The sequence below is a fragment of the Azolla caroliniana genome, unplaced genomic scaffold (assembly GCF_043228905.1).
Source record: "Azolla caroliniana isolate FFs.n. ecotype wild unplaced genomic scaffold, voAzoCaro1.0.p SCAF_3, whole genome shotgun sequence".
Lineage (NCBI taxonomy): Eukaryota > Viridiplantae > Streptophyta > Polypodiopsida > Salviniales > Salviniaceae > Azolla > Azolla caroliniana.
In genome coordinates this window covers 13,544,069-13,616,157 of record NW_028230438.1, presented here as the reverse complement: position 1 = coordinate 13,616,157, position 72,089 = coordinate 13,544,069, and the positions used below count along the sequence as shown (strand labels likewise).

Below are 72,089 nucleotides of genomic sequence, written 5' to 3'. Positions count from 1 at the left end.
GATGGCGGAAAAGAGTACTTTTCCGGTCAATTCAACGGGTATCTACAACAAATGGGAATTCGGCGCGAATTCAGTTGTAGATATACGTCGGAACAGAACGGCGTGGCCGAAAGGAAGAATCGGTCGATTGTGGAAGTAGCGTGGGCAATGATAGAAGAAAAGAGATTTCCCAAGTTCTTTTGGGCTGAAGCGGTACGAACCGTGGTCTACATCCAGAATCGGATCGGAGACAAAGTGTCAGCGCATGAGTTGTACTTCGGAAGAAAGCCGAATCTACAACACTTGAGAGTTTTCGGTAGCATTGCATATGTGCATGTGCCGAAGGAGAAACGGAGGAAGTTGGACGCGAAAGCTAATAAGTGTATCTTAGTCGACTATTCGGACGAATATAAGGGTTATAAATGTTATAACTCCCGAACCAAACAACCTCACGTGAGCCGCGATGTTGTGTTTGACGAGTCCACTTCCTGGTACTTGCCTACAACTCCGGACTTCAACTCCAATCCGAGGTCTGACAATGAGGTCAGCGAGGCTGAAGTGCCTCCAGATGAGGGTGAAATCGGGATCCTCGAAGAGAGTCCGATCTCGTTTCGGTTAAGTGGACCGAATGGATGACTGAGTCGGTTTGACCAGTCCGAAGAAGAGTTGGCGAGTAGTGGAGACTCGGCTGTGCATTCCCCATGCAGGAAGCTGAGGAGACGGCTTACACGCAAGGAAAAAGGGAAGAAGAAGGTGTTGGATTACGGCACGGATAGGAACGAGACGGATCGACGCGAGTCCGACTCCGAGGGAAGTGATGATGGGTCTTCGAGAGTGAAGTTTGAGTCGGCCAAGAAAGCCTCAACATCAGCTAATGAACAGTTACGCCGATCTACCCGCTAGAAGAAACCTGTTGTGTAGTTCGGATAGAATGCGGATATAATGAGTACATGGCACATCACTATGCGTACGTGTCCCGTGTAGCAGAAGTGTGTGAGCCGGACAACTACCCAAATGCGTACATGGCGTGCCGCAATGGAGGAAGAGATGCGCGCATTGGCAAAAAATGAAACCTGGTTGATGCACCGAAAGGTGTGAAGCCGATCGGATGTAGGTGGGTGTACAAGGTCAAGTACAACACTTACGGCTCGGTCAACCGATACAAGGCCCAGTTAGTAGTGAAAGGCTACGCGCAGCAACATGGCATCGAGTATGATGAGACGTTTGCACCGGTCGCGAAGATGACGACCATCCGCGTTTTGCTCCCAGTAGTTGCGGCGAAGGGGTGGCACTTACATGAGGTGGATGTAAAGAATGTGTTCCTGCAAGGTGAGCTTGAGGAACATGTGTACATGGTACAACCCCCTAGATTTCACTCTGGAATGAACACCTCGACGGTGTGCCGGTTGAAGAAGTCCCTTTACGGACTAAAGCAAGCCCCGCGTGCCTGGAACGCGAGGATCACGCAACGAGTGCGTCGGATGGGCTTTCCGATGTCAAAATCGGACTCCTCACTGTTCATCCGGAAAGGTCGACTTGGGCTAGTTAGCATCTTACTTTATGTTGATGACTTTGTCATCACCGGCGCCGACCTAGGTGAGATTGACCGCGTGAAGCTCCAGCTTGCGGCATCATTCGACATGAAGGATCTGGGGGACCTTCATTACTTCCTCGGGATCGAAGTGATCCGCAGCCTCGAAGGCATACTGATCAGCCAACGGCATTACATGCTGAGTATGCTCTTCAAATTCGGGATGGTTGACTATAAGTCCGTCTCGACTCCTCTGGATAGAACCATCAAGCTTCGCCCCGATTCCGGAAAGGTATGCGACCCGACAAGGTTCCGACAGATAGTCGGAAGCCTTATATACTTAACCATCATCCGACTAGATCTCAACTACCTGGTTGGGGTGATTAGTCAGTTCATGGCGTGACCTACCGAGGAGCACCTTCAGTGTGCGCAACCCATACTACGATACGTAAGCGGCACTAAGGATCAGGGGCTACTATATCGGACCGGGACAACCCCGTAGTTGGTCGGCTACAGCAATGCTGACTCGGCCGGCCACGTCACCGATCGCCGATCCACGTCCGGTTTCATGTTCTCTCTTGGGAGTGATGCGATCGCGTGGAGTAGCAAGAAGCAGCCGACAGTTGCGTTGTCGAGCACCGAAGCCGAGTATAGAGGAGCGGTTGTCGCAACATGCAAAGCCATATGGTTGAAGCAGCTACTTAAGGATCTGCAGGTGGAGGTATCCGATCCAACGACAATCTACTGCGACAACCTCAGCAGCATCCAGCTAGCAAAGAACCCCGTCTTCCATGCCTGGACTAAGCACATTGAGGTGCACTACCATTTCGTCCGTGAGCATGTCCTCTTCGGTGAAGTCGAACTTCAGTATGTTTCGACGGATCAGCAAACCGCCAACATCTTCACCAACCCTCTTGGTTCTGACAAGTTGCGGCAATTCTCGGGTGCGCTTGGGTTGCGTCACCTCGACGTGCTGAACTTGAGGGGGAGAGACGTTCTGAATAACCATAGAAGGGGGAGAGAAGTTCCGGAAGACCGCGATGCCGAGTCGGATGACAAATTCGATTTCGGATTGGCTGAAGAAGCCAAGGGCGGATCCGCGGAAGATTCCGAAAGCGGATATAAGGGGAGCAATCGAAAGAGAGAACCAAAGCCAACCAAGCATGGGGGAGACGAAGCCATCAAGGGCGGGAAGATCGAAGACGAGTTGGAGACAACCAACTCGAATGAAAGCGAAAACCGATCAGAGGAAGCCGAATCGGTTCGGATGCTTGATTCGGATACACCGAATCAATTGAGGACCAAGTGGAAGAGAAGGTTGTAGAAGAAGCGCCAACACCACAACCGCAACAGAGCTGAGAAGGGCCGCACGAGCACGCAAGCCGCGAGCAAGGCGTGAAGCCAGAAGGAACCGGAGCGTAGATCTGGAAGAGCGGATGGAACCTGAAGTTGAGCTTGAGGGGGAGTGTTGAGATACAAGCTCAACATTGGCCGGATCAGCCGTGCAAGCCGAGAACCGGATCGGTTGGGATCGATCGGTTAGGCTGGACCGGTGCGTAAACCGGTGCGCAGACCAACACGCAACAAGAAGCCGTAGCGGTGCGTCAACCGCGAGGCCGTTGGAAAGATATTCCGCGTAGGAATATATTTTGGGAGTTAGTGTAGAGCTCACTTATGAGCATTGAAGTACGTGTCAGTACTTCTGTCAATCTGTATGGACTTGTATAAAAGTGCTCACTGAGCACATCCTATGTACAAACTGAGTATTATTTTTTAATCGAGTTTTGTGTGCATTCCCTCTCTCTGTCCATCTCTCCCGCGTTTTGTGTATATTCAAGCTCTCCATTAAAGTTGTGTTTCTGTGTTTGGTTTTCTATTGCTTCCGCACACTATTCTTTTTACACGGTGTCGAGGTATTCCTCGCGGATGCGTGGAGCGAGGCGGGACCTCGGGGGTCCTGTACCGAAGAGCAAGAGAGAAAGAGAAGAGACGCACTACGTGCGAGCGTAGATTCACAGGGACACGACCCTTCGACGCAAAGACGCGAGTGGGACAGCGACACAGAAAGACACGAGAGTATGTATGTATTGACAAGACAAACAACAAGAACACGAAGACAACAAAACACAAAGTCGGTTACAACCGAACAGGCCGGCGAACAGATGCCGATACCTGCTCGTAAACGCACAGAGGGGAAAGAGTAGGTTGGAGGTGTTGCCGGAAGCACTCGGGCATTCCTCAGAGCAGCGCGAGCCTCCCGAAACCTGCACAGAAGGAAGCTATGGCGTTTGCAACCAGAAAGAGAGAGAGAGAGAGAAGCCTTCGCACGCAAACCGACAACACTTCGTCCTCGACTCTCCGCGATCCTTTTCTCCTCCTCGTCTCCCTCCTTTTATAGGCAAGGAAGGAGTCGTTTCCCCTTTACTTCCTACCTACCGAATCTGCCCGCCTAGGATCTCCTATGTACAACATAAGGCGCACGTGCATGAAGAGCCGGTTCCTACGCTCTGGTGCACCGATTCCGCTTGTGGACGGTTTTCTTCACGACATCCACCCCCACCTAACCGCGCATCCACCGGCATGCGCCAAATCGAGTTGGGACGGAGAAAACCGGTCCAGCCTTTATTCCCCACTCGTCGGTTCTTCTTCGGTTTTGGATCGTCTGTCGTCCCGGTCCAGGTTATCCGGATCCGGCTCATCGTCGTGACGCTTCTTGAACGTTTTGATCCGCTTCCCAGCTATCGGTACCGCCATTCTCGAGCCGTCGAGTTCCGCTAGATGGTACGTCCCGTTGTCGTTGGCGCTTTGTACCACGTAAGGCCCGAACCACCTTCTTGCGAACTTCCGTGTCGCTCGGTGCTGGTTGTCGAGGCTGCTGTCGTAGACTAGCACCCAGTCGCCTTCCTCGATCTTCTTCGGTCGGAGCCGGTGCGTCCGGTCGAACCTGGCTTTGTTCCTCGTCCTGGCCACCCGAAGCTTTTCCGCAGCCTGCTCCATGTCCTCCAGTCTCCGCTCGAGCTGTCGTATGCGCGCCGTCAACAGTTCCTCCCGGCTCATCTCGTCTCTCCAGTCCACGGTTGCCCATGAGGAGACCGTACGTTCGATCGGCATGATCGGCTTCTGCCCAAACATGAGCTCTGCCGGCATGAATCCGGTTACCGAAGTGTGCGTAGTCCGGTCAGCCCACAACGCGTAAGGCAGTAGCCGCAGCCAGTTCCCGACTTGACCTCCGCATGCCCGAACTAACGCCTTGACGATCGGTCCGTGTCCGCGCTCCACCTTCCCATTTGCCTCCGGATTGTACGCAGTGGGAAGCGAGAGCTTGACCCCTAACCGGTCAAACAGCTCCTCGGCCTCTTCGGCATCCAACTCCCCGCGATCAACCACGATCTTCCCGACGCACCCGTACCGGCATATTATGTCCTCGAGCAGAAACCGACATACGGCTGCAGTCGTTTTGTTCTGAAGGGCCTAGCCTTCCACCTGGTTCGTTAGATCTTCCCGAGCCAGGACCAGATACCGCATCTGTCCTACTCCTATCGGCATCGTTACCAGGTCTACCATCCATTTGAAGTGGATGGTCGGAGGGTACGTAGGGTGAAGTTCGTCCCGGTGTCGGACTATGGAGTGCATCTGACAGCTCTCGCAAGTTGTCACGAATCGATGCACGTCCCGGTACAGTCCCGGCCACCAGTACTTCCCCTTTATCTTCTCGAACATGGCCCAGGTTCCACGGTGTCCGGCCCAAGGGCTGTCGTGGTAGGCCGTCAGCAGCTCCTCCTGTTCTTCCTTCATCGCCACCACCCGGAGCGGAGCGCCGTCCCTCTTCTTCGGGTGCTTCCACAAGTATCCATCCCGGAGAAAGAATCGGTAAGCTTTCTTCCGGATCCGGTTGGCCTCGTCCTTCGTCCATGAAGCATCTGGCGTCATTGTCCTCAGGAATCCACCGATCTGGAGCCACTCGCCGTCGTACTTGCTCTCGTCGAAGTCGTTAAGTGCCGGAGTGCTTGTCCCATCGGTCGTCACGTACGCCGCCTCGAAGAAGTCCATGCCGACTTCTTCGTCCTCCGAAACCATGCCGCCCTCGTCATCAAACCTCGCCCTCGAAAGCATGTCGGCCATGGCGTTGTCCTTTCCGGAAATGTGTCGTATCTCCGGGTCCAGGGACTTGATGTACGCTATCCACCTAAGCATCGCCAGGTCCGGTGTCGCGCATCCGGAAACCATGCCGAGAATCGGCAGGCAATCTGTCTCGATAATCACTTTTGTCCCGATCAGGTAGTCTTTGTCCGCCTTTACCGCCGAAACGATACCCCAGAGTTCGCGTTTAACCTGGGCGTACCCTCGCTGTCGCTCACTGAGGACCTTAGCGCCGAATCGGATCGGGAACCGGGTGCCGTCCTCATCTTCTTGGTTGACGACCCATCCGATCCCGGTCGGGCTCGTATCCACCGTTATGTATACCGGGGTACCCTTCTCGTAGACAGCCTTCCGGAGCGCCGGTGATGCCGCAAGAGCTTCCTTCAGCTTCCGGACCAACTCCGTGTGCTCGTCTCGCCACTCGAATCTTTGCCCCTTCTTCAGCAACCCGTATAGTGGCTCCGCAATGTGGGCGTAATGCGGGATCCATATGTGGTAGAACGCGCATGCCCCCAGGAACCTCCGAACTTCCGTAACCGAGCTACAGTCGGTCTTCATCGCGGAGATGGCTTCTACCTTTGCTGGAGACGGCTTCCGGCCATATGATCCACATAGATGCCCGACCACCAGGATTTCTGATTGCCCGAAGGCCGATTTCTCCCCGGAGAAGGTGAGCCTCGCATCCTCTAGCCTTTGTAGCACCTTCTCGCAGTCGTCGATGTGTGTTGCTACGAATCGCCGGCATCCGTCCGGCCCGAGTGTCTCGTCCTTCTCTTCCACCGGGCACCCCTTGATGGGGATGTCATCTAGAAACGGCATGGTGATGTCCGGCATGCAATCCCTCAGTACTTTGTTCATTGCATTCACCATGTGGGCCACCGAGTTGGTCCCTCCTTGTGGCAGGGTACACATTCGCACTAGGCCGAGGGGAGTTCGCATCGTCGTAATGTCTCTGCTCTCCACGGCTAGCTGGAACTGGTCGTACCCCGAGTACAGATCACCGACCGAGTAAATCGACCTTCCGGCAAAGGCCTCCGCGAACTCGTCTATCGTCGGTCTGATTCCTGCGTTCCGGATGGTCACTCTGTTGACCGGCTGCAGGTCCTGAATGAAGCGCAATGTTCCGTTTGTGGACGGTTTTCTTCACGACAACGGAAGCTAGTGAGGCTCCGGTACCAGGACGTCTCCAATATGGCGGAGCACATGAATGCCTTCCAGGGGCTAATAGACCAAGCAACCTCGTTGGAAGTACCTCTCTTCGATGAGGTACTCGCATTGCTCCTACTCGGTTCCCTCCCGGATAGCTAGGAGACATAAGTTGTCACGTTGGGCAACGTCGGGCCGGAAGGAAAGCAGTTGCCCCTAGCAAGAGTCAAGTCAAGCTTGTTGGATGAAGAAGCTTGCTGGATGGACCAGGAGTCCGGAACCGATCTGAAGGCTTTGGTCACGGAAGATGACCACAACCGGGGAAGAGGTCAGTATCAGAGTTCCCAAAACTAGGACTAATCGGGATGAGGTCGAAGTCAAGGAGGAGGCCTAGTTGCTTCTACGGGTCGGAAGTTGGGGCACTTCCAGAAGAACTATCGGCATTTCCGAAAAGAGAAAGAAACCTGCACTACCGCCTCGAAGAAGAGTTCAGACCGAAACGGTTCGGACCAGAGAGACCCGGATCAGAAAGGAACATCAGCGATCGCGACAAGTGAATAGGCACTAATGCTCATTACCGAGGAGAATGAGTTAAACCTTGTCGGCGATGAGACAACATGGGTTGTCGATTCCAGAGTGTCGTTCCACCTGACACCGGATCAGAAATGACGTCGAGTCCCAGATGATCATGGTTGTGTCCGGATGGGGAATGAAGGTACATGCCGAATTATCGGCATAGGAGATGTGTTGTTGACGATATCAACCGGATGCAAGTTGTTGTTGAAGGATTTCGGACACATTCCAAAGGTTCGACTGAACCTCATATCAGTCGGTCGGCTGGATGATGAAGGCTACATGGGTAGCATCCGGAATGGAGTCATGAAGTTCAGCAGAGGGAGCCTAATAGTGGCTCGAACCCGGAAGGTCAACACATTGTACCTGATGAATGCCCGGATATGCCGGGAAGAAGTAAACATAGCATCCGACACAAAAGACGGTGTCACATGCGCCAAAAGGGGATGAGAAGACTTGCCGAAGAAAACCTCATTCCGAGGTGAAAGACGTGCACCTTGAGAAGTGCACCGATTGCTTTGCCAGCAAGCAAAACCGAACCTCCGTCCGTTCAAGACCACCAATGAGATGGAATGCACCACTAGAGTTGGTGCATACCAATGTGTGTCAAGTGGACACGAAGTCACATGCCGGATCGCAATACTTCGTGACATTCATAAATGGCCACAGCCGGAAGTTGTGGGTCTCACCGTTGAAGATGAAGAATCAGATGCTATCCGTCTTCAAGGAACTCCACGCGAGAGTGGAAAGAGAAACCGGCCAGAAATTGAAGGCGGTTCGAGTAGATAACGGAGGAGAATACTAGGGGCAGTTCGAGGAGTACTGTCATTCGAAAGGAATCCGGCTCGAATTTACCGCACCGAAGACGCCATAACTAAACGAGTTGGCTGAACGGATGAACTGAACCATAATGGAGAGAGTCTGAAGCATGCTAGTCCATGCCAAGTTACCCAAGACGTTTTGGGGTGAGGCGCTGACGACGGCGATGTATGTGATGAACAGATCACCCTCAGTACCCTTGGACGGAGACTCACCACAGAAAGTATGGACCGGTAAGGACGTGTCCTGCCGGCATCTGAAGGTGTTCGGGTGTCTCGCTTACGTGCATGTGGAAAACGATAAGAGAGCAAAGCTGGATCTGAAGTTTGGCCATGTATATTCCTTGGATACGGAGATGACGAGTTCGATTACCGGGTGTGGGATCTGGTCGACAAGGTGTTCCGGAGCCGGGACATAGTCTTCATGGAAGACAAAACCATTGCTGACTGGGAGTCGGAGAAGAAGATGATGAACTCTGGATCATCCAATGAAAACCGGTTAGAGGACACAAGTATATACTCGGTTGGAAACCGGATGTTAGCTGGTAACTGGATGACACTCGACGAACCGGCCGGATACGAACAAGAAACTGAACTGACTGAAGAAGAAGAAGAAGACACTGGAACTAGACAAGACCCCAAATTGGATGAGGATGACAAACAAACGGAGGGACCGATAGTGAGAAACCAAGGATGAAGATATCCTCTTAGAGAAGGAAGAGCCCCCTAGAGATTTCCGGATGCAGAGCACGTGTTGCTAACCGATGAGGGGGAGCCGGAAAGCTTCGAAGGAGCAAAGAGAGATACCCACAGCCTCAAGTGGTTGAGTGCCATGCAGGATGAGATGGATTCCCTGCACGAGAACCACACGTATGAACTAAAGGTGTCACGTTGTTGCGCGCGTGCATGTAGAAAGAGGCGGGACCACGGGGGCCTTGAACCAAGGAGCGAGAGAGAGAGAGAGAGAGAAGTCTTGCAGACACGCAACAGAAGGAAGGAAAGAGAAACAACAACACACTTAATTGCAGTAACAGTAGATTACAATATTCAAAGATTGCAAACTCTGACGGTTACAACCGGCGAGCCGGTGATGGACCCGACATGGGGTCCTACTCACGCACACCGACGACAGCCACATGACTCGAAGAAACAAAGGGAGGAAAGGAAAACAGAGAGAGACTCTGCTGGAAGCACACAGGCTGTCCACGAAGCAGAGGCAGACCTTCCCCCTCGCCAACGTGCGATCCCCTTTTATCTTTCTTCTCTCCCTCCTTAAATAGTTCGCAAAAAAAAGGGATGCCCCTTTCTCCCTAGTCAAATCGCTTTATTCCCTATCCCCTTTTGACAAAGATTCGCACAATCCCCCCTAATAAATGTGTACTGCTTAGTATTTACATCAGCCGATCCATTTATGAATCATGTACAAAATATCAAAATATCAATTCACACGTCCATCCGTGTAAGAGCCGGTTCATGCGCCTTTTTCTCTGATTCCTCCTATGACCGGTTTTCTTCACAACATCCACCCCCACCAAACCGCGCATCCACCGGCATGCGCCAGAGACGGGCAGTTACCGAAAAAAATTGGCTTCACTCGTCGCTCTCCGATTCTCCGCTGGGCCCAAACTGATCGTCGTTGTTGCTCCCGCTCGCAGGCTCCGTCTCGTCTTCGAACCGCTTCTTGAATGCTTTGATCCGCTTCTCGGCCACCGGCACCGCTAACCGTGTCCCGTCGAGTTCCGCGAGGTGGTACGTGCCATTGTCGTTCGCGCTCGTCACCGTGTAGGGCCCGAACCACCTCCTAGCAAACTTTTGCACCGCCTTGTGCTGATTGTCGAGGCTACTATTGTATACCAAGACCCAGTCGCCTTCCTCGATCTTCTTTGGTCGCAACCGGCACGTCCGGTTGAACTGGGTCTTGTTCCGCTCCCTTGCCGCTCGTAGCTTTTCCTTCGCCTGTCTCACGTCCTCCGGTCTCCGCTCTGTTACCGGTTGGCAAGAAGGCTTAAGGAGGTCCAAACCAGAGTGTGAAAGGAATAGTTTATTCGGGAACTGTTGTAATTAGTAGTCTTAAAATATATAGTAATATATGAGAAGATGTGGACGGACGGACCGGAATCGGTATGCCGATCCGGATCCGGACCGATCCCGAAAAGGTGCCTGTTGGCACCGTTTTGTATTTCGCACCGGAGACCTATATAAAGGCCCGGTTACAATGTAATCAGGAGTGGATAATTAATAGAGCTTATTGCTTTCATCTTTCAGCATTGATTACCGTTCTGTACTCATTGTTATATCTTACGCGTTGTCAGGGTAGTTATGGTTCGTGCGGCGAAGTCACGGGGACTAAGGTTAAGGGGAGTTGAAGAAACTTAACTTTTAATAAGGCTTGTATGGTGATGATAGAATGGTTAAGGGTAGTAAGACGAAGAGTTACAAGTAATGTGTGTGTGTGTGTGTGTGTGTGTGTGTGTGTGTGTGAGAGAGAGAGAGAGAGACGAGCATAGATAAAAGATAGAGACAATGTATGATTCAAGAAAGAAGATTTAGACAAAATATGATTCTAGAAACAAGAGTATATGATATAAACATGATGTATATTAAAAATATAATATTTTACCAACTTTACAATCCTTGATCGCAAACTAAACACATTCTCTATCGACCCTTGATTTGAACCCACGACATCAACTTCGAAACGAGAGGTTCTCCACCCAATGAGCTAGTCTTCTTTACTTGATTGTATTATTTTTTCACTATCTCTTGATTGATTACCCTATTTTCCCCTCTTTATATAAGTGTTGCCATGCATATGGTAATGTATGGGAGCATGGCATGCATGCAATGCATGAGTTACATGTAATGCATGATCGCCATTTGGCACACATGCATTGCATGTGATGAATGATGGCTATGTATGAAAATAGATATGGGATAAGTATAATGATGAAAATGCATTCTAAAATAACTAACCTAGCTTAGTGGTGTATGCTTGGTGCTTGGTATACAAGGTTGAGGGTTCAAGTCCCTCAATTTTACTTAATACAATATATAGCTTCATTCTTATATCATGAAGCACATTTATTACACACTTTTACAAATAAATAGCCTAGCCTAGTGGTATGTACATTGTACATCATTTATAAGGATGTGGGTTCAAGTCTCTCAAATATTATTAAATACAACATTTAAGCTCATTTTTATATCGTGAAGCACATTCTTCACGACACCCACCCCCTCTGAACTTGCACATTGGTTGTGCAGAGTTCATCCAACACTTCTTCCGATTCTTTTAGTTCTTCTACTTCTTCATAAAATTCAGGCTCTAATGACTCCCTCCTTTTAAATATTTTAATCCTTTTTCCTGCAATTGGGATACGAATTTCTGTCCCATCTAATTCATTGAGGAAATATGTGGCTTTATCTGTTATTTTCCTAACTTCATAAGGTCCAAACCATCCTTTTGCAAACTTCCGAATAGTACTGTATTGATTATCTAGGCTATTATCATATACTAATACCCAATCTCCCTCTTGCACCTTTCTTGGTCGTATTCTTTTCATCTTGTCAAATCTGTCCTTATTCTTGATTCTTGCCTCTTTCAATCTAGTAGCTGCTTTTTCTATGTCTTCTGTCCTTGATTGAAGTTGTCGTATTCGAACCGCAATCATTCTTATATCATGAAGCACATTTATTACACACTTTTACAAATAAATAGCCTAGCCTAGTGGTATGTACATTGTACATCATTTATAAGGATGTGGGTTCAAGTCTCTCAAATATTATTAAATACAACATTTAAGCTCATTTTTATATCGTGAAGCACATTCTTCACGACACCCACCCCCTCTGAACTTGCACATTGGTTGTGCAGAGTTCATCCAACACTTCTTCCGATTCTTTTAGTTCTTCTACTTCTTCATAAAATTCAGGCTCTAATGACTCCCTCCTTTTAAATATTTTAATCCTTTTTCCTGCAATTGGGATACGAATTTCTGTCCCATCTAATTCATTGAGGAAATATGTGGCTTTATCTGTTATTTTCCTAACTTCATAAGGTCCAAACCATCCTTTTGCAAACTTCCGAATAGTACTGTATTGATTATCTAGGCTATTATCATATACTAATACCCAATCTCCCTCTTGCACCTTTCTTGGTCGTATTCTTTTCATCTTGTCAAATCTGTCCTTATTCTTGATTCTTGCCTCTTTCAATCTAGTAGCTGCTTTTTCTATGTCTTCTGTCCTTGATTGAAGTTGTCGTATTCGAACCGCAAGTAAATCTTCCCTACTCATTTCCGATTCCCAAGGCAACACAGCCCATGTAGTTATCTTTTCTTCAATTGGCATTATTGGCTTCTGTCCTGTGATTAATTTTGCAGGCATATATCGAGTAACAGTGCTGTGAGTTGTCCTATCAGCCCATAGTGCATAGGGTAAGGTTTTTGGCCAATCACTGACCCGTCCTCTACATGCCTTTGCCAAAGCTTCTGGATTGTACGCCGTCGTCAAAGAAAGCTGAATTCCTATTTTGTCGAAAAAATCTTGAGCTTCGCAGAATTGAGTTCTCCCCTATCTGCCACTATCTTCCCGATACATCCATATCTACAAACAATGTCCTCCAAGATGAATTGACATACTCCTAATGTCCCTTTTGTTCGCAATGAACGACCTTCCACTTGATTTGTTAGATCTTCTCTAGCAAGAAGCAAGTATCTCTTTTGTCCTACTCCAAGTGGCATTGTTACCAAATCTATCATCCACTTGTAATGCACCCCCGGTGAGTATGTTGGGTGTAATTCATCACCAAATTTTACATTTGAATAATATTGACAAGTGGGACAAGTTTCCACATACTTTTTTATTTGCTCATAGTATCGAGGCCACCAAAATCGTTCTTTAATCTTACAGAAAGTGGCCCACACTCCTCGATGACCAGCCCATTCTTTGTCATGCAGCTCTCTGATTATCTCCTTTCTTTGCCCTTCAGAACCTATTACTCTTTGCGGGTTTCCAGTCTTGGTTTTCGGATGTCGCCATAGATATCCTTCATGTAGGAAGAACTTATGGGCTTTCTTGCGAAACTGTGCGAACTCTTTTCCAGATCAACCTTTGTACTTGTCAGGGGTTTGTAGGTATTTCCCTATTTCCTTGAATTCTTCTTCATACTCTTCTTCTAAAAACTGCATTCCTCCTTCCCGAGTAATGCTTGTGGTAAGGACTGTTTGTTCTTTGTCCTCATCGTCCGAGTCTGGAATCTCCTCTTCCTCATACCTTGCTCTTGATAACATATCTGCTACTGCATTTCTATTCCCAGAGATATGTCGAACTTCAGGGTTGATTGATCTAATATAGATAGACCATCTTAACATGGCTTGATCTGGAATATCACAATTAGCTATGATACCCAAAATAGGCAAACAATCTGTTTCTATTATTACTTCAGCACCAATTAAGTAATCTCTGTCTGTCTTTACAGCTGTTACTATCCCCCATAGCTCTCTTTTCACCTATGCATATTTTCTTTGTCGACCACTAAGAACCTTTGCCCCGAATCGGACTGGATACCTTTCTTCCCTATCTTGTTGGCTTATCACCCATCCAATTCCAATGGGACTAGAGTCTACTGTGAGATATATGGGCCGGGTGTAGTCTGGTTGCTTTAATGGTGGAGCTTGTGCCAAGTAGTACTTCAATTTCTTCATTGCCTTTGAATGCTCTTCACTCCATTCAAATGTCTCTCCTTTTCTTAGGAGTCTATGTAAAGGTTCAGATAAATGGGCATAATGCGGAATCCATTTACAGTAAAAAACACATACCCCTAGAAACCTTCGTACTTCTGAGATGGATGTACATTCCTCTTGCATATTTTGAATTGCATTGACCTTGGTTGGGGATGGCTTTCTCCCATACGGGCCACACATATGACCAACTATTAATATCTCTTTTGCCCCAAATATTGACTTCGCCCCTGATAAGGTCAAATGCACTTCTTCCATCCTTGATAGCACCTTCTCACAATCCTTGATATGATCAACAACGAATTGACGGCAACCACTTTCGTCCAATTCCTCGTTCTTCTCTTCCTCCTTGCATCCCTTAATTGGAACATCATCTAGAAAAGGCATTGTAATATGAGGAATAAAATCACGAAGTACCTTGTTCATTCCATTCATCATATGCGCCACTGAGTTGGTCGCTCCTTGCAGCAAGGTGCACATCCGTACTAACCCTATAGGTGTCTTGATAGAAGTTATATCTCGACTTTTGATAGGAAGTTGAAATTGATCATACCCAGAATAAAGGTCTCCCATTGAATATATAGCTCTTCCTGCAAACATCTCAGCAAACTCATCCACAATTGGCCCTACTCCCGAGTTTCGGATTGTTACCTTATTCACGGGTTGCATATCTTGGATAAATCGGAGTCGCCCATCTTTCTTTAACACAGTGAACCATCGACTCGAGTAAGGAGCGTTCGATGGTTCCAAGATACCCATCCTTATCTTTTCTTTCAAAAGTTCTAATAGTTGAGGGATTCTAGCCCTAGGCATGGGTATTGGCTTAAAGTTCCATGGAATATGAGGGATAGTGAATATAACCATGGGCTCCACAATTTCTGGATCCACACACCCTATTTCCTCCGGTTGGAATGCGAACGCCTTTCCATGCCTTTTTAACATCTCCCTGAACTGCTTTTCTTCAGCGGGTAATAAGAAGTCACCCCCTCCTATTTTCATCCCTTGTATTGTTTCCGGAGTAAACACATGTCCTACCTTTCGTGGGTCTCTGATCATTGGCTCTGTGGCTGCTTCTTTGATTGCCTTTTCACTATCCCCTGGAAGTGGAGCAGCAATAGGACGAACCTTCTTCTCCACTAACTTGTACTTTGTTAGTACATGTGCTTCATGATCCTTTCGAGCAACTTCTTCAATGACCTCATACATCTTGATTGAATGGACAGGAACTTGGATTTCGTTGTCTTCTTCCATTGCTTCCAAATGAGTTATTGTATCTTCAAAACTTAATTCTTCAAACATATCCTGAATTTCTTCATCATCATCTATTAATCCAGAACACTTAAAGTACTCGAAAACATTTTGTATTTTATTATTATTTACTTTTAGTATAAAAGTAGCATCATTAGATGAGATTGTACAAGGAATATCTTTATTTACATTATTATTTATGGGGTTTTCTTTTATGCTCGGGCTATCACAGCCCCTACCTGTAAAAGCCCTATCTAAAAATCCTGGGAAATCTCTTCATCCATCTCTTGAATTGGATGTTCCCTCAAGCATTCTTTGTTTCTTTCATGGTTGGGCCTCACGGTTAAGAATTGGACAGTCTTTCTTCCATCTTGACTCTTGATTCTCGCGAAAGCCGAACCATCATCAATAACCTTTGTTTCCATCCTCACTGCGGTGATGTAGGGCTGGCCAAGGATGACGGGGTAGGTTGATCGATCCTGCACAAAGAAATTTTGATTCACCGAGACATCACCAATTGTTACCTTCACACTAGGACATGCTCCGAATAGATCCTCCGTAGTTTCTGTGGCAGCTCTTATTTTCCACCCATGATTCTTGTCGATCGGCCATCGTCCTCGAGCGTAAAATTCCGATGACATCATGTTAATCTCTGATCCATGATCGATCAAAGCAATACATGGAATTTGCTGCTCCCCAATTTTTGCAGGTGCCTCCGTTGTTGCTCGAGCCCAATGGTCCCTTGTATAGTGACTCCTATCCCCTTCATGGACGCCAACATCATTCTGGTTTTTTACACTTGCAGCATTGATGGTGCCACTATACAAATCTTGGAGTGTTGCTGCACACCCTCCCGTAATTTCCTCCGTCACCTGTCTCTTCCTTCTAATAATATCTATGATAACTTCATGAAATTCTTTCTTTGCTATACCCAACACTTCTCTTAAAGTAAATTCTACCTTACTATTTAATATTCTTGTTTCTAGTACCTTTTTTATATCCGTTGTTGTTTCTATGTCTGAGGCAAGCTTGAAAGATGGGCCTGTCTTTCCTTTTACTTTATCAGCTTCCTTCAGCTCAATAGCACCCTTTTCCATCTCCCTTCTCTTTTGTTCTCGTGTCTCATGTCTCTTTGTCGGATCAGCTTCCTCAGCTCTCTTCCGCTTCTCTTCCACTAGCACATCTTGTGCACTCACTTGGGCGAATGCTGATAGCGCGTCTACTAGATCATTCCATCCAGTGAAGTTTCGTATTTCATCTCCCGCTCTTTTTAATTCATCCACTCGAACCTTCCCTTTTCTTGCATAATCCATCACATCTTGCCAAAAGCCAGATCCACCATATGAGTCTTCTACATGCAATCCTAAGGTTGCCACGGATTGTATCGCTTGAGTCGTTTCTCTCTCGGCATCTTCCATTAGCCTTTTCATTCCTCCTCGCCCGAAGTTGAGTTGAAGTGGTTGTCGAGTCTCAGTTGAGTGAATCTTGCCATCTTGATAGTAGATTTTATTATGATTAAGAGCATCCCTATGCTCTTGACAATCTTTCTTCTGGTGGTCGATACTATAACACCACATACACCTTCGGACCATTCCACCTCCCTGCCTTGATGAAGTCGAGCTTTGTCCCGATTCTAGCTTCGTCACTTTGATCGACAAGTCTTTCATGCCTTTCACTAATTCGTGTAAGAGTGATTCTTCTACTTTCTTTTCTCCCGACTCGTTCCCCGTTTCTTCATCGTTTCTGTCGGGCAACTCCATAAACCATAACTTTCTTTTGCAGAAATGGGCGCACGCCCTTTTCACCTCCTCCCAATCTTCGGTAAGTCCACTTGGACTATTCTGGTCTTCTAAAAGCATTCCCAAGTCCTTCCTGTCTTTAATATTAGTAGCTTGTAGAAACAATATGACTTTATCTGGCACTATTATATTTCTATCTCTAACATTTAGTTGCTCAAATCTTTCAGAAAACTCTTTTAATACTTCCAAAACACTTAAATGTTTATTAGACTCTACCCAATCCATGAAAGCTCGCCTTGTCATCCTTGACATATCGTTGAGGTTGTATTCATTGAGTAATGCCCTTTCGAACGTTGTCCATGTCTGATTCTCCCTTTGGAGCTCTTGGATCCTCTCTTCTAGCCCAATCACAGTGACTCGACTAAAGCTATTAATTTTTGCAGCTTCGTCGACACCGCGTTTAAGCATTTCTTCATTACAAATCTTCAGAAATCTTGTTAAATTTATACCTTGGAAGATTCCTACTCGTGCGAGAATATTGTCGACGGCTTTGTCGATGCTTGCCATCATCCCTTGTTCCCACATCACTCGTTCCATCATAGTACACATAAGCCTCATTTGCTCCTCCATTTCTCCTCGTCGCCGCCTTCACGTCGGGTTCACCAAATGTGTCGGGGTAGTTGTGGTTCGTGCGGCGAAGTCGCGGGGACTAAGGTTAAGGGGAGTTGAAGAAACTTAACTTTTAATAAGGCTTGTATGGTGATGATAGAATGGTTAAGGGTAGTAAGACGAAGAGTTACAAGTAATGTGTGTGTGTGTGTGTGTGTGTGTGTGTGTGAGAGAGAGAGAGAGAGAGACGAGCATAGATAAAAGATAGAGACAATGTATGATTCAAGAAAGAAGATTTAGACAAAATATGATTCTAGAAACAAGAGTATATGATATAAACATGATGTATATTAAAAATATAATATTTTACCAACTTTACAATCCTTGATCGCAAACTAAACACATTCTCTATCGACCCTTGATTTGAACCCACGACATCAACTTCGAAACGAGAGGTTCTCCACCCAATGAGCTAGTCTTCTTTACTTGATTGTATTATTTTCTCACTATCTCTTGATTGATTACCCTATTTTCCCCTCTTTATATAAGTGTTGCCATGCATATGGTAATGTATGGGAGCATGGCATGCATGCAATGCATGAGTTACATGTAATGCATGATCGCCATTTGGCGCACATGCATTGCATGTGATGAATGATGGCTATGTATGAAAATAGATATGGGATAAGTATAATGATGAAAATGCATTCTAAAATAACTAACCTAGCTTAGTGGTGTACGCTTGGTGCTTGGTATACAAGGTTGAGGGTTCAAGTCCATCAATTTTACTTAATACAATATATAGCTTCATTCTTATATCATGAAGCACATTTATTACACACTTTTACAAATAAATAGCCTAGCCTAGTGGTATGTACATTGTACATCATTTATAAGGATGTGGGTTCAAGTCTCTCAAATATTATTAAATACAACATTTAAGCTCATTTTTATATCGTGAAGCACATTCTTCACGACAGCGTGGTAATGATGTATTGTTAAGTAATCGATTAAGGTCTAATTAAGCGTTGTGTCGTAAGTCGTTTTGTCGTACCACCCTTTGGTGAAGTGTCTTAAGTGGACACCCTGTGTTAGGCTGTTGTCTGGCCCTAGGATTAACACAGTTTTTGACGACCACGATTCCTGCACAATCGCAGTGAACAGCGGCAGGAATGGATGACTAGGCCAACAGATGACCCGGTTACGGAGAGAGCACGAAGACTTGCTGAACGGAGAAGGCGGCGGGAGGCTTTCCATCAAGCAGCGGAAGAAATACGAACGGATCGATCATTTTCCAAAGTGATCCAGAAAGTGGCGGAGGAGTCGCTCTGTTTGCAACAAAACACCTACCCAGACGAAGGAAGTAGCTTAAGCAGTCTCCGGGAAGCGGAAACCCTTCTCCAGGCCTTGGCCGGAAGAGACGGCGAATCCAAAGCATTTTCAGCGCTGGAATCGGATTCGGAAGGCGGTTACAGCGCGCACACGAACTATCGCAGCAGTAATGACACCCCAGGAGGACCGGAGGACGAGGAGTCAGATACATTACCGACACCGAAACCAGAGTTGGCAGACTGGGAACCTCCGGCACTAGACGTGGAGCAACCTCCAGAGATGGAAAAAGACCGGCAAAAACCTCCAACACCGGAAGTCGAGCCGGCAACACCAAAGGAAGACCGGCAAAGACCTCCGACGCCGACGGAACAGCAGGAAAGACCACCGACACCACCAGCTCGCGTACCGACACCGGACGACGACATGTCGTTCTAGTACTCCAAGTATAGGGATGATCCGGACGCGGAGGCTCATGTTCACGCGTTTCAACAAACATGGGAGGCGAACCATGTGTCACAACGGTTAACCGCGGCAGAAGAGGAACGATCTAAGATAGCCGAATTCGGCGTGACATTGGAAGGACCGGGCGCCAAATGGCACCGGACGCAGGATCGCAGCACCATCACCACCTTTGCAGACCTCAAAGATAAATTCTTGCACTTCTTCCAGAAGGAGGTGGACCAGAGAGAAATGGTGGGCCTATTTTATACCATCCGACAGGACCCCGGGGAGAGCATTCCGCAGTTTGTCATCCGGTTTCAACGGATGCACAGTCAACTTACCCGCACACATCCGGAGGAAGAAACACGGGCTATATTCTTAGCCGCGCTCCGGGAACCTCTACGAATGGTATGCACGGTCATCGACTTTCGCACAAGCACCGTCGACCAGGTCATCGACCGGGTTAGAGAAATGGAGACCTCCAACGAGCATTACCAACCGATGAAGATCTCCATTTCCGGCAAGCAATCCAATGCATGACCTGCTTGAATTCCGGACACTCGTCACTGGAGTGCACCATGCGGACGCACTGCTGACTCTGCCAATCTACGAGCCACACGATGGACCGGTGTGAATATAACTTATTGAATCGGCAAGCACCACCAGTCCGGCAAATCGAGCCACGTAGCAGCTGAGACGAAGAAGACGTACGATGGCGGCGAGAGGAGCGATATCGACCGGCACAAGATGTCTGGTACGACGATTGGCGAGACAACTATGACCAGTACAAGAGATATGACAAGTACCGAGATTACAATGGGCGGTACGAGCATCACAACCGGGATCACTCCCCCGGGTATCACCAACAACGAGATGATTACGGGAGGTATGACGACCAACCCCGGCAAGGGTACCGCAACAAAAAGAACTTTAATAAAAAACAACATTTCAAAAATGGGAGCCATCCACGTGAACCGGAAAAGGGCGCGTCAAGTAGCCAACCGGACCAGAGCCCCGTGGTTACCACAGGTCCTCCACTGGGTACAGGAAACAATGCCGAATCCAGCAATACCCGGAAAGCATATTGCTATTATTGCTGGCAAGAAGGACATTATAGTAATCAATGTCCGGCAAAGAGCTATGATAAGCGACCGGCAGTAAACATGGTAGTCACCGAAGTCGCAGACCTACAGCAGGTCACCACAAGGTCGAAGGGCAAGATGACGGAATGGGAGACACAAGAGGCCATTTGGAAACAGGCAACGGAATGGGTGAAAAAAGCAAATGAGCGAAACGTAGCAGAACTTGCGCAGCAAAAGGAGAACACCGAAGAGCTCGCCGGCGGCAGTTAGTCCGAAAACGCGACATGGCAGGCATTGCAGGAATGCCAGATCACGCTGCTGTTAGGATGACTCTTGCAGCTAGTACCAAGATTCACAGAAGGACTCAAGCCTGGCATGATGACAAGCGGCACACCACCGGCTCCGGCATTCTTCTCAAATCCGGAGGAGGGACCGGCGGTGGTGGACACCAACAGTCCGACAATTACTGCCATTGTGAAAGGGAAAGAACTCCCCAGCACGATAATAGACGGAGGCTCCGGCGTTAATGTAATAAGCCTCCAGACGTGCGATGCTCTTGAAATCCAAGAGTGGGAGCCATGTCCGTTCTGGCTACGAATGGCGGACACAAGCTCGGTGTGACCGACAGGATTAATACGGGACTTAGAAGTAACCATCGGGGGCCTCACATTCTAAATCTCAGCCGTAGTTCTCCAGTTGCAGGCTCAAGGAGCATACCCATTATTGTTGGGACGCCCTTGGTTAAAGACAACACACATTAAGCAGAACTGGAGGAGGAATATGATTACGTTCTGGCGGGAAAAAGCGAAGGTACGGGTACCAACACAACCAAGGAAGGGCACCGGCAAGGATCTGACACCGTTATATGCGGAGTGCGTCAATATGCTGGAAGGATTAGCAGACGAAGAAGAAGATCAGTACTTGCAGGAGAACCTGAAGATTGTACCCCTATTCGAAATTGACGTCACCAAAGCGGTATCACCCTACTTACTGCAACCGGATGGAACCGAAGAGGAACCAGATAAAGAAGCAATCTGGGAGTTACGGCAAGCGCAGGAAGCGTTGGAAAGAGAAATGGCCGTATCACAGCGCGTAAAAGCGTCTCAATTAGAAGAGGTAAATCTCGGAACGGCGGAGGAGGTAAAACCGGTGCACGTCGCCAAAGAAATGAATGCAGAGAACAAAACGACGATAATTACACTCCTCAACGAGTTTCGCGACGTATTTGCCTGGTCTTACGAGGATATGAGAGGGCTGGATCCTCAGTTGTATCAGCACCAGATACATCTAAGCAAAGACGCCAAGCCGGTAGCACAGCGTCGGTACCGGATGAACCCAAACTACGCCGCCAAAGTCAAGGAGGAAATCGACAAATTGCTGAGGGTTGGCTTCATCTGTCCCGTAAAGAAATCTACATGGCTGAGCCCGATCGTAATCGTACCAAAGAAGAACGGCAAAATTAGAGTTTGTGTCGACTACCGGAAGCTCAATGAGGCAACGGTAACGGATGCATTTCCACTTCCGTTTACGGATGGAGTTTTGGATGCCGTCGCCGGCCATGAAGTCTACAGTTTCTTAGACGGATTCAGCAGGTATAATCAGATCCGGATGCACCCTGATGATCAAGAGAAAACGGCTTTCGTCACCGAATGGGGAGTGTTTGTTGTCCTAGTGATGATGTTCAGACTGAAAACGGCACTGGCAACATTCCAACGGATCATCATGGAGATCTTTGGCGAATACATACCGGCTTTTATGCAGGTGTTCCTTGACGACTTCGCCGTCTATAGCCGGGAAGAAGATCATTTGCAGCACCTCAGACTATGTCTAGAGAAGTGTAGGGCGTACTGGCTAAGCGTGAATCCGGCGAAGTGTGTATTTGGAGTTTCCAGCGGAACGCTACTAGGGCATATTGTGAGCAAGGAAGGCATTGTCGTGGATCCGGACAAAGTAAAAGCGATCCGGGAGGCACCAGCACCAAAAACGGCAAAGGCATTGAGCCGTTTCTTAGGACAAATCCGTTGGCATAGCCGAATACTCCGGTATTTGGCGAACCTAGCTACACCACTACATGTTGCGGTACACCGGACACCGTTCCAGTGGACAAACATCGAAGACAAGGCGTACCGGGCACTAAAGGTATTATTGTCACAAGCACCGGTAGTGCAGCCTCCGGATTGGAGTAAGGAATTTCATGTGTTCGTGGATGCGTCTGACATTGCAATCGAGAGTGCGTTGATGCAACTTGCGGAGCCAAGATGGTACCGGCCTGTATATTACGCAAGCCGGAAGTTATCCCAAGCCGAACGAAATTACTCCACCACGGAAAGGGAAGCTTTAGGCATGATCTACAACGTAACAAAATTCAGGCACTATTTATTGGGGAGAAAGTTTTCCTTCCATGTAGATCATTCGGCACTCCTCTACCTAGTATCCAAAGCATCACTTACCGATAAGTTGGCCCGGTGGACTTTGCTGTTGCAGGAGTTTGAATTCGAGATATTCCACCGACCCACCATACAGCATGCGGTAGCAGATTATTTAAGCCGATTAGATTGTTATTGCTAGGGCCGGACAACAGCCTAACACAGGGTGTCCACTCAAGACACGTCACCAAAGGGTGGTACGACAGAATGAATTACGACACAATGCTTAGTTAGACCTTAATCGATTACTTAGCCATCCATAATTAACACGCGTAAGATATGACAATAATTACAAAACGGTAATCAACACTTGAAGATTAAGACCATAAGCTTTATTAATTATCTGCTACTGATTACATTGTAACCGGGCCTTTATATAGGTCTCCGGTGCAAAATACAAAACGGTGCCAAACGGCACCTTTACGGAATCGTTCCGGATCCGGATCGGCATACTGATTCCGGTCCGTCCGTCCACATAATAATATGTATATATTAAGACTACTAATTCCAACAGTTCCCGAATAACTATTCCTTTCACACTCTGGTTTGGACCTCCTTTAGCCTTCTTTGCCGGCCGGTAACACATGGCACGCCCGTGGGACAGTACCTTGTACGTTGAACCCATTATCCGGCCCTTTTACGCTTCGTCCAAAATGTCCAGAATGCTTTCCTCCAAAATTTCCAATGGCTCGTCGGGAATCTGTTGTTGCTGTTGTGGCCGCTGTTGTTCCGCTTGTGGTTGTGGCTGTTGCTCTGTTTGTGGCTCTGGCACCGATGTTTCCGTCGTTGGTTCCTTCGTCGGAGTTGTCTATGGCTGACTGACCCCGGCCTGTTCCCCCTCCGTTCTTTGCACCGGCGACGGTTCCTCATCACTAAGGTTGACCGTTGCCGTCTTTCGCGCTTTTTCTTCCCGGAGCCGGGACCGCTCATAGCTTTCGAACTGGATTTGAGCCTCCAGCCGATCATCGTCTAGTTTCTTCCTCCGAAGGTGCGCGGGTAAGCTGACTGTGCATCCGTTGAAACCGGATGACAAACTATGGAATGCTCTCGCCAGGGTCCTGCCGAATTGTGTAAAATAAGCCCACCATTTCCCGTTCATCCACCTCCTTCTGGAAGAAGTGCAAGAATTTGTCTTTCAGGTTCGCAAAGGTGGTGATGGTGCTGCGATCCTGCGTCTGGTGCCATCTGGCGGCCGGTCCTTCTAATGTCACGCCGAATTCGGCTATCTTAGATCGTTCTTCTTCTGCCGCGATTAACCGTTGTGACACATGGTTTGCTTCCCATGTTTGTTCAAATGCGTGAACATGAGCCTCCACGTCCGGGTCATCCCGATACTTGGAGTATTGGAACGGCATATCGTCGTCTGATGTCGGTACGCGTTCTAGCGGTGTTGGTAGTCTTTCCTATTGTTCCGCCGGTGTCTGAGGTCTTTGCCGGTTTTCCTTTGGTGTTGTCGGCTCGACTTCCGGTGTTGGAGGTTTTTGCCGGTGTACTTCCGTCTCTGGAGGTTGCTCCCCGACGAGTGTCGGAGGTTGCTCCACGACGAGTGTCGGAGTTTTCTCCACGACGAGTGTCGGAAGTTATTGGTCTGCCAACTCTGGTTCCGGTGTCGGTAAAGTATCCGACTCCTCATCCTCCGGTCCTCCTGGGGTGTCGTTACTGTTGCGATAGTTCGTATGCGCGCTATAACCCCCTTCCGAATCCGATTCCAGTGCTGAGAATGCTTCGGATTCGCCTTCTCTTCTGGCCAAGGCCTGGAGAAGGGTTTGCACTTCCCGGAGGCTGCTTAAGCTACTTCCTTCGTCCGGGTAAGAGTTTTGTTGCAGACGGAGCGACTCCTTCGCCACTTTCCGGATCACTTTGGAAAATGATCGATCCGTTCGGATTTCTTCCTCTGATTGTTGAAAAGCCTCTCGCCGCCGTCTTCGTTCAGCAAGTCTTCGCGCTCTCTCCGTAACCGGGTCGTCTGTTGGCCTAGTCATCCATTCCTGCCGATGTTCACTACGATAATGCAGGAATCGTGGTCGCCAAAAACTGTGTTATTGCTAGGGCCGGACAATAGCCTAACACAGGGTGTCCACTCAAGACACATCACCAAAGGGTGGTACGGCAGAATGACTTATGGCACAACGCTTAATTAGACCTTAATCGATTACTTAGCCATCCATAATTAACACGCGTAAGATATCACAATAATTACAGAACGGTAATCAACACTTGAAGATTAGGACCATAAGCTTTATTAATTATCCGCTACTGATTACATTGTAACCGGGCCTTTAGATAGGTCTCCGGTGCGAAATACAAAACGGTGCCAAACGGCACCTTTACGGAATCGTTCCAGATCCGGATCGGCATACCGATTCCAGTCCGTCCGTCCACATAATAATATGTATATATTAAGACTACTAATTCCAACTGTTCCCGAATAACTATTCCTTTCACACTCTGGTTTGGACCTCCTTTAGCCTTCTTTGCCGGCCGGTAACAAGATTCCGTCGAAACCGGCGACGGAGTACCGGACGAGTTTCCGAATGCTGAGCTATTTTGAGTCACTGCGGAAACGGCAATAGATGAAACGGTGGCACCAGAAGATAAGTGGCTAACGAATATGCACCAATTTCTGAGCACCGGATTGCCTCCAGAGGAGATGAACCGGGACAAGAGGAAGCACCTGGCGGTACAAAGCCGGCACTTTTATTTATTACAGGACACGCTATACCACAAAGGTGCGGACGGTATATGGCGACGAGCGGTGCGCAGCGACGAGAAAGAGGTAATACTAAAGGAAGCACACTGTGGAGTCGCCGGAGGCCATTATGTTGGGGATGCCACGGCTAGGAAGATACAGCAAAGTGGCCTATGGTGGCCGACTACATTGAAGGACGCAGTCCGGTATGCGAAAGAGTGTGATCTATGCCAGCGAATGGGCCAGCCAACGGAACAAGCTAGGATGCCGCACCAGCCAGTACTACCGCTAGAACCATTTCAGAAATGGGGACTGGAATTTGTTGGACCATTTAAACCACCGGCAATGAGAACTGGCAACCGGTATGTGATTGTCGCAACGGATTACTGCACTAAATGGGTGGAAGCGAAAGCCTTACGAGATAACACCACGGCATCAACAGCAAAATTCTTATACTAATGCATTTGGTGCCGGTACGGATGCCCCATAGAGCTGATAAGAGACCAAGGAGTGCACTTTCTTGGATAGGTAGTGGAGAGCTTGACATCGTTCTATGTGGTAGTTCATAAACGGAGCACCCCGTACTACCCACAAGCCAACGGATTAGCGGAGTCAACAAACAAAACGTTACAGAATATCTTGCGCAAGATCGTCAATGAGAATCGGACAGATTGGGACACGAAGCTGCACAGTGCGCTCTGGGCTTACCAGACAACGTACAAAACAAGCATCCGAACAACGCCGTTATGGTTAGCATTCAGATTAGAGGTAGTCATGCCAGTCGAATTCCAGGTACCGAGCTTACGGATTCAGATTCGGGAATGACTCAATGAAAAGGAATCGGAGGCAATTCGGTTAAAGGCTCTGTGTGAACTAGAAGAACACCGACTAGCGAGCATCATGCACCTGGAATTGGAACAACGGCGACAGAAAGCGTTTGTAGATTGGCTCCAGAAGGGAAACGAGAAAATGTTCGAAATCGGCAAGCCGGTACTAGTGTTCCAAACCCGGATGGGTAAAATGCCAGGCAAACGACGGTTTAGATGAACCGGACTGTACTGGATCACACGCGAGTTCAATGGATCCTACCAGTTAGGGACACTTTCCTGGCGAAGTGCAGGGTAAATGGGTCAACGGATTTAGACTAAAGCCATACAAAGGACCTATGCCAAAGAGCCCATTTGAACGAAGGACCGCCACCGAATCGGACGCCGGCAGGCCAACCACAACGGCAACCTGTGAGGAAAACGGCTACCACCAAGCCGGTAAGGAGGAGCAGGCGCCGGCAACAAGGGAAAGCATAATGACGACAAACCATCAAGAGGCCGTCAAGGTGCGTGATTCAGGTAAGGGTCCGACAAGACCGGAGAAAAATTAACCACACAAGTAACTTTACAAAAAATAAATAATAAATCAATCAATCAAATAAAGGAGCGAATCAAATAAATCATGGAAAGGAGTGGTGGAAACGGCCATGCAAACGAGGAGTAAAGAGGCATGTCAAAAAGGTATGAGGGGCTATTAATAGGACATTAAACCACCACCACATGGCACACAATGCTATTATAGTACACGACCTGCACATGCGGAGGCTCGAAAAAGGCGCCAAGATGCAGAGAGAAAAACCCCCACGCATCGAGACCTTCTCCTATCGCGAACCAAGGAGAACAGACGCGTGAAGATCAATCGCAGAGAGCTCGCACACAGAGAACCCCCTCCCTCAGAACTTTCTCTCTCACACTCTCCCCACCACCAAACCTCGCCAACGCTCTCCGACCTTGACGCAGAGATGGACTACCAAACGTTGTCTGAAGCTGCCAAGAAATGGCTACGGCAGCACGGACTGGAGGGTTTCTTAACGATCATGGAGGCGGTGCCACACAAGGAGGCCGAAAAGATTATCAAAGAAATCGACACAGAGGTGATCACGGAGGAGGCGATCCGTGCGTTAATAGACCTTCCGAAGGGAGGCATCTACACGATCGACAATCCTACCTTCGAGCAACTCATCAAATATTTCGGTGAGTACTCTCTGTCAGCAAGGGCTACAGGACACAGGGCGGCGAAGATATGCTATTCCGCAAAATTTCCCGTGTGCTCCATGAGTTTGGCCACGTGTACCCTCGACCCCCCGTCATGCCTCAGAACCGAGCAAGCTTGATCATCGCAACGTACAAAGGGGTCAAGGTAGATTGGCCGGTGCTAATCGCCGATGGGCTATGCACAGCGATTGATATAGTAAGAGGAAAGGACGGCAAGGAAGGCCGGAAAATATGGCATGCAGTGACGCAATGGCTCACCCTATTGCCGCCACCATTCGAGCCCGTCCAAACCAAGAAGCGGGGAAGAGCAACGGACGGCACCCCGAAACCTGCTTCAAAACGGCAACAGTTGTTGGCCACTAAGGCCACTAAGGGGAAGACGGTCGACGCAGAGATGGCGGCAAAGGAGTGTGCCAGCCGGAAGCGGCCGACGGACACACACGAGGAGACACCGGCACGACCCCTGACAAGCCCACTCCACCGATTGGTGCAGCAAGAAACGGACACCTTGGCAGCGAGAATTAATGCAGGGACTCAAGCGGAGGAAATGGAGGAAGAACCCACAGAGCACCTCCAGCGGCGGCCGGTGAATAGCACCACTGAATCAGCCGGGAAGCGTTCGGACCCACAGAAGGATGGAATGCCCGCAACTCACGCTGAGCATCCCACGCCAAGGGAGGCACCGGAACCGGTTCAGAGGGAACCGGTCACAGAAGTCCTGGCACAACAAGCAGCACCAGAAAGCCCCGTAACTCAAGAGCCGGATATACAAAAACCAACCGTCCCAGCCAGCCATGAACAAGCAAAGAAGGGGCGGCTAGCCGAAACACACTCAAAGCCGGAACGACAAAGGGGTCAGCTGGCAGAACCTGAAGTGCAGCTCGACGCAGTAAGGCGAGACCAGCCACCGGCGAGTGAACCCATCAACCAACCCTCCGTGCAAGCGCAACAACAGTGCACCGGCAGCCAATGGCTCCGATGGATAGGAGAACAAATTGTTGGAGTAATCGGGTGCATAGAGGTGGAGGAAAGAGCGCAAACGGAACGGTTGCTCGTCACAACCAATGAACTAGAGATGGCCCGATCAAGGATCCGGTGCCTCGAACAAGACTTGGATCGGATCACAGGAGACATGGCCAAAATGGCCTTAACCGCAACGCAGATCCAAGCACCGGTGACTCCGGTTGATGAACACAGGAATAAGACCCCAGAGACTCAAACAGTCCCGGAGAAAGATGCGGCGCAAGCCCAAGAGCTTGCAGAATTACGAGATGAGCTCACCGCACAAGAAGCATTACGGAGCCGCGAACGCGACTTGAAGAAGGCGGCCGAAGAAGAATTAAAGAAAACTATTGAGAACCTTCGCCGGGCAGAGGAAAACCTGCGTAAAGGACATCATGCTTATGACCGATTGAAGGAGGAAAAAGTGAAATTGTTGCAGGAAAAAGACAAGTTGCGAAGAATGGCGGAGACGGAAATCGAGAGGCTGAAGGAAGAGCTCCGTCAACAGAAGGACCGGGAGGACCGTGCGCGCCGGCAGATCAACCAAAGGCTGAAGCAGAAGACCGATGATTTCGATCATCTGCATCGGGACTACAAGCAGCTAGAGACGGAGTATAAGCAACAACAGGAACAGATGGCCGAGCTCCGGCAAGAAGTTGATAGGGCCACAACGGCACTCGCCGAAGAACGAGCTGAGAGTTCCAAGCTATTGGAGGAAGTGGCAAACGACATGGAGCTCCACAAACAGAACCATGAAGACAAGGAAAGAGCGACAATGGTATTACAGAGGTTGCAAACAACCTATCAAACTCAATTGTCACATTATAGGGAGCAGGAGGCGGACACGGTCCGGATCATCAAGCAATTGAAAGAAGAGCGACAAGTCGCAGAAAATAAATCAAGGATGGGAGCCGAACAGATCCAATGCATCCTCCGGTCATGGCTCACTAAGACCAAAAGCTTGATTGGCGACAGCTCTGTGCGTTGGTGGGCGAAATGGGCGCAGAATACGGCGGAACTCCAACTGCTCAGGGCGGACGTCGAAAACCGGTGGAAGGAGGGCGACGACTGTTATACGCTGACCTCGGAGGACTTCACCACCATAAGGGATGAGTTGGTCGAAGATTTCACAGCCCTGGTGGAGGAACAATTGGTACAGGTCCGGCAGCTCGTAGCTCAATTGGAGGCTCAAATCCAGTTCGAAAGCTATGAGCGGTCCTGGCTTCGGGAAGAAAAAGCGAGAAAGGCGGCAACGGTCAACCTTAGTGATGAGGAACCGTCGCCGGTACTAGGACCAGACGGGGACCAGGCCGGGGTCAGTCAACCAGAGACAAGTCCGACGGAGGAAACAACGAAGGAAACGCCGGTACCAGAGCAACAAACGGAGCCACAGCTCCAAACGGAGAAGGCACAAATGGAGCAACCATAGCCACAAAAGGAACAACAGCCACAACAGCAACAACAGATTCTCGACGAGCCATTGGAAATTTTGGAGCAAAGCATTCTGGACATTTTGGACGAAGCGTAAAAGGGCCGGATAATGGGTTCGACGTACAAGGTACTGTCCCACGGGTGTGCCATGTGTTACCGGCTGGCAAGAAGGCTTAAGGAGGTCCAAACCAGAGTGTGAAAGGAATAGTTTATTCGGGAACTATTGTAATTAGTAGTCTTAAAATATATAGTAATATATGAGAAGATGTGGACGGACGGACCGGAATCGGTATGCCGATCCGGATCCGAAAAGGTGCCTGTTGGCACCGTTTTGTATTTCGCACCGGAGACCTATATAAAGGCCCGGTTACAATGTAATCAAGAGCGGATAATTAATAGAACTTATTGCTCTCATCTTTCAGCATTGATTACCGTTCTGTACTCATTGTTATATCTTACGCATGTTAATGATGTATTGTTAAGTAATCGTTTACGGTCTAATTAAGCGTTGTGTCGTAAGTCATTCTGCCGTACCACCCTTTGGTGAAGTGTCTTAAGTGGACACCCTGTGTTAGGCTGTTGTCTGGCCCTAGGATTAACACGCTCGAGTTGTTGAATCCGCGCCGCCAGCAACTCCTCCCGGCTCATCTCATCCTTCCAATCTACCGCCGCCCATGAAGAAACCGTTCTTTCCACCGGCATGATCGGCTTCTGTCCGTACATCAGCTCTGCTAGCATAAACCCTGTCACCGAATTGTGCGTAGTTCGGTTCGCCCATAGTGCGTAAGGAAGGAGTCGCGGCCAATTCCCGACCTGCCCTCCGCATGCATGCACCAACGCCTTTATGATCGGCCCGTGCCCACGTTCTACCTTCCCGTTCGCCTCTGGATTGTATGTCGTAGTGACGGAGAGTTTGACCCCTAGCCGGTTGAACAGCTCCTCAGCTTCCCGCACATCCAGCTCTCCCCGGTCCGCCACGATCCTCCCAACGCACCCATACCGACAAACTACCTCTTCGATCAGGAACCGGCATACCGCCGCGGTTGTCTTGTTCTGCAGTGCACGGCCTTCCACCTGGTTCGTTAAGTCTTCCCGCGCAAGCACCAGGTATCGCATCTGTCCTACTCCCATCGGCATCATCACCAAGTCCACCATCCATTTGAAATGGACCGCAGGCGGGTAAGTCGGGTGTAGCTCGTCCCGATGTCGGACTACGGAGTGCATCTGACAGCTTTCACAAGTCGTTACGAACCGATGCACGTCCTGGTACAGCCCTGGCCACCAGTACTTCTCCTTCAGCTTCTCGAACGTGGCCCACGTTCCGCGGTGTCCGGCCCAGGGACTCTTGTGAAAGGCCGCCAGTAGTTCCTCCTGTTCTTCTTTCTTTGCCACTACTCGGAGCGGGATGTCATTTCTCTTCTTTGGGTGCCTCCATATGCACTCGTCCCGTAGGAAGAATCGGTACGCCTTCTTCCGTACCCGGCTCGCCTCTTCTCTTGTCCATGTTGCGTCCGGCGTCATCGTCCGTAGGAACCTCCCAATTTGGAGCCACTCCCCGTCCTACCTACTTTTGTCAAATTCGTTGAGCGTCGGAGTGTCCCTTTTCCTCATCGTCGCGTTAGCCAACCCGAAGAAGTCCTCGCCGACTTCTTCGTCATCTGAAACCATGTCGTCTTCGCCGTTGAACCTCCCTCTCGAAAGCATGTCGGCCATGGCGTTATCCTTTCCAGAGATGTGTCGTATCTCCGGGTTCAGGGACTTAATGTATGCTATCCACCGGAGCATTGCTAGGTCCGGCGTCGCACATCCGGAAACCATGCCGAGTATCGGCAAGCAGTCCGTCTCGATGATCACCTCCGTCCTGATCAGATAGTCCTTGTCGGCCTTGACCGCCGAAACGATACCCCAAAGCTCATGCTTAACTTAGGCGTATCCTTGCTGTCGCTCGCTCAATACCTTCGCCCCGAACCGGATCGGGAATCGTACGTTGTCCTTGTCCCCCTGACTGATTACCCACCCAATCCCGGTCGGGCTCGTGTCCACCGTCACGCAAATGGGGACACCCTTGCCGTAAACCGCTTTACGGAGGGCCAGCGCTACCGTAAGCGCCTCCTTTAGTCTCCGAACCGACTCCATGTGCTCCGACCTCCACTCGAACCCACACCCTTTCTTCAATGGCCCGTAGAGAGGCTCCGCAACATGCGCATAGTGCGGAATCCAGATGTGGTAGACCGCGCATGCTCCCAAGAATCTGCGGACCTCCGTGACTTACCCGCAATCGTCCCTCGTCGCGAAGATGGCCTCTACCTTTGCCGGAGACGGTTTCCTACCGTAGGGCCCGCATAGGTGTCCGACCACCAAGATCTCTGACTGTCCGAACGCCGATTTTTCTCCGGAGAAGGTGAGTCATGCGTTTTCGAGCCTCTACAGCACCTTCTCGCAGTCGTTGATGTGGTTCACGACGAACCTCCGGCATCCGTCTGGCCCGACAATCTCGTCCGCGTCATCCACCGGACACCCCTTTATCGGGATGTCATCCAAGAATGGCATGGTGATGTCTAGGATGCAGTCCCTTAGCACCTTGTTCATTGCGTTCACTATATGCGCCACCGAATTTATCCCGCCTTGTGGTAGGGTACACATTCGTACCAGGCCGAGAGGAGTTCACATCGTCGTGATATCCCTGCTTTCCACGGCTAGCTGGAATTGGTCGTACCCCGAGTATAAGTCACCGACCGAATAGATCGACCTTCCATCGAAGGCCTTCGTGAACTCGTCTATGGTCGGTCTGATTCCTACGTTACGGATGGTCACCTTGTTGACCGATTGTAGGTCCTGAATGAAGCGCAGCGTGCCGTTCATCTTTGGCACCGTAAACCACCGACTCGAATATGGGGCACTCGACAGTTCGAGGATGCCCATCTCCACCTTTTGCTTCAGAAGCTCCATCAACTTCGCGATGTGAGCTCTCGGCACCGGAATCGGTTTGAGATTCCATGGTACATGCGGTACCGTGAAGATCACCATCGGTTCGACAATCGTCGGGTCCACGCACCCGATCTCCTCTAGTGAGAACGCGAAGGCTTTCCCATGCCTTCCGAGAATTCTCCGAAACCTGTTCTCCTCCGCCGGCATTAGAAAGCCACCCCCACCAACCTTGAGCTTCCGTAGCGTTCTGTCGGTGAACCGGTGCCCTATGCCAGCCGGATTCCGTAAACTTGGGTCTGACGCGACCCCTTTTATCCGCTCCTCACTGCCCTCCGGCAAGGGTGCCGCGACCGGCCTTACCTTCCGGTCCATATTCTTGTACTTTGTACTTGCGCGGGCCGTCCGATCCGACCCGATCATTTCCCCGAAGTCCGCAACGACTTCGTACATTCCCATCGAACCTACCGGAACGGTCCGGTCTTCTCTAAGGTCTTCACCGATCACCTTTCACAGTTCGCCCAAGGTGTTGTCAAAAGAGACCGCCTCCATGGCGCCTCTGATTTCTTCGTCGGGGGAGAGGACTCTGCATCCCCTAAGCCGCTCCTCCGCTCACTTCCTCTCCCAGCTATTGACGTCGGCCATAGTACAACCTCCGTTGTTGGAGAACCAAAATTTCTTACCTATGGTACAGGTCTTCTTCCGTACTGTACATTTGTGGGGTTTTCCCCAGGTGTCCGGACTATCGCGGCCCCACTCCTTGATAGCCCTCTCTAAAAATCCCCTCGGGTTTCGCCACCGAGGGTCTTGCGGTTACGCTCATGGTTTGGTCGCACTGTCAGGAACTGGACTGAGTGACACCCATCCTGGCTCTTGACTCTTGCATAGGCTGAACCGTTGTCCAGCACCTTGGTCTCCATTTGTGCCTCCGTTATGTATGGCTCTCCTAGTATAACCGGATGCGAGGACGTCTCCTGCATGAAGAAGTGCTGGTCGATCTCGACATCACCGATTTTCACCCGTACGTTCGGACAGGCTCCATGTAGTTCTTCCGTGGCGCGCGTCGCTGCCCTTATTTTCCAGCCATGCTTGGTGTTGATCGGCCATTTACCCCTCTTGTAGAAATCCATGGACATCAAGTTGATTTCGGATCCATGGTCTACCAAGTCCACCACCGGTTCCGGAACATCGCCGATCCGTACAAGGGTTTCCGTAGTTGCCCTGGCCCAATGCGGCTTCGTGTAGTGGCTTTCCGCCAACTCGTCTTCTAGGGCCGTGTCTTCCAAGTGCATGGTCCGCACCTCCACCGGCTTCTCCAGTTCCGGCTCCGTCGACAACCTTTTCCTCTTCACCAAGTCCATGATGGAGTCGTGGAACTCCTTCTTGGCGATCCCGAGCACTTCCCTCAACGATAGCTCCACTTTGCTGTCGAGGATATGTTCCTCCAGGACCTTTCACAGGTTTGTGGTCCTTTCGATTTCGGTGCTCAACCGAAACCCCGCCTGCTTCTTCGCATCCGGCGCACCTAGGTTGCCGGCACCGGTCAGTTTCAATCCGAACCGGGTCTCATACCTCTGCGGGGGACCCACCCCCCTGGCCTTTCCTACCCGTTTGTCTTCCACCAGAACCTCGTAGTTCTGGCAAGTGGCTTCTACGAAGCCCGTTTTCTCTTCGACCGGATCGTCCCATCCGGTGACCTCCTGGACCCGATGTTCCGCGCGGTCCGCCTCTTCCTTCTTTGGCCGAACTCCGAAGAAGCCTTCTAGCACTAGCGACCAGAATCCGGAGTCCTTCACCTTTCGGGACTCGTCACCCCCGACCCGAATTCCCGCCGACATTGAGTAGGTAACGGCTTCTACATGTCGTGTCGCGGCTTCTTCCATCAACCTCTTCATTCCGCCGCGCCCCATATTCAGTTCTAGGGCTCTCTGGGTCTCGCTCGCGTGCACCCGCCCATTCCAGAGGTACACCACGTTGGTCCTGAGCGCGTCGGAGAAATCCGCACAATCCTTCCGAATGTGACCGATCGCATCACACCACATGCACCGCTGCCCAACCGGCGGCCTCCGGTCGCGAGGTTGTTCGTCGCTGTCTCTCCGGGCCTGTGCGATCTGCAGGTCGCGCACCATCTGTGTCAGCTCCTCCAGAGCCGCTCCTCCGGATGGGCCTTTGACCATGTCATTCGATGCCAACCCTGACTCTAGCCAGATTTGGGTCTCCTCCTTCCCACCGGCCGGCACCGATACCGGCTCCTCGAGCCTCCTCGCCGGGACCAACCCTGACCCCGACGAGCTTCCATCGCTGCAATCGCGTCGTTTGTCGAAACGGCTACAGACCCGTTTTACCACGGCCCAGTCTATCGTGAGCCCTTCGTCCGTCTCCAATAGGGGACCCACGTTTTCCCTGTCGAGCGCATCCACCGACTTGACAAACAGTAGTACTCGACTCATTTCAAGCACTGTCCGGTCCAGCGTCGACAACCGCGCGAACCGTTTTTCGAACTCCTGGAGGAGCGCCGACGTGTTCCTCCCTTTTCCAGGGCTTTCCACCCTCAACAGCCGAAGCAAGTCGTCAAACCCGTACTTCTTGAGGAGCTGCAACTCGAACTCCTCCCAAGTCTGGCATACGGCCAGCACCTCGAGCACCTCCACGTGGATGCTCGGCGTCACCACCCGAGGGAATCCGGACAGCCGCCTGTCCACCGGGATATCCCTCATGATCATTTCGGCCTGGTAAGCCTCCAAATAACTTGTGGCATCTTTCCCTCCGAACCGGCCTATAGTGCCGACGATCGATTCGATGGCTCTGTCGAGGGTACCCGTCCCCTCACAAGCGCTTACCAGCCGATCAACGGCTACCGCCATTGCCTCTGCTAGCTCCGATCCCCTCATCTTTCGACTCCTTTGCCGCCCGTTTCGCGTCAGGTTCACCAAATATGTCGCGTTGTTGCGCGCGTGGGTGTGAAAAAGGCGGGACCACCGGGGCCTTGAACCGAGGAGAGAGAGAGAGAGAGAGAGAGAGAGAGAGAGAAGTCTTGCAGACACGCAACAGAAAGAAGGAAAGAGAAACAACGGCACACTTAATTGCAGTAACAGTAGATTACAATATTCAGAGATTGCAAACTCTAACGGTTACAACCGGCGAGCCGGCGATGGACCCGACACGGGGTCCTACTCACTCACACCGACGACAGCCACACGACTTGAAGAAACAAAGGGGGAAAAGGGAAAGAGAGAGAGACTCTGCTGGAAGCACACGGGCTGTCCACGAAGCAGAGGCAGCGAACTCCCGACACCCGCAGAGAACAACGACTGGAGAAGAGAGAGCTCGACACTCAGTTCTGCAGCAGCCCTTCCCCCTCGCCAACGCGCGATCCCCTTTTATCTTTCTTCTCTCCCTCCTTAAATAGTTCGCAAAAAAAAGGGGTGCCCCTTTCTCCCTAGTCAAATCGTTTTATTCCTTGTCCCCTTTTGAGAGAGATTCGCACAATCCCCCCTAATAAATGTGTACTACTTAGTATTTACATCAGCCGATCCATTTATGAATCATGTACAAAATATCAAAATATAAATTCACACGTCCATTCGTGTAAGAGCCGGTTCATGCGCCTTTTTCTTCGATTCCGCCTATGGCCGGTTTTCTTCACGACAACGGAGTTGCCGAAAGGGAAGAGGGCACTCCAGAACAAGTGGGTGTACAAGCTGAAACCGGGAGATGCCGGAAACCCACCAAGATACAAAGCCCAAATCGTGGTGAAGGGGTTCCAACAGAAGAAAGGAGTGGATTTCGATGAGATATTTGCCTGGTAATAAAGATGACATCCATCCGAACGGTATTGGGCATAGCGGCAAGCATAGACCTCGAGGTAGAGCAACTAGACGTCAAGACAGCATTCTTACATGGCAACCTCGAAGAAGAAATCTACATGCATCAACCAGAAGGATTTGAGAAGAAAGGGAAGGAGCACCTGGTGTGCTGGCTAAAGAAGAGCTTATACGGATTGAAGCAAGCTCCCCGGCAATGGTACCGGAAGTTGGACTCCTTCATGACCGACCAAGGGTACCACAAGACGTAGGCCGATCACTGCGTGTTTGTGAAGAAATTTGACGGAGGAGATTTCCTGATACTCCTCCTATATGTGGATGATATGTTGATAGTCGGACGAGACCAAGGCAAGATTCGGATGCTGAAGAAGGCTCTCAACCGGACCTTCTCAATATAAGACTTGGCTCCGGCAAGACAGATATTGGGAATGCACATCATCCAGGACCGGTTGAAGAAGTTGTTGTGGTTGTCACAGGAGAAGTACATGACAAAGGTGCTTCAACGGTTCAACATGTCGAAGGCAAAACCGGTCGGATCGACACTTCCAGAAAACTGCAAGCTATCTGGAAAACAAAGTCCGAGGACAAAGGCGGAGAATACGGATATGATGAAGATACCATATGCCTCTACCATTGGAAGCTAGATGTACACGATGGTATGTACTCGGACAGATATCAGATATGCAGTCGGAGTGGTAAGTCAGTTCATGAGCAATCCCAGAAGAGAGCATTGGAACACGGTCAAGTGGATACTCTGGTATCTAAAAGGCACCTCGAGTATGTGCCTCTAGTTCAGCTCCAGTAATCCCCAACTTGACGGATTCACGGATTCGAATATGTCGGCCGATGCGGATACTAGCCGGTCTACATCTGGATATGTCATGACTTATGCAGGGGGAGTTGTATCATGGCAGTCAAGGTTCCAGAAGATGGTTGCATTGTCAACCACGGAGGTGGAGTACATGGTAGTTGTAGAAGCTGGCAAGAGATAATCTAGATGAAGGACTTCATTGGAGAGCTAGGAATCCAACAAGAGGAATATTGGCTCTACTGCGACAGTCAAAGTGCCATCCACCTTGCAAAGAACGCGACCTACCATTCCCGGACAAAACATATCTAGCGGAGGTACCACTGGATCCGGGAGAGAGTAGAAGATCAAGAGTTTGTGCTGATGAAGATCCACATAAAGGAGAACAGGTTGGATATGCTGACCAAGGTGTTGACAACTGACAAGCTGGATGCGTGCCAAAAGCGAATCGGGCTGGCGAGACATCCCATGCCGGAGTGAAGGGGGAGATTGTTGGGAAATTGGTCCCTCCGGATGGGATCCAGTGATGAATGAAGAGGACCCGGTGAGAACCGGAAGAGGCCCGGAAACCGGATCGGATGGACCCGATGAGAACCGGAAGAGAAGACATATTTCTAAATATGTTTTGAGTAAGCCTATTGAGGTTATATTTGTAAATAGCCCTAAGTTCATATAAGTATAAATATGACTTAAGGCAATCACTTTGATAGACAATGTTGTTGTCATATTGTTGTATGTGCATAACTGTATGTGCATAACGGATCCAGTGATGAATGAAGAGGACCCGGTGAGAACCGGAAGAGGCCCGGATGACGAGAACTCAACGCTCCCTATACGCAGCGCTCGGCCACAACCGAGCTTAGGATCATACACAGAAAACGGGAAATAAAACACGACACAAAGAAGAGGAAGATACACAGGAGGTTTACGCGGAAAACCCCAAACTAGGGGAAAAACCACTACAGCCCACAGGCTGCAAACTATCACTATGTTGGAATGTACAAACAGTGAGTTCATGGAGGCAACGACCTCGTGCTCACGATCTTCGCCGCAGACGGCGGATACAACAGAGGCAGTGACCTCTTTCTCTCTCTCACTCTCTGTACAGTTAAGCACTCTCTCTTTTCTTGCACCAACAAGAAACGACAACAACTACCATTACTAAAAATTTGCCCTAAGTCATATTTATATTAATATGACTTTTTCGTCTATTTACAAATATAGCCACAATGGACTCTCAAAAACATATTTACCAATATGTCTCCTCATCCGGTTCATACCGGGTCTACACCATCCGGCTCTCCGTAGCCGGGTACTCCTCATTCGGTTCATACCGGGTCTGCACCATCCGGCTCTCCGTAGCCGGGTACTCCTCATCCGGTTCATACCGGGTCTGCACCATCCAGCTCTCCGTAGCCGGGTACTCTTCATCCGGTTCTCACCGGGTCTGCACCATCCGGCTCTCCGTAGCCGGGTACTCTTCATCCGGTTCTCACCGGGTCTGCACCATCCAGCTCTCCGTAGCCGGGTACTCTTCATCAGCACCGTCCTTCTCCCTTCCCATCCGGAGGGACCTATCTCTCAACACCGGAAACCGGATCGGATGGACCCGATGAGAACCGGTCTAAATATGTTTTGAGTAAGCCTATTGAGGTTATATTTGTAAATAGCCCTAAGTTCATATAAGTATAAATATGACTTAGGGCAATTACTTTGATAGACAATGTTGTTGTCATATTGTTGTATGTGCATAACTGTTGTATAGAGTGAGTGACAGAGAGAGAGAGAGAGAGAGGGTGCGATACAAAAAGGTTTCTGTTGTAACCGCCGCTTGGCAAAGAAATAGAGCTTGAGGTCGTTGCCTCTGAGTCTTTGATTGTACATTTCTCATATAGTGTAAATTCAAAGTCTGTGGGCTCCCGTGGTTTTTCCCTATTAGGGTTTTCCAGGTAAACATCTTGTGTACTCTCTATCGACTCGTGTGTGTATGAATATTCATCTCTATTCCCATTTCTATATTTGATCCTTAAACAAAGTGATCTAAAGACTCGGTTGTGGCGGAGCAGTATTCTGCGCTATTCTTCACAGTTCCGAATCGGATACATATTTGGACCGAAAAACCCATTTATTGGGTAGCGGCTTCCTTCCGGCTAGTAGTTCGACCAACTCCCACGTCTAATTCTTATGAATCGAGTCCATCTCAAACCTCATGGCTTTGAGCCATGTATCAGTGTTCAGTGCGGCTATAGCTTCCTCGTATGTGCTGGGTTCGCTTGCATCCGTGTAAAAGAATACGTGAGCTGAAGCGTATGCATAAACACAAAGCACACAGTTCGGAAGTATGATAGTTCGGTAAAACGCAAAAACACAGAGAAGGAGAGGGAGAGACAAAGAGAGAGCAAAAACGAAACTATATTCAACAAATAATTCTCTGTGCATACTTCGTCTCAGTGAGCACCTTTTATACAAGCCCTGACTATTGGGCAAACACAAGTACTGACAGTACTTGACTGCTCATAAATGAGCATCCTACACTTACTCCCAAAATTATTCCTCTCGGTTTATGCACCGTTACGGCCATGTTGTGCGTAGGGTTTTATCCACCCAGTCTACGCGCACCGTTTACGCACCAATGTTGAGCTTGTCTCTCGACACTCCTCCTCAAGCTCAACTTGAGGTTCCGCGTGCTCCTCTGGATCTTCACTCCGGCTTCCCCTGGCTTCACACCTTGCTCGTGCTCCTCGACCCGTCCAATTCTGCGCGCCTCGACCCTTTCTGTTGGCTTGTCTGCTCATGTGGCCCTTCTTAGCTCCCTTCCTGTCACGATGTTGGTGCCTCTTTCGTTGCCCTTTTCTGCGCTTGGCCCTCAGTCGATTCGTAATGTCCGAATCAAACGTTTTGATTAAATCGGTCACTTCCGATCCAATTCCGTTTACATATCTCCAATTCTTCTTCTATCTTTAGGCACTTGACAACATCAAACCACGTCTTGGTCTTGGCCTTTATGCCCTTCTTGGCTATCTTCGGCTCTTTCTTGCGATTACGGCACTTGCTCACTTCTTCGGCTTCTTCAACCAGCCCAAAATCGAATTCTTCATCCGTCTCGACATCGCGGTCACTACTGCTCCTTTCACGCTCCTATTCCTGTCTCCCCCTCAAGTTTGGTGTGTCGAGGTGACGCAATCCCAACTCACCCGAGAAATGCCGCAACTTGTCGAGACCAACGGTCTTGGTGAAGATGTCGGCAATCTACTAATCTATCGGTACATACGCTAGTTCGACTTCATCGAAAAGGACACGCTCATGGACAAAATGGTAGTGCACCTCAATGTGCTTGGTCCGAGCATGGAATACGGGGGTTTTCGCAAGTTGGATGTTGTTGAGGTTGTCGCAATAGATCGTCATTGGAGTGGACACCTCCACATGCAGATCCCGTAATAGCCGTTTTAGCCAAATGACTTCGCATGTAGCGACACTCGCCCCAAGATATTCGGCCTCTGTGCTCGACAATGCCACTGTCGACTACTTCATACTGCTCCACACGATTGCCTTCCCATTGAGAATGCGTATCCAGATGTGGATCTACAATCGTTGGCATTTCCGGCCCAATCGGCATCTGTGTAGCCAACTAACTGTTCGGTTACACCTGTGTGATACAACAACGCCATGTCATTAGTGCCACTGACATATCGCAATATCCTTTGCACGCTCTGAAAGTGTTCGGTCATAGGCTGCAACATGAATTGACTGATCAAGCATACCGGATAGCTAAGGTCCGGCCGAGTGATCGTCAAGTAGATGAGGCTTCCGACAATCTGTTGAAACCATGTCGGGTCGCACGCCTTTCCCGAATCTCAACGAAGCTTTACGTTTCTATTGAGAGGGGTCGAGATGGGCTTACAATCTGCTATCCCAAACTTAAAGAGCATATTCAACGCGTAGTGACGCTGGCTGATCAATGTGCCTTCGGGGGAACGGATCACTTCGATCCTGAGGAAGTAATGAAGGTCTCCAAGATCCTTCATGTCGAATGATGCCTCAAGCTGAGACTTCACGCGGCGGATTTCTTCCAAATCGGCACCAGCGATGACTAAATCATCAACATATAGTAGAAGGCTAACCAGTCCATGTTTACCTTGTCGAACGAACAATGAAGAGTCTGACTTCAATAGCGCAAACCCCATCTTACGCAACTATTGCGCAATCTTTGTGTTCCAAGCTCGCGGGGCCTTCTTAAGTCCGTATAAAGACTTCTTCAATCGGCAAACGGCCGAAGTGTTCTATTCAGATAGAAATCCAGGGGGCTATACAATGTACACCTGTTTCTGAAGCTCACCTTGCAGGAACGCATTTTTTGCATTCATCTGATGTAAGCGCCACCCCTTCGCCACTGCTACGGCTAGCAAAACACGCACGGTGGTCATCTTCGCGACCAGCACGAAGGTCTCGTCGTAATCCACGCCGTGCTTCTGTGCGTAGCCTTTTGCCACTAATCGGGCCTTGTAGCGGTTGACTAAGCCGTCGGTGTTGTACTTGACCTTATACACCCATCTACATCCAATTGGCTTCACACCCTTCGGTGCATCAACTAGGTCCCAAGTCTCATTGTCCGATAACGCGTGCATCTCTTCCTCCATCGTGGCACGCCAGTTTGTGTCTTCTACTGATTCTATGTAGCTCTCGGGCTCACGCACTTCCGCCACTCACGTCATGTACGCATTATACCCGTATCTCTTTACAAGGTTCTTTAGGCGGGTAGATCAGCGTAATTCGTGATTAGCCGATTTCGCGGCCCTCTCGGCCGACTTCAACCTCTTTCGCGGAGCTTCCTTCTCGATTGGCCCGAAGTCAAATTCGCTCCGATCTGACTCGGCACTACCAAAATCCTACTCCGACATTTTCTTCTTCCCTTTTTCTTTAGGCGTAAACCATCTCCTCGGTTCGTTACGCGGGGACAACACGACTGAGTCTCCACTACTCAACGGTTCTTCAAAAGGTCGGCCATCTCGGCTCAACCCCTCATTTGGCCCGCTTAGCCGAAATGAGATCGGACTCTCTCCCAGAGCTCTAATATCCTCATCACGCAAAGGTATCTCAGACTTGCTAACATCTTCATCAGAATTCGGAATGGAGTCGTCAAGGGTTGGAGTCGAAGGCAAGTACCACGACGCGGACTCGTCGAACACAACATCACGACTTATGCGATCTTGTTTGGTTCGAGGGTTATAACACTTATAACTCTTCTATTCGTCCGAGTAGCCAACCAAGATGCACTTTTCAGCTTTGGCGTCCAGCTTCCTCCATTTCTCCTTCAGCACATGCACATATGCAATGCTACCGAAAATCCTCAAGTGTGCCAAGTTCAGCTTCTTTCCAAAATACAACTCATGTGGCGACACTCCTCCATTAGCAGAAGTCCAATTCTGTAAGTAAACAACCGTCCTTACAGCTTTAGCCCAGTAAAACTACAGCATATGCTTCTCTTCAAGCATTGCCCTGGCGGCTTCTTCGATTGTCCGATTCTTCCGCTCAGCTACGTCGTTCTGTTCCGGCGTATATCTACACGAGAATTCACGTTGTCGTAGTGTATTTCGTACACTACGTGAAAAAGTAAAAATAATATAACCGATTTAATTACATATAAATAAATAAAATAAGAATATCAAAATATTTATCATGTGCATAAGGCAAGATTCGAACCCTGTACCTCCACATAGCCAAACCTCAACTTTACCATTATGCTACCTTATCTTTAGTGTTTTATAAATAGATTTAATAACTATAATTGCTTTATTTGCGCCTACCTTTATTAAAAGGTAAATCATGCATTTTTAGAGTGCGTGAATATTTTATAGAAAAACGCAAGCAACTAAAAAGTGACTCATGCACATCTAGCGTGCATGAGCACTATATTTAGCAAATAAAAGCAAGGATTAGAAAAGCATTACATGCACATTTAGTGTGCATGAACATATTAGAAAAAAAAAAGCATGTAGTTATGCTTAGTCTCTCCCATCACTACATAAGGATGGGGAGCACAATGTAATAGGGTGTGAAATATTTGGAAATTGGATATATTTCCGAAAACACCAACCGATTAATATAATCGTGGGATTCACGAAAATAATATAATCTATACTTGTGGGATTCACAAGTTTCTTATATCTTTCTTTCAATCTAAATACATATTCTTATCTAAATATTGATTAATCGAATAAAATATACTCGTGGGATTCACGAAATTTCTATCTCTCTTTCTAATCATCTATTCATTACTAGCCTCATCTCATATTCTTCTTTCTCCTAGTCCAAAACCTCGGCGGTTCCCACCCTACTCACGCAACGATCCGGAGCCGAAAGGCACGACACAGTTGGTGAACCCGACGTGAAACCGGGTGGTAAGGAGATGGAGAATCAACAAGAAGCGATGAATATGATGATGATGATGATTAAGCGGATGCAAGAAGAGCAACACACAATGTCAGAGATGAAATCGGCAGTAGTGCGGCTTGTGCAAAGAAACAGGGAATTCGACGGAAAGGATGTGTCACGCTATCTACATGACTACAAGACGGAGATGATGCGATGTGGGATACCGGAAGGATTGCAAGTGATATCCTTCAGTCGGGTAGTCACGGATGAGTTACAAGAAAGAATCTTCAAGATACGGCAACAAAATCCAACATGGGAGTCCTTTGAAGAAGCTATACGAGACGCATATGACTATCTAAGACCGAAGCAGACAAGGACATGGTCCACGAACGGCGGTCAACAGTGGGTGAGAAGCGGCCACCGACTTCCACTGAAGGAGAGCTTGATGCGGAAGGGTTCGGAGATGCATGAAAAGTCGCAAGTCGACATTGAAGGGGAGCTTAAAACCGAACCAAAGTCGAGGCCAACAAAGGACGAGGAGGAGGAAGATCGAGGACGAAAGGGTATCCCCACACCGGTTCCAGAAACTTTGGCGGTTGTGCCCGTGCACCAACGTGAGACCGGAGAGACGGGATGTGTCGGCGGAAAGGTGGAGGACCGGAAGGGCGACGAGGAAGACAAAGTAAATGAGCACGAACGAAGGGATTCCTTCACCATTGTTTCGGAGACTTCGGTAGTCAAGCCCGTGTGTCGACATAACACCGAAGATAAGGAAAGTGGCGGCAACGAAACGAAGGTCGAAGCCGATGCATACGAAGGAGAGATAGCCAAGGAGGTGGCTATGGGTGAAACAACGGAGGACGATAATACCGTGGATTCCTGTCCATTAATTCTAGAGACTTCGGCGGTTGTATTCGAGAACCAACGTGAGACTGGAGAGACAGGAGGTGGCGGCAAGAAAGGTAAAGACGGAAGCCGGTTCGGATGGAAGGTGATCCGGACGGGATTCCGATCCGAAAGAAAGCCGAACCGGGTGAAAGAGGATTCGACCGAAAGACGACCCGAAAGAAAGCCGAACCGGGCGAATGAGGATTCAACCGAAAGTCGACCCAAAAGAAAGCCGAACCGAAAGGGAGAGAATTCGGTCGAAAGACGACACAAACGAAAGCCGAACCGGGCGAATGAGGATTCGGCCGAAAGACGACCCAAAAGAAAGCCGACCCGAAAAGGGGTCGACTCGGTCAAAACCGATCGACTGAGTCTGACTTGGCCGAACGCGAATATGGATGGAAGCCGACCTAGCCGAAAGCCGATCGGACGAGACCGATCCGGAAAGAAGCCAATCCGACTCAACCGGAGGTTGGACCGGTCGAGGCTGGTGAAAACGAGGAAAAGAAAGCCAACCGAAACCGAAACCGATAGATCAAAACCGGGCCGGAAGGAGACTGACTCAATCGAAACCGAACAACCGATTCCGATTCGGCCGAATACGAATCCGATCGGAAGCCGATCAAACCGAAAGTCGATGAAGACAAGAAAGAGGCCAGTAAAAGACACTACCACGAATGACAAGGGCCAAGAATATGACGAGAGAGAACAAAGAATATGGTGGATCGGATGGCGACAATGGTTCGGGTGGAAAGAATGGGTCTACTCAAAATGGAGAGACAAAGTTGACATAGCGGGACAAACGGAGGATGAAGGGGAGACAACGAGCATCGGCAACTTCGGCACATACCGGAGGATGTGCGGGTTCGGAGGGGGCGAGTGTCGTAGTGTATTTCGTACACTACGTGAAAAAGTAAAAATAATATAACCGATTTAATTACATATAAATAAATAAAATAAGAATATCAAAATATTTATCATGTGCATAGGGCAAGATCCGAACCCTGTACCTCCACGTAGCCAAACCTCAACTTTACCATTATGCTACCTTATCTTCAGTGTTTCATAAATAGATTTAATAACTATAATTGCTTTATTTGCGCCTACCTTTATTAAAAGGTAAATCATGCATTTTTAGAGTGCGTGAATATTTTATAGAAAAATGCAAGCAACTAAAAAGTGACTCATGCACATCTAGCGTGCATGAGCACTATATTTAGCAAATAAAAGCAAGGATTAGAAAAGCATTACATGCACATTTAGTGTGCATGAACATATTAGAAAAAAAAAAGCATGTAGTTATGCTTAGTCTCTCCCATCACTACATAAGGATGGGGAGCACAATGTAATAGGGTGTGAAATATTTGGAAATTGGATATATTTCCGAAAACACCAACCGATTAATATAATCGTGGGATTCACGAAAATAATATAATCTATACTTGTGGGATTCACAAGTTTCTTATATCTTTCTTTCAATCTAAATACATATTCTTATCTAAATATTGATTAATCGAATAAAATATACTCGTGGGATTCACGAAATTTCTATCTCTCTTTCTAATAATCTATTCATTACTAGCCTCATCTCATATTCTTCTTTCTCCTAGTCCAAAACCTCGGCGGTTCCCACCCGACTCACGCAACGATCCGGAGCCGAAAGGCACGACAACGTCGAATTCCCTCCTTCTGTAGATAACTCGTGAACTGGTTGGAGAAGTACCCCTTCCCGCCATCGAACCATAGGCACTTGATCTTACACCCTGTTTCCCGAAGACTTCGCTCTTTTTCGCGTGAAGACTTCGCTCTTTTTCGCGATCAAGCACGCCCAGGTATGCCGAGTGAAGTCATCGATGAAGGTTACGAAGTAACGGCTTCCAGCGAGACTCACGTTCTGAGCCGGTCCCCACACATCCGAATGGATCAAATCCAACGGATTTCAACTACGATTACGCTCATTGGGGAATGGAATTGCTTCCGGCATTTCAATTATGCCGCACATTCTTCTCTTTTCTACCACATCCATTGTGCGCTGATCCACCACGACCTTGGGACCTATCTTCCTTCGTGTACAACATCTTGTTGTCCGTGTGCGTACTCGTCGACGCACCCACGTGATTTTGCTCTACGAGCAACATCGACTGAAGCTCGAAGAACGAAGGCGTATTCTCCCTTGTGCAGACTACCGTTCGGAGTGCTTAGAACTTTGACACTAACCCTCCAAGACAAACCTGCACCATTTCGTCCTCCTCGATGTTCACGTTGACGGAGGTGAGAGAGTTGCAGATCTCCTTGACTCGGGTCGTGTAATCGGCCATAGATAGATCTTTCTGTCAGACATTGCTGAGCTCCTGCATGAGGTGCAACTTCCTGGCCGTTGTGCTAGCGGCGAAAATACTCTTGCGATTCGCCCACGCATCCTTTGGCGTCTTAACATCCCGAATGTAGCTCAAGCGCTGGTCACTCACAGAGGACACGACGCAGTAAAGAATTATGCTTGCCGCTTGTTCCCAAGCCGAAAAATCTCTGTGTGTCGATTCGGGTGTTGTATCATTGTCGATTCAGGTGTCGACATAACTCCAGTAACCATGACCAAGCAGGTACTAGTGCATCTTGTACGACCAAGATGCGTAGTTGCTCCTGCCGAGCTTCTCAGTCGGTAGCCAGCTTCCCATTCCTCTGTCCATATTGTTGTCTTATCCTTTACGAAAACAATAACATAACTCTGTCTTTATTGCAAGCTTTTATGTCGGTTGCAGAGGAGTCTCAACCCTTGCGCTCTGATACCATGTAAAAGAATATGTGTGCGGAAGTGTATGCGTAAACACAGAGTACACAGTTTGGAAGTATAACATTTCGGTAAAATGCAGAAACACAGAGAAGGAGAGGGAGAGAGAGAGAGAGAGAGCAAAAACTAAACTATATTCAACAAATAATTCTCTGTACATACTTCGTGCTCAGTGAGCACCTTTTATACAAGCCCTGACTATTGGGCTGACACAAGTACTGACAGTACTTGACTGCTCATAAATGAGCATCCTACACTTACTTCCAAAATTATTCCTTACGAGGAATAACGTTCTAACAGCCTCTCGGTTTACGCACCGTTACGGCCATGTTGTGCATACGGTTTTACGCACCTAGTCTACGCACTGGATTACACACCGTTTACGCACCCAATGTTGAGCTTGTCTCTCAACAATCCGTGTAGTTGACGTAATCGAGGCCTAGTTGATAGAACCCTGTCGGCCTTCGATTTCATCCAGATCTCCTCATTGCCGTAATGACCAGTTCAGATCCTTCTATCATCTCTATCGGGCAACCGGCATTTGTTGAACCGCTTATGTTTGGAGTTCTTTTGGATGACTCACCCCCGTAATACGATTTTGGCGATGTCACCACATTCTCCCCTGCTTTGGGATTGAGAGATGTAGCCGACTCCGATTTGTTTTTCCCTTTGGCCTTGGGTGTCTCGGTTGGGTCGACTCTGTTTCTGACTCACATCTTGTCGACTTTTCCTTTTTTGAGTCTTGTCGATTCGGCTTTTTCTTTGATGGCTTCGTTCTCGAGTTCGACTTGTGAACCTCCTACTGATTCGGAGTCGGCAGGTGTATTGTCGGTTTGGTCGAGATCGACTATTTGTCGAATCTCCGATTTAACCCGCTGGGTCGATCTTTCGAAGACTTCTCTGTCGATTTCGAAAGAGACCATTTTGCCCACTAATTTCTGTTGGTTTCACTCAGAGATGATAGAGTCTTCATTGAAGACTATGTCACTACTTTGGATCAATTTCCGATTCTCCGGGTCCCATAGGCGACAGGCGAAATCCCCATCGGTTCCATAACCGAGAAATATGCATTTTGTTGCATGGGGTGCCAACTTGTTCCTTTTCTCCCTGGGGATAAATGCCTAAGTTTCGCATCCAAAAAGTCGAAGCCTTACGTAGGTCGGTTGTTTGCCTGACGATAGTGCTTGTGGCACTTCTAGTCTGATTGCCTTCAACAGTGATAGATTTATCAAATATACTGCCATTTGTAATGCTTCGGCCTAGAACTTTAGCTTCAGTCCGGCTTGCTAGAGCATTGTCGTCACTCTCTCTTTGATCGTGTGGTTGATCCGTTCGGCCACTCCATTTTGCATGGGTGTGTAAGTGTTAGGAAACAAGTCCCTCCGGATGGGAAGTGAGAAGAACAGTGCTGATGAGAAACCGGATGAGGAGTACCCGGCAACGGAAGACCCGGTGAGAACCGGATGACGAGTACCCGGCAAGAGCCGGATGATGAAGACCTGGTGAGAACCGGATGAAGAGTACCCAACTACGGAAGACCCGGCCTACCATTCCCGGACGAAGCATATCCAGCGAAGGTATCACTAGATCCGGGAAAGAGTAGATGACCAGGAGTTCGCGTTGACGAAGATTCACATGGCCGAGAACAGGTCAGATATGTTGACCAAAGTACTGATACCCGACAAGCTGGATGCATATCGGAAGCGGATCGAACTAGTAAGACATCCCATGCCGGAGTGAAGGGGGAGTTTGTTAGGAAATAGGTCCCTCCGGATGGGAAGTGAGAAGAACAGTGCTGATGAGAAACCGGATGAGGAGTACCCGGCAACGGAAGACCCGATGAGAACTGGATGACGAGTACCCGGCAAGAGCCGGATGGTGAAGACCCGGTGAGAACCGGATGAGAAGTACCATGCAAGAGCCGGATGGTGAAGACTCGGTGAGAACCGGATGACAAGTGCCCGGCAAGAGCCGGATGATGCAGGCCCGGTGAGAAGTGCTCACCGAATGAAGGGGCATATTCGTAAATATGTTTCTAAGAGTCCATCGGGGCTATATTTGTAAATAGCCAAAAAGTCATATTAGTATAAATATGACTTAGGGCAAACTTAAAGTGTTGTTGTCATTCTTGTTGGTGCAAGACTAGAGAGTGCGTAACAGTGTACAAAGAGAGAGAGAGAGAGGAAGAGGTCGTTGCCTCTGTTGTAACCGCCGCCTGTGGCGAAGATCGTGAGCACGAGGTCTTTGCCTCCGTGAGCTCACTGTTGTAATCATAGTGATATAGTGATAGTTTGGAGTCTGTGGACTCCCGTGGTTTTTCCCTCTCAGGGTTTTCCACGTTAAACATCCTGTGTACTCTTCTCTCCTTTTGTGTCGTGCATCCATTCCCCCCCTTTTTTCCCTATATTTTGATTCTAAGCTCGGTTGTGGCCGAACGTTGTTCATCGGAGCGTGTGTTCCTGTTAGTAAGGAACGGACTTTTGATGTCAGATCCCTTTGTCCGACAAGTACTCCTTGAAGGCTCAGAAGGTATATTCGCCTTAGTTGTCAGAACGGAGTGTGTTTATTAATGATGCTTCAAGTTGATGAACCCTTTGAGTTAATTCTTCATGTTGTTGAGCTTTCTCGACATTCACTTGTTGTAAATCCGCGAGCAACCTTTCATTCTCTTGCTCCAAGGCCATGAACTTGGTGCTCAAGAGTTCAAGATCACCTAGAACGCACATATATTCTTGTTCACTTACTATTGCCATGGTTATGAGAAAATAAGATGAGAAGTTCCTTGGAAAAAAAGATTACAATGAAGAAGGTTAGGGATTCTTGTTCAAACTGTCAAGGTCGTAGCCAAAGACAAGTTTAAAATGAAGAAAAGAATGAGAAGTAGAAAATAAGAAAAGAATGAGAGAGAAATAAGATGTTGAAAATGTATTAACAATGAGAACAAGGGTTACAAGAGTATGCCAAAGATTGGCGTTGAACCAGAATGGTTCATCAATACTTCGATACATGTTTATATAGCATGCTTTGGATACATGCATGCTCGCCACCTCATCGGCACGCATGATCGCCATTTGGCATTCATGCAAGCATGCCACTTGGTAATCATGCATTAGCCTATGCAGTGGCGACGTTTCATAATATATATGTTTCTTCCTTATCTACTTTACATATGTAAATTGTAATATAATGTATGCTAGTGGTTGAAGCTACACATCATCTTTGAGGAGGTCATGGGTTCAAATCTTTACTACGAGTTTTGAAGTTTTAGTATATGTTTATGACGAATAGTAGTTAAGTTGTGATACCATGTTATGAATGCATTACAACAATTCTTTGTACAACAACGGATACGTAATGGGCAAGATCGTTTAGGGTTCAAATGAGAAGGAAGAGGGAAAGAGACTCACCTCTGTAGCAACCCAAAAACCCTCTATTTCATTACTTCGAAAAACTTATTTCTTCTGTCTCTATATTTTTCCATTCACTCTCTCTTTTTACCTAAGTGTTGTGGAATTGAGACAAACCATTAATGTTTCTTTTGTTGATTAGTTTGTTTCCTTGGTTGGATGGTGATCGATCGATGTGCAATCGAGCTTGATTCGGAAAGGCATCAACGAAAGAATTTCGATACTTCCTTAATTTTTTCCCCATTCTTTCTTCTCCCATTCTAATCATGTTTATGTCATTATGTATTAATTTCAATCATTAAACTATGTTGCAGTGGTAATTGATTGGTTGTATAAAACGTACATATGTATGCATATGAGGTCAATACCTCAATTTTCATGTATTTGATATACGATTCGTGTCATATGCGTAAGAGGTCAATACCTTGATTGCGTATTATGTTGTTACCCGTAGGAGATGTACGAGGATGTATAAGGGCGAAAGACGATAGACTGGTTGTTGTGTATGTAACGGTTACCTCTTGTAGATATATAAAATGTACATATGTATGCGTATGAGGTCAATACCTCAATTGTCATGTATTTGATATACGATTCGTGTCATATGCGTAAGAGGTCAATACCTCGATTGCGTATTACGTTGTTACCCGTAGGAAATGTACGGGGATGTATAAGGGTGAAAGATGATAGACTAGTTGTTGTGTATGAGTGTGAGTGTGAGGATGAGTATGTGTATGAACACATGCACATTTGTGTGCCTATGTACAAAAGATGAGAGAGGTGTAACTCCCTACTTTGTCTCGTTCTTTATTTGTAACAATTACCTCACCTCTTGTACATACATGGGATGGGGCATGGAAAAAATAGAAGAAGTTTTTCCCTCAAATTTGTGTCATTCTCTATTTTGTTCTGTTTTCTTTTTCTCCCATATATATATAAACAGTGGGACGCCCTACGGCCGAACCCCCTTAAGAAGAAGTCTCTGTCTACATGCCTATCTGTATCTGTGATAGAGAGTGGTTTGTGCATGCATGGACTCTCTCTCTCTCTCTCTCTCTTTCTCTCTGTATGAGAGCCAACCTGCGATGGAGATCTCAAACACTGGCTCCCCCTTCCCCGTCTGTTTCTTCTCCTGCACTCAGAATTTCCCTTGGCTTCAAGAAGGGCCAAGCCCTAGAGCGTTTCCTCACAGTTAGGCCCGTCCTTTTGTTTTTAAACTGCGCGCCTTTGCCTGCAAACATTCTTCCTCCCCCATCTCATCCCCTCGCATGTTGATTCCAAGCTTCTTCTTCCACTAATTCATTGTGATTCCAAGCCGCACCCTCTATCTCCTTTTCTCCCCTTAAACCCTCTATTATCCCTTCCACCTGCATCCTCATCTCATCTCATCTCATCTGAACAGTTTAGTTTTAGCATTGGAGGATGACGATCTCTCAGATAGCGACATATCCCACCACAAACACGTCTTCAATAGTCGACCTTTCATTAGACCTCGCCATCGCTTCTCTACTCAGCCCGAAAAGGCTTTGTCAATCTGAGCAGAGAACAACTAGGCAAGACCGTCTGCGGAGAACGGTGAGAACGGAGCTCAAACTCTGCCGTCCATAGAGTCTTTTGCATTTCGAGGAATAAAGGGAAAGCAACAGTAATGGTGGAAGATCTCTCTGCATATGATAATCTTCTCAATTTTGATGGTGATGACTGATAGGGATATGGAGCGGAATCGGGATGATTCGTAATACCAACTCAAGAATCGAAATAAACAACACCACAACACAAAAAGAGAGTACACCAAATTTTAACGTGGAAAACCCAAAAATTGGGAAAAACCACGGGAACCTTAGGTTCCAAAACAAATTCACTAATTTCTGAGTGTACAAGGCGTATATAGCCTCAAGAGTTTACTCTAGAGATATGCACTTATATTTCAAGGCTACCGCCTTGGATACAATGTTCACCCTACCAAATAAGATAAACGACCAAAAGAAAAACCCAAAAGAAACACAAACAAGTAAACCTGTTACGAGCAAACGGAAGAGTTGTTGTGGTCCAAACAACACCTCACTAGATCTCCGTCTTTACACTTGCAACGAGTTCTCGTTCTCGATCACCTTGTTCTCGAGCTCTCACACTTGTTCACTTGTTCACTTCTGATTTCTTGTGTCTTCTTACACACCTCTTTTTGTCGAATCTCTGTTTTCAGCCTCTTAGATATGTTTTCTTATGCACTTCGTTTTTCTCTATTTTTCTCTGTCTTTCTCGAAGACTTCCCTCTCAGTTTACTCTCTATTTTTCACTCACAAAATCAGATTGTATCACACTTCTATATTCTCTGTTTTTTTTTCCTTTTTTCTGCACTCTCTTTTTGTTGTAACCGTTTTTTTCTGCGTCTGCCCCTCTTCCCTCAGCCTTGTAGGGCAACGTCCTTTTTCGAATATGTTTTCACACCTGAACAAAACAAAACAAAAAAGACACACGCCCAAAAACATACAAAAAGAAAAAGAGGAAACATACATACATACATATATATATATATATATTTAAATGTAACTAATTAGTTTTAAGTTGAATTCGGCGTTTAGCCGACTTAACATTGTGGGCTCCACTTGAGTGGACAGGCCCCAACAATTCTCCCCCTCCATCTCAAGTGGGAGGCACAACTAGGTTTGCCTTTTGTTTGCAAACTTCAAGCTTCTCCCTTGACAAACATTTTGTCATCATGTCAGAACCATTCTCATTTGTGTGAATCTTTGCAATGTGCATTTGCTTTTCTTCAAGCACATCTCTAATCCAATGGTATCTAACATCTATGTGTTTTGACTTGGAATGAAAGGAAGAGTTCTTACTTAAGTGTATAGCACTTTGGCTGTCACAATACAAGATGTATTTTTCTTGAGTCAGCCCCAACTCTTGTAGGAATTTCTTTAGCCATAACAATTCCTTACTAGCTTCTGTGACAGCAATATACTCGGCCTCCGTTGTGGATAATGCCACACATTTTTGCAATCTCGATTGCCAAGAGACTGCTCCCCCTGCAAAGATCATTAGGTAACCAGATGTAGACTTTCTGGAGTCAACATCACCAGCCATATCGGCATCTGTATATCCATCTAATATAGTTTGGTTCTCACCAAATTTTAGACAGACTCTTGAGGTACCCCTCAGATATCGCAAGATCCATTTCACTGCTTCCCAATGATCTTTTCCAGGGTTTGAGAGGAAACGGCTCACTACACCAACTGCGTGAGCAATGTCCGGCCTCGTGCATACCATAGCATACATTAAACTGCCGACTGCAGAGGCATATGGTATTTGTGTCATTTCTTCTTGCTCTTCATCACTCGTAGGGCATTGAGCTGAGCTAAGTTTAAAGTGGCCCGCGAGTGGAGTGTTGACCGGTTTACTCTTAGCCATGTTGAATCTCTCAAGTACCTTCTCAATGTACTTTTCTTGAGATAGCCAAAGTCTTTTATTTGCCCTGTCCCTGGTTATCTTCATCCCAAGGATTTGCTTGGCTGGTCCCAAGTCTTTCATTGCAAAAGATTTGCTGAGTTCCTTTTTCAGATTCTCAATCTTGTTGGTGTCTTGACCAACGATCAACATATCATCAACATACAGGAGCAAAATTACAAAATCCCCATCTGGGAATTTCTTAGCAAACACACAATGGTCTGTGTTTGTTCTATTATACCCATGGTTCAGCATAAAAGAGTCAAACTTTTTGTACCAAAGTCTAGGAGCTTGTTTTAGGCCATACAAGCTCTTATTTAACTTGCATACCAGGTTTTCCTTACCTTTGACTTTGAATCCTTCGGGTTGATCCATGTAAATCTCTTCTTCCAAATCGCCATGGAGGAAGGCGGTTTTTACATCAAGCTGCTCAACTTCCAGATCGAGACTAGCTGCGATCCCAAGTACAACTCTGATCGAGGACATCTTCACCACTGGTGAGAAAATCTCCTCGAAATCAATTCCCTTTTTCTGGCTGAACCCTTTCACAACCAATCTTGCCTTGTATCTTGGTTGTGAGCAATGTTCCTCAGTCTTGAGCCTGTAAACCCATTTGTTTTTCAGCGCTCTCTTGCCCTTAGGCAGCTTTACAAGATCATAAGTGTGATTGTCTAGCAAAGACTTCATCTCATCATTCATGGCGTCAAGCCATTCCTCCTTATGATCATTTGCCATAGCTTCTCTAAAGCTTTCTGGCTCTCCTCCATCTGAAAGCATCACATATTCATGTGGGCTGTATCTAGTAGAAGGTCTTCTTTGTCTCATAGACCTTCTAACCTCTTCTTCTTCCGGAGGAGCTGCTGAATTGTCACCTAGAGTATGATGGTCATGATATTGCCCGTCATCATCGTTGGCTGCATCATCAGCCATATCATCATACTCCTCGGTATCTCCCCCATGACCTTGTGTGTCTGGGGCAGGCATTGGGTGTTCAGTGACTGAAAAATCAGGGGTGAGATTCGGCATTTCATTCGGCTCCGGATCTTGTAAGGTCTGATCCTCAAGGAATACCACATCCCTGCTTCTAATGACCTTTTTCTCTATTGGGTCATAAAGTCTATAGCCGAATTCCTCATGGCCGTATCCCAAAAATATGCATGGTTTGCATTTGTCATCAAGCTTGGATCTTTCATCTTTTGGGATGTGGACATAAGCCTTGCAACCAAACACTCTTAAGTGTTTGTATGACACCTCCTTACCTGTCCAAACCCTTTCGGGTACATCACCATCCAAAGGGATTGATGGGGACAGATTAATGAGGTCAACGGCAGTCCTCATTGCTTCACCCCAAAAAGATTTCGGTAATTTTGAATGGGATAGCATGCATCTTATCCGTTCACAAATTGTCCTATTCATCCTCTCAGCCACGCCATTGTGCTGAGGTGTTTTCGGGACACTTCTCTCTAGTCTAATACCATGCTCATGACAATATTCCTCAAATCGTCCCTGATATTCACCGCCGTTATCGGCACGGATACATTTTAGCTTTCTTCCTGTTTCTCTTTCCACACTTACATGAAAGTTCCTAAAGATTTCAAACACTTGATCTTTAGTCTTTAATGCAAAGCACCACAACTTCCTCGAGAAGTCATCGATAAATGTGGCAAAGTACAATGCTCCCCCAAGAGTTCTATCTTTCATATAGCACAAGTCCGTGTGCACCAATTCCAATGGCTGAGATTTTCTTTTTGGGGGCAGATGTTGAAAGGCAACTCTGTGTTGTTTGCCGGCCAAGCAATCAACACAAGTTTCTAAGTGCATACCTCTTATCTCAGGTAGGATGTTCTTTCTAGCTAGCACCTCGAGTCCTTTTTGACTCATGTGCCCAAGTCTCTTGTGCCACAATTCAATGGGAACTTCCTTATCGGCTACATTCACCTCCCCATTGGACACCATAGCACGCATTACGTAGAGAGAATTCTGTTTTAGGCATCTTGCTAATACTAGCGAGCCTTTTATGAGCTTCCATTTTCCTTCACCGAAGGAATTTGTGTAACCCTCATCATCAAGCTTACCGGCTGAAATAATATTCAGCCGAATGTCCGGTACATGCCTAACATCATTTAATACTAGTTTGCAACCCGTGTCCGTGGTTAGAATTATATTTCCCATGCCAACAACCTCTGTTATGCCGTGGTTCGCCATCTTGACTTTACCAAAGTCACCACCGACATATGTCGAGAACATCTCTCGATATGGAGTAATGTGATACGAGGCTCCCGAGTCAATAATCCAATCAGTTTGTTGGCATGCTAAGCTAACACACGCATCATCACATGCAATGACAATGTCGCCATCACAAGTGGCTGTAGTGGGGTCATTGCTCTTATTGTCGGTGGTTCCTTTCTTTTGGTCTTTCTTTTTCTTCCAACAGTCTCTCTCATAATGGTTTGGACCACCACAATAACGACACGTGAAGTCTTTCTTGAAGTCTTTCCTACCTCTAGATTTTGACCTCCCCTCATCATTATTTCTATGACCTTGTGGACCCCGAGTATGGCGTCTTCCCCTATCAGGATTCTTTTCTATGAGCAAGGCTTCCTCATTATTAGATTCACGCTCCTTTCGTCGTGCTTCTTCATGCAAAAGATTCGATTTGAGCGAATCCAATGTTAGCTCCTTATATTGTGTTGCGGTCCCAAGCGTCACGACAAGGGTTTCCCAACTATCTGGGAGAGAGCCTAACAACAAAAGAGTCAACACCTCATGTGCTAAAGGTATTTCTAGGGAGATTGTTTGACTTACAAGTCCTTGAAAAGTGTTAAGATGCTCTGCCATACTAGAGCCATCTTGGTATCTAAGTCTTACAAGTTTCCTAAACACCGAGACCCTATTCAAGGCATTTTTAGTCTGAAACATGGTTTCTATTTTCCCCCATAGTTCGTGTGCCTTGGTTTCATCTACAAAATTGTTATATAGACTCATGTCTATGAAACAACGTATATATGATGTTGTTTTTAGATGCATTGCATCCCAAGTTGATGCATTTATGTCTTCAGGTTTGCTTTGACCATGTAGTACGGGTAGATACATGTCTTTACACACCAACATGTCTCTCATTTTAGATCTCCAAATGGAGTAGTTGGATCCCGTTAATTTAATCATCCCCCCTAATGATTCATCCATATTCCAAGTCTTTGCGGAGGGTATGAACCTCGCTCTGATACCACTTGATAGGGATATGGAGCGGAATCGGGATGATTCGTAATACCAACTCAAGAATCGAAATAAACAACACCACAACACAAAAAGAGAGTACACCAAATTTTAACGTGGAAAACCCAAAAATTGGGAAAAACCACGGGAACCTTAGGTTCCAAAACAAATTCACTAATTTCTGAGTGTACAAGGCGTATATAGCCTCAAGAGTTTACTCTAGAGATATGCACTTATATTTCAAGGCTACCGCCTTGGATACAATGTTCACCCTACCAAATAAGATAAACGACCAAAAGAAAAACCCAAAAGAAACACAAACAAGTAAACCTGTTACGAGCAAACGGAAGAGTTGTTGTGGTCCAAACAACACCTCACTAGATCTCCGTCTTTACACTTGCAACGAGTTCTCGTTCTCGATCACCTTGTTCTCGAGCTCTCACACTTGTTCACTTGTTCACTTCTGATTTCTTGTGTCTTCTTACACACCTCTTTTTGTCGAATCTCTGTTTTCAGCCTCTTAGATATGTTTTCTTATGCACTTCGTTTTTCTCTATTTTTCTCTGTCTTTCTCGAAGACTTCCCTCTCAGTTTACTCTCTATTTTTCACTCACAAAATCAGATTGTATCACACTTCTATATTCTCTGTTTTTTTTTCCTTTTTTCTGCACTCTCTTTTTGTTGTAACCGTTTTTTTCTGCGTCTGCCCCTCTTCCCTCAGCCTTGTAGGGCAACGTCCTTTTTCGAATATGTTTTCACACCTGAACAAAACAAAACAAAAAAGACACACGCCCAAAAACATACAAAAAGAAAAAGAGGAAACATACATACATACATATATATATATATATATTTAAATGTAACTAATTAGTTTTAAGTTGAATTCGGCGTTTAGCCGACTTAACATTGTGGGCTCCACTTGAGTGGACAGGCCCCAACAATGACTACGATAGAGGAAGACCCATGCTTGTTTCTGGTATAAAATGGAAAGTGAGGAGGTATGTTGTTTCTGATGATAATGAAGATGAGCGGACCTATGAGGCAAAAGCATGAAAAAGCTTCACAAAACCAGGAAGCTTCCATAGAGGGAAGTTGCAGGAATTTTCTTTGATGAAGAGTTGGAAAAATGTCGCATGCAAATGAGAGAGGTTCTTGCGAGACGAAAATGGTTGGGAGTTCAAGCAGCAGCAGAGATTCCCCCAAAGTATTTTATGTCCCACAACAAAAGCCAATCCGAAATTCAGAACATAGCATGGTAAACAAGGTATCATTTTCTGCAGGAGGTTCTGAGATGCCTCTTGGTGGAAAAGTTAACATCGAGGAAATCGTGGATAGAAGTCAGAATATTGATGATGATAAAGTGCCTTGTAGGGAAGAGAGAATGAGAAATATTATGTGAAGGATAATGATGGTGCTTGTGTCAATCACTGTCAAGGAATTAGTGAAGATAAATGTGGCGGAAGTTCTTTTAACAAAGGAATGGGTGGAAGATCAATAAGCCATAGATCATATCAACAATAATTGGGGTGTGATACATGTGATCAGACCTTTGGAAATCAAGGGGACTTTGATGCTCACTCTGGAAAGCCGAGAGGCTGAAGACCCAACCAACCGAGTGTCAAGGAGCTGATTGGAGAGGAGACGATCGAGGGGCAAGCGGAGCGGAAGAACGATTGAAGATCCAGCAAGGAGCACAGGAGCGAGCGCGAGCCGAGAGCCAAAGGACAACTAGAGGCCGAAAGTTGGATTCGGACACGATCCAATCCGGATGAATGAGCCGTTCTGGACACCATCTGACCTGGACTAGCCGAACTGGACACTACCCAAATTAGGCTAGATTTAGACTTAACCTTTGCCGATTCAACCATAAGCCGATCCACTTGTAACTATACAAATGTAATTTTAGATTCAAATTGTAATCTAGGTTTATGGGGGAGATAATCCCAACAGATTGTATACCCATATAGAATAGTCCTTTTACGTGGGAGTTTGTTGGCATGAAAGGCCGACTTCACCCATTTGTATCTCTAGTGTGAATACGTTACCCAATTACGGCTTGACAATATAAGCCTAACCGTGACATTGTAAACAGAGAGCTTTCGGAGAGAATAACACAATCCTTCATTAGAGCTTAGCAATGTGCTTCTTGCCTACTGTGCATAATCTATTTCTCTAGTTTATCTATGTTGTTTGCTTGACATTGACTATAGGTCCTCAACATTCTTCTGTTGCAGAACATCTCATACTTTCATCGATGACACACTAACTATAGGTCCTCGAGAAATGAGCTTCTGCATTGTCATCAATGGTAAGTCCCATTGACTTTCTTCTAAGCTCTTTTGCCAATACCATCTCGATTGCTTCGTCGAGTATTAGCATCGTGGAGCTGTTGGTGATGGTTGTGTAGAGTACTTCCCAACTCGTTAGGAGGCTCGAAAGGAATTCAAGTGCCTTGATTTTTTCTTCGAAATTTAGCCTGGCCTTGCGAGGAGAGTTCAGTCAACACTCGGCTAAAGGTGTTGATATGGGAGGTTGTCGTCTCTGTCTCCCTCATCTTCAAGGTGGGTTTAGGGTCGAATCAAGATGAGTTTGGGGGAGCTCGACTTATTTTCGTATATCGATTGAAGTTTCTCCCATAGGGCAAATGTAGTCGAATCTTTTGCCATGTTGAAGTAGACCTTTTCAGCCATATGCATTCAAATTGTCGATCTCGCAATCTCTTCACACAACCACCATTCTTCATCGATCATCGTTAACGGTTAGTTGTTGTCCTTGATTGCTTCAATCTGGCGTCTAATGATCAACACATCTTGCATCATCTCCTTCCATAAGGTAAAGTTTTTGCCGTTGAACTTTCTAATCTCACAACTTGTGCCAGATGTTGAGATCATTGTTCTTCTGGAGATTTTTGTTTGGCCTAGTACTTTCCTTTAGTTTTCTACCTCTTCTTATATTGACGTTGCCTGGTTCCAAGATTGCTTTGATACCACCGGATGACACTTGAAGTGTCTAGTTGATTGTGGTGTGTGGTCAGTTGGTCAAATGAGACGTGTTTGTGCAAAAGCAAGTGTGGATCTTATTGTTGTGAAGCGAGCAAGTGTAGAGCAAGCATGAGGTGTTGTGATGACTATTTTGTTTCAAAGATATACATAGGGAAAGAATGTACACACATAGAGACAATTACACAGTTATTGGGAAAGAGAAGATCTGTATTACCATTTGTTCGTCTATACAAGAAGAAATTCCTCCTAGTTATACAAGAGGGAACTAAGCCCTAACTACAAGGAGTGTTCACACTAAGGTTCAATGGTTGGAGTAGGACTTTTCGTCCAACAATGTTTTCATCTTTTTTTTTTCCTGAAAAACATCCTTTCATATTACAATAAAAACTGACCTACCATCAAGGTACCATTGATCTGGTGCATTCTTCCTTAGGTCCCATCCCTCAAGGATAAATAGTATGAACACTCCACCACTCCTTAACTGAGTTATGTGATTGGTGGTCGGAACAATGTTTTCATCTTTATTAGGTATTGATGCAAAAAGTGTTTGGGCGTTGTTGATTTTACCTTTGTTTCTTTGTTCATCTTGTTTTTGGCAACATTCTCTTTCCATGTGTCCCTACTTGTTGCAATATCTACATATGATTTTGGAGATGTTGATCGGTCCTTTACCTTGGCGGTTGGTTTGGCTTGTATGATCTTTGAAACTTTTGAAACATTGACTGTGAAAAGTTGGGTTTTAAAAATCTTGTTTTCATGGGCATAACCATTGCTTTGTTGTGTTTCATCTCACAATTTCTTCTTCAAATATATTCTCTTTTGATATTTAGGAAGTTCGTGTTTGGAGTGTCATCATTTCCATGCGTGGTGTGCTTACGTGTCTCACAAATTTGGTAAGGCGCCCAAGTTGGCCAAGGTATTCATCCAACGGTTGTAGATGGAGAAGTTTCCTCGATTGATTGAGTGTGAGGAGGTCAGAAAAGAGAGTTTCTCCTAGGGATCTTTAAAATAAAAATAAAAATAGTAACACTTTTATTACTAGTGGGAAACCTCAAAGTGAGGTGAAAACCCACAAAGAATAGAGAGAAGTATACAATTGTCGATTAGACTATAAGGAGCTTAGAAGCACTTAGAGTAAAGATTGTAAATTTGCATCGTGATGTCTCTAAGTTGCAGACAATCAAATAGAGATTGCTTGGGGGATTTGATTAAAGAAGAGAGTTTCTCCTAGGGATCACTTGATAATCTAGGTTGGAAGTGAAAAGAGAGTTTGATTCCACTCATAATCTTGGTTTGCTATTGGAAGGAAACCACATCCTCATGTGGTTGGCAAGACACATAGTAAAAGGAAAAGTGTTCTTGTTCCGTCCGTCCGTCCTTCCTTATACATATCTTGAAGAGATAATACATATGTATTGTGTGATAAGGAGGGAGCTATAGGATGTGTCATGTGTGTGTGTTCTCCATGATTGGATCTGCAGAAGATATATTATGTTAATGTGTATATGTACATATGCATGAATGATCATCATGAGCATCGCAGCTTCATCGGCGGATCCTCCGTGTCTTGCTTGCCTTATGTATACATATATGATATATAATATATTATATATGTATATAAACTTTGGGAGGTTTTGTCAGTCTGTCCGTCTTTCCCTCTGAATGAATGAATGAATGATGATGTATATGTATGTATGTATGTATCCATCATCCATCCATCCATCCATCCATCCATCCATCATTCATCTCCTGGTTGAACAGCCACGAAGCAAGCAAGCAACGATGGCCGTCTTCTTCTATCTGTGTTCTTAATTAATTCCGTGTCGTCGTCTCTCCTTTATAGAATTCATAAAGTGAAGGAAGAGGACAGGACAGGACATGGCCAAGGGTCACAAGAAGCGACAAGAAGAAGAAGCATCATCATCATCATCATCATCATCATCATCATCATCATCATCAGTAGTAGTAGTTAAGCGACGCAGTGAGCAGCAGCAGCAGCAGAAGAAGAAGAAGAAGAAGAAGAAGGAGAAGAAGAAGAAGCAGAGCATCGATCCTTCTTCTTCTTCTGCCCCTCACATCGTCGTTGCTCGCTGGGCATCGTCATTGCTCATCATGGATGCACCTCCTCCTCCTCCTCCTCCTCTTGCCGACCACGACGACTGGCTTCCAGCGTCTTCCTTCAAAAATATCAAGCCTCTCATTATTGATCTCCATACCCACTCTGCTTGTAGCGATGGAATGCTGACTCCACAACAGCTTGTTCAAAGGGCTGTCTCAAGTGGGGTAAATTTCCGCCCCCCCCCTCTCTCTCTCTCTCTCTTTCTTTGTCTCCTGTAAGGACTTTCAGGTGGTCCATCTACTGCCGATGCATGTTCTATTGGTTGGGGGTAAGCAGAGTTAAGAGTATAAGTGTAAGCTCAAGTGGAGGCTGAAATTGGCCTATTGATTGATCAGGTGGGTTATATGGCCCACGTTCATTGTAATTGGGTGGTACTTGCAGTTTTGCTGCTAATCCTCCTCCACTTGACCAATGGTGACTCCTCGGAACGTGCAAACAAACCTATGGAAGAAGTAGTGAGTGATGTATGACAGCCTCTTCGTAGCATGCGCTGATATACATACAGGACAATTTTGTACACATTATGAAGCTCATGTAAGTGTTGGCCAAACTACCCAATGAAGAGTGTGGCATACTTTCTCTCTGACATTCTTGATGACTGGGCGAGCATCTCCACACCAAATAGTTCTCACCGTCAACCTATCCTTATGCAACTCATAACGCCTGTTGTCTCTAGGCAGGCATGCGGACGCCTGTTCTGATTTGGCCTGTTCCATTTTGGATCCGAAGGGCATTCAAAAATCCATATACCTTAGTCTCTTTATGAATCTATCATTTGAGAAGCACGTCAAATGAAATACATTGTTGCTTTCATCATTGAGGGGTTTGGCATAATGATAGGGTGCAAGTCCCCGATGACAAGGATTTTTTTTACTGGACTGCTTCTAACCGCTGTGTGGACATGAAGAATTCAGCTTGAATGATCTCGTACAGGATCGAGGATGACTTATTGTTATTGCTAGTAGACACTCTGTTTGTGACCAGAGTGAATGGGGAGACTTTGAACCCAATGTGAGGCTGGGGTGACCATAGTGTGGAATGGTCATACTTTGATACAAGGTTCTTGGAACTGTGCTTGTTGGTATTGTTTTAGGAGCATCTTTAATGCTGCATATTCTCAAGTTAGTCAATCTCTGGCGGTCTGGGTCATATTGAAGTGTCCAATGGTGCTTCTAAAGTTGACTCCTAGATAGATATAGGAAACTTCTACTCTAGCCTGGCCTCCTGTGAGTTTAATGGTAAGGGTGAAGTCAGTTTATTGGTTGTATTGGTAGCCAGGATTATGGAAAATTAAGTGGGTTTTCGTTGATTCAGTGGGGTGGGGTGGGGTGGTGAAGGTTTTGATGGTTACCGTTGTATCCTCCTGTCAAAGTTAAGTGTTAACATTTAAGGGTGCTAGAATCTAGTCACTTCGTCATCCTGTTGTAGGTTCTAAGTGTCAGTGAACCACCCTTGTTCTAAAATAGATGTTTGCAATACTTTGTTTTGTCTGATCCCCAGTCGGTTGAACTCTTGCTCGTTCCAGAATCCTTTAATGATAGCAAGTGAACTATTTTTGGGTCTGTCAAGATACGTTGTCTATTTTGTATCTTGGCGTTGAAATCTCCTGTGTGATAATACCTAATGCCATTTAAATATCAGTGTAGATTGCCTCAGTTTCTCCACCACTCTTATTTCCTTGAGTGCTTTTTTGCTTCTGTGTAGCGGGATCCCTTTGGTGAAAGAAACGTAATTTAATCAATAAGGCTTGTGTATATGGGAGCTCAATTTGAATCTACATATCGTGCCACTACTTGTATGAGTGGATGGATGTCTCATTAGAAGGAAGTGTGACGGTTTTGTGATCTTCTTGATGCACATTGTCTGGTGAGTTGCTTGTATGCAGGCTTGCATTGAAAGCCCTCACTTCAGGTAACTCCTTTCTGTGGGTTTTGGTGTAACTCTGTAATGTGTAGGATGTCTCAGCTGACCATGACCTCTTCCATTTTTCTTCAATATATCCAAAGCGATCCATTGCAGTTCCAAACCACAATGTATAGCCCTGGTCATAGATTGTTGCAATTCATTTGGTAAGTTCCTCTAACAGAGAACAGAAGGTCATGTTTTCACTCTACGTTTTATAGTTTCATTTGGTAAATTAGTTCACCTAGTGAGATTTAGACCCTGAGATTAGGGCTATATAATTATGGCCTAGTATTAGGAAAAGAAGTGAAAGATATAGCTCAGTTGGTAAGGTTGCTTGTGAAGATCAGTCAGACTTTAAATCCCTGCATTGTGCAAGGTCAAGCAAATTGATAACTATGTGTGCATAGACTGTTGCAATTCATTTGGTCAGTTTGTCCAACAGAGAACAGAAGATCATGTCTTCACTCTACATTCCGTTGTCATTCAGTAAATTGGTTCAAGTAGTGAGATTTTGACCGTGATGCACAGAGTTATAAAAATATGGCTTACTAGTAGGAAAAGAAGCAATAGAGGACCAAATGGGTGTAGTTCAGTTGGTGAGGTTGGTCAATGAAGAGCAGTCATGCTTTTAACCCCTACATTTCGCAAGGTCATCTTATAAATGATTGAGGTCTGGAAGATTTGACCCTGGATGTACACGTTACTGAAACCTGGTGTACCATTCGGCATAGCCCCTCATTTGCTAATATCTTGTTTATGATAAACAAGAAAAAAGAAAGAAGTGATAGTAATGTCCCTTAAAAATCAAAATGAACTTTGAGACCAAACATGTGAAATTGTTGGCTCCTCTGGAAGAGCAGCCACCAATAATAAGTAAAAATATAAATATGAATAAATATGGTAAAGCTTTCTTATATGCAATGGTTATTCATCAATAATTCTGCTAAGGATATCCACGAAGATATTCCATTAGCTAAACCTGTAACATTGTGAGCTTCAATGGACAAGCATTTGTATTTGAAAGATCTTTAACATGAGCTGGTCCAAAAAGAGATGTCTCCGGAGTGAGGAAGCATCTTGGATGCCGAGTGATAATTTTATTTTTACTTGTTCCCTGGAACTCTTGAAAGGTGTGCCTAATATTGTCACTTTAAGTTAGGCCTTACATAAAGTCACTAAGTGAGAGGACTAAAATAGATTTTTGAGGACCCTTAATTTCACATCATGAGAAAGACATGCCTCCCGTCGAATTCGAAATTCGGTTTTTGGGAGAGAGAAAAGCTTCTTTTGGGACTGCATGTTGTAGGAAAAGCCCATAAAAAGAGAAGCTATGGTTGCTTTGTGGATTTCTGAAAGGTCTTTGACATTGCAACACGCAGGTTCATGCAGAGATCAGACATCCCTTGTGTCCCAATAGATATTCAATGAGGAATCTATGTTTTTGGATGGGTCAGAGGGAGTAGGTAGCATTTTTTCAATGAAATCTGGATGCCTACAGTTAACTACTCTCTCTGGTATTTATATGGATGAGATATCTCATTGCATAGAGATATTTGTTAGTTAAGGAGCATGCTGGACAAGGATCTTACTAGTCCTCATTCTTCTCGATCTTTACCTAGATGAGGTATCTCATTGCATAGAGAAATTTGGTGGTTGAGAAGCATGCCTGGCAGAGATAGCCATACCAAAACACCTTTATTGAGTGACGCTTGCATCAACGTCAGAAAGGAAATTACTTTGTGATACATACTCCAGGTTGTGTTGTATTTCTTGCTTCAACTTTCGGAAGGAGATTGCTTTGTGGCACACATACTCCAGGTTCTGTTTATTGCATTCCAACTATTGCTAGCAGAGGAAGTATGGTGTACATAATATTATTGACGTCAATACAAGTGCCTTACTTTCATTCTATTAAAGGTTTCTTTGAATTTATACGGCCATTGAAGTAGAAATGGTATCGAACAGGTACAGGTACTTGCATTGACAGATCATGATACAATGTCTGGAATACCTGAAGCAGTACAGGAAGCAAATAAACATAAAATTCGGCTAATCCCTGGGGTTGAAATAAGTGCACAAGTACCATCTAGGTAATCCCCATGGTGTCTCTTCTTCCTCTTATAGGAGCAAAGATAGTCCTAAATTATTCAAACGAAGTGGCCCAGACTGGTTTCTTCCTTTCTAACCTTTTTCCCTGTGACAGCATGAAGAGTGAGTCTCAAGATCCAGTTCACATATTAGGTTATTATAGTAGCTGTGGTCCTATGCGATGTCAAGAGCTAGAAAGAGCGCTGGCACGCATACGTGAAGGACGGTATCATCGAGCAAAAACTATTGTTAGTAAATTGATGTCATTGAAGAAACCTGTGGAATGGGCACGGGTTATAGCAATTGCAGGGGCTGGAGTTGCCCCTGGGAGAGTGCATATAGCACGGGCACTTGTGGAGGCAGGGCATGTTTATAATCTGAGAGAAGCATTCAACAAGTACCTTTATGATGGAGGCCCCGCTTATGCGCCGTAAGTCATTAGTAGCGTACCATATCAGCTCCAACATTGAACATTAGATTAGTAGAAGCATTCAAACGTGGTTGACTATGAGTTTTTAATTTTGTATAGGGGATATGAAATGGCAGCAGATGATGCTGTTCGTCTCATACGGGACACGGGAGGTATTTCATCACTTGCCCATCCTTGGTCCCTCAGGGATCCTCTTTCAGTGGTGAAACGACTGAAGAGTGCAGGACTTCATGCTATTGAAGTGTACAGAGGCAATGGAAAAGCAAGTGGTATGTTTGTAGATCTCTTTCTGCAATTCCTTCGTTTCTTTTGTGTTATTGTTATTGTTATTGTTATTATATTATTGGGTCTTAGTAGGATTTGGAGACTTGGCTGCATCCTACAACCTCTTAAAACTTGGGGGATCTGATTTCCATGGCAGAGGAGACCCTGACGAAGTCAAACTTGGGAAAGTTTTTCTCCCTTTGCTCACTATACATGAATTCCTGGAAGTCTCTGAGCCAGTGTGGATAGATTCTCTCAAGGGTCTCCTACAACATTTTGCTAATGACACATTTGAAATAAATTCAGACAAGGTAGTTGGGCTTAAATATTTCACAGAGGACATGACCCTGAAAGGTGATGTATCGCTGAAGTGCGCTCTAGAAGGAGAGCAAAAGAAAGCTCTTCTGAGACTGTCTCCTTGGCTGACTGAAATGGAAAGGCTAGCTGTGAAAGAGGCAGCTATTCAATTGAAGCTGGATGTACAGCAAGAAAGCGAAGATGGCCAAATCATTTATGTTGTCAGTCGAGAAATTTAGATTTTGGGAGCTCAAACTTCTTCAGCATTTGATGGTGAGACTGAAGTTTTTGTATTATCTAATTCAATTTCCATCTAGTTTTTCAACGAGTCCAGAGTCCCAAGCTTTTTTGTACTCACCCACTCGTTCCTTTCCATGTTATAGTGCAATAACTTGATCCTGCGAACAAAGTTTCCAGTATATAGCTTGTACTATCGCAATGGTAAACAGCGTTATGTGTTTGAAGTCCTTGAAGCTCCATGTTGTTAGCTTGATGTGATCCATCTGGAGTCCCCTCACTTTGCCTGATGATTAAAGAGAGGATTTGATTCCACAATCAAATTAACTTCATTGCTGTGTATTTTGTAGGGAAATAATAACCTACTTGATTACATGCCATGTAAGCATACCCACTATTAAAGTTTAGTTACATAGGTCATTAAACTTTAATAAATTGAGATTAATGTAATAATTAGTATGCATTGTAAATAACTAATTAATGTTGAGTGTAGGAATTAAGCTTTATTATATTTCAAATTAGCACGGTTGCTAATAAATTTGTACTTAATATTCTGTTTTACTTTTTAAATAAATGAGTGTAGATATTTTCTAAATTCTATATAATTTGGGGGCTTTTTTGTAGTCGATCGTCTTAATTATACAATTATGCTTCATTTTTCTGCAAAAGCATCACATCTGCTTTTCTGCTTCATAATGGTGTGTCCAAAACTAAGATAAGGAATTTGTATATCTTCTGAATCATGATTATAAAGATGTGTTGCTGACAGATAAATGTGAAGGAAATGGTCATAGATAACATTGCCAATTTTAATGAAAAGATAATGAAGTTGTTATTTGTTTCTTCTTTTTCAAGATATGGAAACCTATCGCATCTCAACAGTAACTGTTGGAATTATGTCCAATGTCAAGAATTTATTGCTACATTTGGCATGTGAACTTACGCAAAAATTGACCTATAATAAAATTAAAATTGTGTTATGAGAAGACAATAACAGGATTTTATCTTGAAAATATGAACCATTAAGAAAGGTGGCTTTCTAATTGAAGATTGTGACAATGGTGCACGTACATTCTGGATTCATAATTGAAAATTGGTTGATCAATTATATTTGCAAAGCCTAGCTTAGGTAAACACACTAATGTTTCATTTCACAATAGGGGATGAACAACTTACTATGAAATTTGTATAGAAAATTTGTATCATATCAATCTTGATAGAGTGATTAAGAACATGGTTACATAGGAGTCAAAGGCATTGTGGCTTTTGGATGTTATTGACAAAGACGGAATTGGGCGCATGCTCTCAAGTGTTGGGCACACATCCACCAAGCTTGATCATCCCCGTCTCCCTTTCTGTTGCCGCATTTGTTCTCTCCGTCCTAGCATTGGTCTTTTGCTACTCGTTCTCTTTCCACACGTATGTCTCAACCGCCACTTCCATCCTTGCCATGGTTTTCTCCGAGTTTGCGGAGAAGTCATATATGCAAATCTATTCTAGTGGGATTATAATGGCTTTAGAGTTTGAGTAATTTGCTCTTAACTTTAGTTCTTTTTCTTTTGCAACAAATTGCGATGATCCAAGGGAAGACCAATATTGACATAATCGTCATAGAAAACCTAACAAGGAGAAGCAAAATACGTTGAAAAATGTAAAGCGCCTTTCTACAAGCAAAACTAGGGTATATACCTGCACCAACCCCTCAAATTTCAAGGCAAAATAAAAATTCTATGGTATGTTAACCAAAGAAGCCAATGTATGGTCTTTACACATGCACCAAGGGGATAATGCTCTAAAATAGCACCATATGTCCAAATCAAACAACTCACTTCGTGATTTAATGACCCCAAGGGCACACTTTCCTTTGATAAGAAGAATCATTAGGCCACAATAGCGAACATGAAATGAAAGTTTTGGAGAGCTTTACTATTTCCTTGGAACTAAGACTATTTATTCCCCATTATAGGTGTATTTTTCTCTCTCAATGCCATTAGCTTTGGAATTTATTATTGAAAAATGATGAAGGCCATATATAACCTACATAGGTCAAAATTTAAACTTGCGGGTTTTATTTTGGAATAACCATTTCCTAACCCACAATATTTTTTTGACACCATCATTAGAAAAACACACCTTTTGACCTATGTAGGTTATATAAAGGGACTGCAACTTAAGGATTAGTAGTAAACTTTTTGAGGATGTGGAGGTGAGAAGTAAGATAAGGAGTATCTGGGAAAATAATCTAGTTGGTTGCGGTGCTTTGGATAATCTTCGAGGAAAGATTATTGAAACTTCAAAGTATTTGCATGAAGAGACTAAAAATAGATTTGAGAGGTCCAAGGAAAGAGAGGTGAGACTAAGAAGATCGATAGCGGCTGCCCAAAGAATGCTTCAGAAAAATCCCAAGTGTCTTTGGTCGAGATTAGGTCTGGAGGCTGCTAAAGAAACACTACAACGACTGATTGTGTCAAGAAATAAGATGGTATTCAGGAGTTCAGCAGCTTGGTGGAGCAGGAATGGGGACAAGGTGAACCAACAATTTTTTAAGTTTAAAAAACCGAGCACAAATGGTAACTTCAATCCTAAACTGATCAAGGAGGATGGTTCACTGTCAGAAGATGTATCGGAGATCATGGAGGCAGTCACATCTCACTATAGTGGGCACTATCAAATAGTTATAGTCTCCCAGCCTAGCCTTCGCTGGCAGAATTTGTATTGGAGGGAATGCAACCAAGAATTTCAGAGGTTGCACAAGTTAAGTTGTCAGGGTCACTCTTGGAAGAAGAGGTGTCATATGCTTTGGCAAGTATATGTAGTACATCTTGTCCAGGCGACGACGGATTATCAAAAGATTTTTATGAAAATTTTTGGGAACTAATTAAGGTTGACCTGATTGCTGGACTAAATGAGGCATGGGATGATGGGTACCTCCCTGAACATTTTAAAGAGGGACTAATATTTCTAATTCCTAAGGTAAAGGGTATAATTACGGATGTGAGGCAATGGAGACCGATTACGCTGCTCAACACAATCTATAAGATTTTTGCTAATATGCTGGCCAAGAGGGTCAAACCCCTCTTACATGCGCTAATTAGTGTTGGACAAACAGGATTCATGGAAAATAGATATATAATTGATAATGTGTTGACCTTTTGGGAAGCGATTGCCCTAGCGAAGAAAACCAATCAACATATTGCATGCCTCATGCTTGACTTTGAGAAGGCACATGACAGAGTATAGTGGCCTTTTTTAGACAAAGTCATGGAGCGGTTGGGACTACCCTCAAAATGGAGAGCAGCTGCGTTGGCCCTTTACAAAGGAAGCTTGAGTAGGGTGTTGGTATTAGGGCAACGGGGCCCATCAATGCCATTATGCAAGTGTGTCCGGCAGGGGTGCCCATTGGCCCCCTATCTTTATTTATTTATTTCAGAGGCATTCTCTTTCTTTCTAAATAGACCGGATGCAGGAATTCGGGGTTTGGTTGTCCCACATGCTTGCAAGGACTTGTTGGACTCCATGTATGCAGATGACACTATGCTCTATCTGCAAGGCAATGATGCTAATTTACAGCAGGCTGAAAAACGGATTGAGTTGTTTTGGAACAAAAGTAGAGGGTTTTGGGTAAGTCCAAACTCCAGGCCGCATTGGCAACCTAATGCTGATTTTCAATGGGTTCCTAATGGAAGGGCTGTTAAGTATTTGGGCTTTTTGGTGGGAGTAGAGATTCAGAAAAATCATCAGCTTGAGCAAGTGAAAGACAAAATTAGAAAAAAGCTTCGGATATGGACATCAGTAAAGCTTTCCCTTGCAGGTAGAGTGGTTGTGGTAAACCACATTTTGTTGGCCACCATGTGGTACTTGTTGGCATGTTGGATGTTACATAAAGATTGCATCAAAAATATTAAGGCAATGGTGAGAGGGTTCCTTTGGTCGGGTAGAGACCATGAGACAGCGTCAGCTAAAGTGGCCTGGAATTGTTTGATCAAGGAAAAAAGTCAAGGTGGACTTGGGTTGGTGGATCCGGTTCACCAAAGTAAGGCTTTACTTGGTAAGCTGTTGGTGCGAAGTCTCCAACCTGGACCAGATTTGTGGAAATTGCT

The 72,089-nt window shown here is 46.3% G+C and overlaps 1 protein-coding gene across 3 annotated transcripts; it reads left to right on the top strand.

Annotated features, from left to right (window-relative positions):
* Positions 1-62,512: 62,512 nt before the first annotated feature.
* LOC147866264 (uncharacterized) lies at positions 62,513-68,968 on the top strand. Of its 3 annotated transcripts, none has more exons than XM_087316633.1 (6): positions 62,513-62,932; positions 66,639-66,763; positions 66,877-67,191; positions 67,291-67,460; positions 67,549-68,025; positions 68,771-68,968. In XM_087316633.1, the coding sequence occupies exons 1-5, from the start codon at positions 62,528-62,530 to the stop codon at positions 67,989-67,991; spliced, it is 1,458 nt and encodes a 485-aa protein (XP_087172759.1). In that variant the 5' UTR covers positions 62,513-62,527; the 3' UTR covers positions 67,992-68,025; positions 68,771-68,968. The 3 variants fall into 3 exon arrangements, with proteins under 3 accessions (XP_087172759.1, XP_087172758.1, XP_087172757.1); XM_087316632.1 differs by lacking the exon at positions 68,771-68,968 and adding an exon at positions 68,136-68,252; XM_087316631.1 differs by lacking the exon at positions 68,771-68,968 and having other exon boundaries at positions 67,549-68,252.
* The last annotated feature ends 3,121 nt before the right edge of the window (positions 68,969-72,089 follow it).

What these genes read in the sequence shown, in the direction of transcription:
- LOC147866264 (XM_087316633.1), top strand. Translation starts at nt 62,528, where the DNA reads ATGGCCAAGGGTCACAAGAAGCGACAAGAAGAAGAAGCATCATCATCA. An exon ending in GGAGGCCCCGCTTATGCGCC is followed by an intron (nt 67,192 to 67,290) that starts GTAAGTCATTAG and finishes AATTTTGTATAG; the next exon opens with GGGATATGAAATGGCAGCAG. An exon ending in AGGCAATGGAAAAGCAAGTG is followed by an intron (nt 67,461 to 67,548) that starts GTATGTTTGTAG and finishes GGGTCTTAGTAG; the next exon opens with GATTTGGAGACTTGGCTGCA.